General features: G+C 37.0%; 2 protein-coding genes and 1 pseudogene across 2 annotated transcripts; 1 reads left to right on the top strand and 2 right to left on the bottom strand.

The window, feature by feature from the left end:
* Positions 1 to 16,466: 16,466 nt before the first annotated feature.
* On the bottom strand, positions 16,467 to 22,925 carry LOC127103619 (uncharacterized). The gene is made up of 4 exons (XM_051040868.1): positions 22,857 to 22,925; positions 22,519 to 22,769; positions 22,252 to 22,428; positions 16,467 to 16,470 (listed from the first exon to the last, which is right to left on the bottom strand). The coding sequence occupies exons 2-4, from the start codon at positions 22,695 to 22,697 to the stop codon at positions 16,467 to 16,469; spliced, it is 360 nt and encodes a 119-aa protein (XP_050896825.1). The 5' UTR covers positions 22,698 to 22,769; positions 22,857 to 22,925.
* Positions 22,926 to 35,644: 12,719 nt separating this feature from the next.
* LOC127107465 (serine carboxypeptidase-like) lies at positions 35,645 to 38,403 on the bottom strand. The gene is given in 9 exon segments (XM_051044752.1): positions 35,645 to 35,894; positions 35,978 to 36,111; positions 36,252 to 36,510; positions 36,599 to 36,687; positions 36,847 to 36,997; positions 37,147 to 37,314; positions 37,435 to 37,554; positions 37,812 to 37,983; positions 38,078 to 38,403. Coding segments are annotated over 9 exon segments (1,521 nt in total). The 3' UTR covers positions 35,645 to 35,792.
* Positions 38,404 to 55,394: 16,991 nt separating this feature from the next.
* LOC127109147 (uncharacterized) lies at positions 55,395 to 55,494 on the top strand (annotated as a pseudogene).
* Positions 55,495 to 72,089: the final 16,595 nt, after the last annotated feature.

Raw genomic sequence — 72,089 nt, 5'->3', positions numbered from 1 at the left:
AGGGAGTTGACAGATATGTTTATCGGTACTCTTTAGGGTGTGTTTATGGACCGGATGGGAAGCTGCCCATTCGGTAGTTTTTCCGATGTGGTTATTTGTGGGGAGAGGACAGAGAGCTTGATCAAGGCTGGTAAGATTCAAGATGTTGGGTCCTTGTCTTCAAAGAAACCTTTTGCTGGGGCACCTCGCCGGAGAGAGGGTGAAACTAATGCTGTTCAACACCGCAAAAATCAGAATAGAAATCAGTACCGTCAGATTGCCGCAGTGACTATTCCTGCACCTCAACAACGTCAACCTCCGCAACAACAGAGGGTTCAACAACAAATGCCACAACAACAACAACAACGTCCGTATCAGCCGAGGCAGAGGATGCCTGATAGACGTTTCGACCCACTACCAATGACCTATGCTGAGTTACTACCTGAGTTGCTCAGATTAGGGTTCGTGGAACTGAGGACCATGGCGCCATTGACAAAAATACCACCTGGGTATGATGCCAATGTGCGTTGTGACTTTCATTCTGGTGCGCCGGGACACCATATAAAGAACTGCAGGGCTTTTCATCATAAAGTCTAGGACTTGATTGATGCCAAGACTATCAATTTCTCTCCTGTACCGAATGTTGTAAATAACCCTATGCCTGCGCATGGTGCTCACCGGGTTAACAGTATTGAAGGGGCAGAGGATGAAGATTTGGTTGTTAGTGTGGACGATGTTCAGACTTCTCTGTCAGTTGTCAAGGGCCGTTTGCTGAATGGGGGTGTCTACCCGGGTTGTGATAAAGACTGTGTTGCATGTGCAGAATCAGATAATGGGTGTGATCAGTTGTGGGCCGGTATTCAGAAGCTGATTGACGAGGGCTGTGTCCAGTTTGTTCGGGCTGATAATAGAGATCGTGGGGCAGTGTCAACTGTCACTATCTTCTTCAAACCGTCTGAAGGACGTGGACAAAGGACTATTGTTAGTGCGCCTGCAACAAGTGGTAATCCTGTTACCATCTTTGCACCCGTTACTGCCAGTAATCCGCCAAGAACAATCGTTGCGCCAGTCAGACGGGATGTGGACAGTAGGGTTGTGCCCTGGAAATATGATAATGCCTACCGTAGCAATAGAAGGGCTGAGAATCGGGTCAAGCCATCGAATCAAACGCCTGTAACAATCGGTGTGCCAGTTAGTAGAGCTCCTGTGGTTATGAGTCCCGTTGTGGACAATGTTGGAGGTCCAGGAGGGTTTACTCATAGTGGACGATTGTTTGCTCCTCAACCGTTGAGGGATGCCAATGCTGAGGCTTCTGCTAAGTCGAAGGGCAAACAGGCTGTGGTTGACGAAGAACCGGCTCAGAAGGATGTGCCTGAGGGTTCGTTTGAAAAGGACGTGGAGGAATTTATGAGGATAATTAAGAAGAGTGACTACAAGATCGTAGACCAGCTCAACCAAACTCCGTCCAAAATTTCAATTCTCTCTTTGCTGCTGTGCTCTGAGGCACATCGTAACGCCTTGTTGAAGATGTTGAATATGGCGTATGTACCCCAAGAGATTTCCGTCAACCAACTGGAGGGAGTGATTGCCAACGTGAGCACCAGGCATGGTTTGGGTTTCACTGACCTAGACTTAACGCCTGAGGGTCGTAATCATAACAAGACCTTGCATATCACTATGGAGTGCAAGGGTGCTGTGTTATCTCACGTGTTGGTCGACACCGGCTCGTCGCTGAATGTGCTGCCGAAGAAAATTCTGAAGAAGATATCTGTTGAAGGGGTTGTGCTCACTCCGAGTGACCTGATAGTTCGTGCATTCGACGGATCCAGACGTTCTGTGTTTGGAGAAGTTACCTTGCCGGTGAAGATAGGTCCAGAGGTCTTCGATATAATCTTCTATGTTATGGACATTCAGCCCGCCTACAGTTGCTTGTTAAGACGTCCATGGATTCATGCAGCAGGGGCAGTCTCGTCGACTCTCCATCAAAAGCTCAAGTATGTCTGGAACGGTCAAATTGTGACCGTGTGTGGTGAAGAGGATATCCTGGTGAGTCATCTGTCCTCGTTCAAGTATGTCGAGGTGGATGGCGAGATCCATGAAACTTTATGCCAGGCATTTGAGACTGTTGCTCTCGAGGGGGTGGCGTGTGCTGATCAGAGAAAACCAGGTGCTTCGATTGCTTCGTACAAGCAGGCTAAGGAGGTTGTTGACTCTGGCAAAGCTGAAGGCTGGGGCAAGATGGTGGACTTGTCTGTCAAAGAGGATAAATTTGGTATTGGCTATCAACCTTTGCAAGCAGAGCAGGGTGTGCAAGCAGGTCCGAGTACCTTTACCAGCGCTGGGCTGATGAATCACGGTGATGTCTTCGCAGCTGATGTTGAAGATGGTGACAGTGATTATGATCTCGACGACTGGGTCCGCCCGAGAGCGCCAGGGGAGATTATCAACAATTGGACAGCAGAGGATGTAGTCCAAGTTACTCTTCAAACAGAGTAATTTTCTTTTGTTTTTTTCATTCTGCACAAAACCCTACGTTCTGCCCAAGACGTAGTGGTTCATTGTAGGGCCACATCATGTTTTACAAATGGTTATCATGAATAAAGGACGTTTTGCAAACAATTTTGTGATCCCTGTCTTTCTATTTTTGTTTTCACTTTTTCAAAAAATAAAAATGGCAATGTTTTTGTTTTTGTGACTTTATTGAACTCTTTTTCTAAAACGAAGCATTAAAACATGCAGAAGTGATATCACGGCATCTACTATGAACAGTTCTGTTATGGCTCAGTATGATTTCAATAATCCCGTCTACCAAGCTAAAGAGGAGAGTGAGGAAGACAGTGAACTCCCTAAAGAATTGGTTAGATTGTTGAAGCAAGAGGAAAGGGTCATCCAACCTCATAGGAGGAGTTGGAGATTGTGAATCTTGGTACTGAGGACGCCAGAAGAGATATTAAGATCGGGGTTGCTTTGAAGACAGAGGTCAAGAGCAGATTGATTGAGATGCTGAGAGAGTATGTGGAGATATTCGCCTGGTCTTATCAAGATATGCCTGGGCTGGATACTAATATTGTGGTTCATAGACTACCTCTCAGAGAAGATTGTCCTTCGGTCAAGCAGAAGCTTCGTAGAACGAGTCCTGATATGGCAGTTAAAATCAAGGAAGAGGTTCAGAAGCAGTTCGATGCTGGTTTCTTGTCAGTGACAACTTATCCCCCGTGGGTGGCCAACATCGTTCCTGTGCCGAAGAAGGATGGCAAAGTCAGAATGTGTGTCGATTACCGGGATTTGAACAGAGCGAGTCCGAAAGATGATTTCCCATTACCTCACATTGATGTATTGGTTAATAATACGGCTCAATCCTCGGTATTCTCTTTCATGGATGGTTTCTCTGGGTATAATCAGATTAAGATGGCGCCAGAGGACATGGAGAAGACGACATTCATTACACCTTGGGGCACGTTCTGCTATAAGGTGATGCCATTTGGGCTGAAGAATGCCGGTGCTACCTATCAGAGGGCTATGACGACTCTCTTTCATGACATGATGCAAAAAGAGATTGAAGTGTACGTGGATGATATGATTGCGAAGTCGCAGACAGAAGAGGAGCCCCTGGTTAATTTGCAGAAGTTGTTTGACAGATTGAGAAAGTTCAAACTGAGGCTGAATCCGAACAAATGTACGTTTGGCGTGAGATCAGGGAAGCTGTTAGGCTTCATTGTCAGTGAGAAAGGGATTGAGGTTGATCCAGCGAAAGTCAAAGCTATTCAAGAAATGCCTGAACCGAAAACAGAGAAGCAGGTTCGTGGGTTTGTAGGGAGATTGAACTACATTGCAAGGTTTGTATCTCACCTAATTGCCACGTGTGAACCGATGTTCAAATTGCTTAGAAATAATCAAGCGATCAGGTGGAATGATGACTGTCAGAAAGCTTTTGACAAGATAAAACAGTATTTACAGAAACCTCCAATCCTGATACCTCCAGTTCCTGGGAGACCGTTGATAATGTACCTATCAGTGACCGAGAATTCGATGGGGTGTGTATTGGGACAGCATGACGAGTCTGGTCGAAAAGAGCATGCCATATACTACCTTAGCAAAAAGTTTACCGACTGTGAAATCAAATATTCACAGCTTGAGAAAACTTGTTGTGCTTTGGCCTGGGCTGCTCGCCGACTGAGGCAGTATATGTTGAACCATACTACCTTATTGATTTCTAAGATGGATCCAGTGAAGTACATCTTTGAGAAGCCGGCTCTCACCGGACGTGTTGCTCGATGGCAGATGATTTTAACAGAATATGATATCCAGTACACGTCGCAGAAGGCCATCAAAGGTAGTGTTTTGTCAGACTATCTCGCCGAGCAACCGATCGATGATTATCAGCCGATGATGTTTGAATTCCCGGATGAAGACATCATGTATCTTAAGATGAAAGATTGTGAAGAGCCTCTTGTTGAGGAAGGACCGAATCCTGATGACAAGTGGACACTGATGTTTGATGGGGCTGTGAATGTGAATGGTAACGGTGTTGGTGCAGTGCTTATCAATCCTAAAGGTGCCCATATACGTTTCTCTGCTAGATTGACTTTTGACGTCACCAACAATGAAGCTGAGTATGAAGCTTGTATTATGGGGATAGAAGAAGCTATTGATTTGAGGATTAAAACTCTTGACATCTTTGGAGATTCCGCTCTAGTGATCAATCAGGTCAATGGAGATTGGAATACTAACCAGCCGCATCTGATTCCCTATAGAGATTACACAAGAAGAATACTGACGTTCTTCAAGAAGGTGAAGTTGTATCATGTTCCCCGGGATGAGAATCAGATGGCTGATGCTTTGGCTACTTTATCCTCTATGATCAAAGTTCACTGGTGGAATCATGTGCCACATGTTGCGGTGAATCGACTCGAGAGGCCTGCGTATGTGTTTGCAGCCGAGTCTGTTGTGATTGATGAGAAGCCGTGGTACTATGATATCAAGAACTTCCTCAAGAGCCAGGAGTATCCTGAAGGTGCATCGAAGAATGACAAGAAAACCCTGAGAAGGTTAGCTGGAAGCTTTTATCTGAATCAGGATGATGTGCTGTACAAGAGAAACTTTGACATGGTCTTGCTCAGATGCGTGGATAGACATGAAGCAGACATGTTGATGCAGGAAGTGCACGAGGGTTCGTTCGGTACCCATGCTGGTAGTCATGCAATGTCGAAGAAACTATTGAGAGCCGGTTATTACTGGATGACTATGGAATCCGATTGTTTCAAGTACTCGGAAGTGCCATAAATGCCAGATTTATGCTGATAAGGTGCATGTACCACCAAGCCCTCTGAATGTCATGAATTCGCCTTGGTCGTTCGCCATGTGGGGCATTGACATGATTGGGAAGATTGAGCCTATTGCTTCAAATGGACATCGCTTCATCTTGGTTGCGATCGACTACTTCACCAAATGGGTGGAAGCAGCTTCCTATGCTAATGTTACCAAACAAGTGGTTGCCCGGTTCATTAAGAAAGAAATTATCTGTCGTTATGGAGTTCCTGAGAGAATCATCACTGATAATGGTTCGAATCTCAATAACAAGATGATGAAAGAACTTTGTAAAGATTTCAAGATTGAACATCACAATTCTTCTCCTTACAGACCGAAGATGAATGGTGCTGTAGAGGCGGCTAATAAGAATATCAAGAAGATTGTGCAGAAGATGGTCGTGACGTACAAGGATTGGCATGAGATGCTGCCTTTCGCTTTGCATGGGTACCGTACCTCAGTGCGTACGTCGACCGGGGCAACCCCTTACTCCCTTGTGTATGGTATGGAAGTTGTCCTACCTGTTGAAGTGGAGATTCCTTCTCTGAGAGTTTTGTTGGATGTAAAGCTTGACGAAGCCGAGTGGATTCGAGCAAGGTTTAACGAGTTGAGCCTTATCGAAGAGAGACGGTTAGCAGTTGTGTGCCATGGGCAGTTATATCAGAGAAGGATGAAGAGAGCCTTTGATCAGAAAGTGCGTCCTCGAAGCTATCAAACTGGTGATCTAGTTTTGAAGAGGATCCTTCCTCCCGGTACAGATAACAGGGGCAAGTGGACTCCTAATTATGAAGGTCCATATGTTGTGAAGAAGGTTTTCTCTGGTGGAGCCTTGATGCTTACAACTATGGACGGTGAAGATTTTCCGTCCCCTGTTAACTCAGATGTAGTCAAAAAATACTTCGCATAAATTGACCCGCTGGACAAAAAGAATAAAAGAGTCTAGGCAAAAAAGGGCATCCCGGCGAACCAAAAAACAGAAAGAGAAGGTTCGGGAAAAAATTAGGGATATAAATGAAAAGAATTTGTACACCCGGTAAGTCGAAAACCCTCAAGGGCGACTTAGGCAAAAATGGGTATCCCGGTGGATTGAAAACCAGAAAGGGCGATCCAGCCAAAAGAGGGATTAAAGCGAAGACTACAGTCTGAGTTATCTGTACTTCATCGCGCTTCGTCGTCTGCCATCTCGAAAGATGTGATCGGTCCAGTCATTCTTCTCAGAAAGCAAGGGAGTTGGGAGGAAAATTGATGATCTGTGAGTTATAGCAGAATTGGGAAATAGTGGATGCCGTGTTCACATTGCCATTAGGATAGATTTTTCCTTTTGTGCGCAGTTACCTCTTTCTAGGAATTGCTTCCCAATGTATTCGCCTCTTCAGGCACATTTTCCAATCAATAAAAGTCGTTATTCAGATAAATAGCTCTCCTGTTTTTATTTTACTGTGTTGTTTGCAAAAACGTCCGAATTTTTGATAAACATTGCATATAAAAACATGAAGGCTAAACAATAACTTGCAGAAAGATAAAACATTTGAAAATCATTTTGAATGTTGAGGATACTTGAGCGTATCTTGTCCATGTATCCCCTGGGGCATTTTGTTGTGTTGTTTTGCAGGTTGTCATCTATAGGGATGTTTCCGCAGCAAATATTTCCCAGGCAAGTGGAAGTTGTTAGAGCTATGTTCCCCTGCAGAGACGCCTTTGGATATTGTCTTCTATCCCCAGCAGATCTAAGGATTGCCTATCCCCAGCAGGCCTGAAAGTGGGTGTATTCCCCAGCAAATATTTCCCCATTTGAGATCCCCACTGAGTATGAAGGGTGTGGTATTCCCAGCGGAGGTGTCAGTGGAGTGTTGTTCCCTAGCAGTCGGGTTTGAAGTACTATTATCCCCAACGTGGTCGTGAGCGCTCATCCCAAGCAGGGTTGTGTATGCCTCCCCAGCACAGAGTCTGGTATATTACTTTCCCCGCCAGCGTCTTGCTCTTCCTCAGCAGAGTTGGTGTGTTATCCCCGACAGAGCTGCTCTCCATAGCAGATCTCCTGAGCAGAGGTTTGTGTTGATGGTTTTCCTCGGCAAGTCCCCGAATGGAGCGGGTTCAAAGAAATTTATCTCCAGCAGAGCTTATCCCACCTGTGGATTGGATGAGTTTTCCGTAGCGGAATGGTATCTGCATCACCAAGCTGAGTCTATCCTATCTGTGGATTGGGTGGGTCGTCCCCAGCGGAGTAGCATTTATTTCCCAAAGTAGAGTTTATCCTATTTGTGGATTGGTTGGCTTTCCCCAGTGAAGTCGCCTGGTTATCCCTAGCAAAGTCGCCTTATTACTCCCCCCAGCGAGTTGCCTTGTTTACTTTCCCCGGTGGAGTAGTATTGATGGTTCCTCAGCGCAGTCGCCGTTGGGTAGTCCTCAACAAAGTTGCTTTGATTAATCCCCAAGCGGAGTCCCCGAGTGGATTGGGTCCTATGAAGGATGTCCCCAGTGGAGTCAATCCTTTCCCCAGCATCAATGTTATCTCTCTGACACGAGTGAGAAGTCGGTGCTCTCCCCGCAGAGTATTCCTCGAGCAGAGTCTCCCCACAGAGTTAGAGTATCTGATCCTCTGGTTCCCCAGCCAGAGTTTATCATTTTGCATGTAGTAATCATTGCATCCTCAAAATGCGTATCATTTCCATTCAATATGGAGCATTACGCCATAGAAAAATTCAAACATATGCATTCATGTGTTAACCATCAGACCATATCCCCGGCAGAGGCGGATCTTTGTTCAACATTTGTACAGCATGTTTGCTACAGTTGCTCCTGACGGCATTCAGAATTGATACCCCAGAGAGGTTTATTTTCCTCATCCGTTGGTGAAAGGAAAGCTTGATTCTCCCCAGTGAGATCCCCAGCAAGTGTTTAGCCTTGCCCTGACATATGTAGATGTCATCTTGTGATACTGGTCAGTGTCATGTCGGCACCCGCGTGTGTTATTTCTTTGGTGTCGGTCAACACCCTCTTTCGGTGTACACATCGAGTCCTACCCCAACCATCCGAGAAGTGTCTGGTCTTCTTTGGATGTCGGTCAAACTCATCTTTCGATGTTCGTAGTACCCTTCCCAGAGGTCACCTCTCCGTTGGTGTCGATAAACGTTGAGTTTTTCCTATTCGTCCGTTGACGTCTAGTCGAATTATCCCCAACTCCTCTCCGTTGGTGTCGATAAACGTCGAGTTTTTTCTATGCGTCCGTTGACGTATAGTTGCTTGTCCCCCACAGATCATTTGTTAATGGCTGTTGATTCCCCTCAGAGTTACCTCTCCGTTGGTTTCGATAAACGATGAGTTTTTCCCAATCGTCCGTTGATGATTGGTTGTGTTCACTTTTCCCCATAAGATTTACCCCTATGCGTCCGTTGACGTGTAGTTGCTCTCTACAGAGTCACCTCTCCGTTGGTGTCGATAAACGTTGAGTTTTTCTCATTCGTCCGTTGACGATTGATTGTATATCCTATTCCCCCAGTCATTCGTTAATGTCTGGTCGATTCCCAGCCAGAATCTCCAGTAGAGTCGTCGGTGAACGTCCTATTCGGTTTCCGGTTGTTGTATCCCTTCCTTAGTGAAGTGTTCTCCTTCTCCGTTGGTGTCGATAAACGTCGAGCTTCTCCCGTTCGTCCGTTGACGTCTGGTCGAGTCTTCTCCTTCTCCGTTGGTGTCGATAAACGTCGAGTTTCTCCCTTTCGTCCGTTGACGTCTGGTCGAGTATTCCCATTCATCCGTTGATGTTTGGTCACCTCTCCGTTGGTTTTGGTAAACGTCGAGTTTTTCCTGGTCGTCCCCGGTAGAGTTACCTCTCCGTTGGTTTCGATAAACGTCGAGTTTTTCCTAGTTATCCGTTGACATCTAGATGTATTTCTCTCTTCCCCAGTAGGTTCTCCTTCTCCGTTGGTGTCGATAAACGTCGAGCTTCTCCCGTTCGTCCGTTGACGTCTGGTCGAGTCTTCTCCTTCTCTGTTGGTGTTGATAAACGTCGAGCTTCTCCCGTTCGTCCGTTGACGTCTGGTCGAGCCTTCCCAGTTCATCCGTCGTCCGTTGATGTCTGGTCACCTCTCCGTCGGTTTCGATAAACGTCGAGTTTTTCCTGGTCGTCCCCAGTAGAGTTACCTCTCCGTTGGTTTTGGTAAACGTTGAGTTTTTCCCATGTCGTCCGTTGACGTATGGTTGTATCTCTTTCCCAGTCATTCGTTAATGTCTGATTACCTCTCCGTTGGTTTCGATAAACGTCGAGTTTTTCCTAGTCGTCCATTGACGTCTAGTTGCGATTTCTATTCACATTCGTTGTCTTGTTAGGTCTGGATGTGACAGTACCTTTGGAGGAGAAAAAACCAAAATCCCCAGTAATAAATATCAGATCCCAGTTGGAGTTACTGGTGGATCCTCGCATTGTGCAAATTTCTACGGTTCTTGGTATTCAATCCCTGTTTACCCTGAAAGTCTGACAGCCGTTGCTCTCATCCGTTCGGGTTCCCAGTTGATTGAATAGGGGCAGCTGTAGCTCCTCAAATTTGCACCTCCCATTTTGTACATTCATTTTCATCTTAGGTCATTAACATTACATTGTCCACTGCATAGCATTGCGTTGTCCATTTGCCCAAGTGCAAGTCATCAGTCAAGACTAGTCAGGAGATTCAGTCAAGCAAGCAAGCAAGTGCATTTCCTATTGAAACAAAGCCCTAAGGTTGTTTCAACAAGTTCATATGATCTATGGATCATTTTGAAGTGGTCTGGCCAAAGGTTGGATGCTCAGAAGTCATCAGTCATTGATCAATGCATCTGAAACCCTAGAAAGTCAACTGTAGTCAACTGTGCATGAAATCATGGATTTGAAGGTGGGAGATGGTTAGAAAGGCCTCATTCATGTCCATACAAGTATCATTTGACATTTCAAAGATCAACATTGAAGAATTTGAGGTCAGGTGGAAAGTTTCCAAAAATAGCAGGTGACCTGTAATTTCAAACTGCCAAAAATGGAAAGGTCTTCTCCTCAAATTTACATGTCCAAGAAAGCTTCAAATGGAATTTTGTCCAACATGAAAGTTGAAGATATTGCTCTCACCTTTTCAAAAAGTCCAAGAACATGAGTTTCTCATGTGTGGTTGAGAAATTGTGATCAAATCATTGTCAATGGATTTTGAACTTCAAGCTTGGATAACTTTCACACCACATGGCCAAATCATGTGGTTCTTTTTGGAACATTTCACTCTTGATATCTTCTATCCAATTCATGCATTGCCATTCATCAAAAATCATCACAAAAATATTGCATTTTCCATGAGAATTGAATTTGAATTTTGGAGGGAAAAATTGATTTTGAGAATTAAGCATTTTTCACATTTCTAAGCTTCACATTTGGCTACTACATGATATTTGGAGTGTGTTTGGTTCATAAAACGTGCCTTGTAGCAACAGGTTTCATGCACACAAGGTGGCTTGACCAATTTAGCATAAATACTCATTTCACTAATTACCAAGGCATTTGGCTAATTGTGATTAGCATCTTCATTAATCCATCATATATATTGATAATGCTAACAGAATTTGGAGGAACATCTCATAATTTTCCAAATCTAGATCCAAACACAAAATTGCACAAACTTTTTTCTCTCAACTTTTCATCCAAATTCTCCAAAAACCTTGCCTAGTTCTTCATAGATCCATCATTCACAAGCACTTTGGAGTTGAATTGAAGCCAGAATTCGTCACTATAGAGCAGAATCGTGGACTGTTGCATCAAGCTTCACCAATGGCAGCTGTTGATTTGAGCTACTTCAAGCATAATTGAGCATTGGATCTTCATACATTCATCTACCTGAGCATTAAGGAGTTTCTGTTTCACCATTACAAGGCAAAAAAACCTCGAATCCAGATCTGCAATCCTTTGAAGGTTAGAATTCGATCCTTGCAATTGTTGAAATTAGGATATGCTTCTTGTAGATCTTTGATTGTATAGTAGCCTGAGCTTTGTGGAATGAATTTCATCAAGAATTAAGAAAGATATGTGGATTTGAAGTTTGGCATGTGAATCTTATTTTGATCGATCCTTCCATGTTAGTAAGAATTAGAGGAAATAGATGTTGGATTGATGATGTAGGTTAAGAGATGAACCGAATGGTGTATTGTTTGTGATTTTCTGTGCATGTTGGATCATCATGATGATGAACACGTATGAATGCGAAGAACCCTAGCTTTCTTTTCCCAGAAACGTGTTAGATCTTGCTGAGTTCATGTTTGCATGTTTTTCGTGTTTTTTTGCCCATGCACCAATCGCGCCGTGCCACCTGTATTAGTGAAACGCAGCGCTTCATGTAGCGTGCGCTGGATTTGAATTCGAGCACGGTTCGATTCCGGCTCCAAGCATTTCTCACTTTTGGCTTTTGCATTTTCTTCATCATGCTACGCATATTTCACCATACCTCATTCATGCATTTTTAATTTTTCTCCACACTTAAAAATTCATAACTCCTAAACTATTAATCCAATTCACATGAGATTTTTTGTGCCATGATCCTTGCCATGTCTACTATTTTATGGTAATTTTTCCAGAATTTGTGCACGTGTGGATTTTTATTTTGGCTAGTGAATGTTCATACATGTGTTTTGTTGCACAATGCTTGTTATTTTGGTTGTGAAATGATGATGCTTAAACCAATCAGGCTGAAATTTTGCATGTGTAAACTAGAGACCTTTAGGGATTTTTTGGTATAGAGTTTGTGATTTTATCATTTCTGGTTGTGGAGATATGCTATGATGAATGAAGGTATGACAATGTGTGTCACACCATTTCTTGTCCAACTTGTTGATTTTATTTTCCATGCCATTCATTTGCCAAATAATCTGAATTTTTGCATGTTGACTCCTCTGTATGTCATGTCAGAGTATGAATTTTTGTAGGATGTTTGAGTGCATTTCCAATTTGTTTGAGATTTTCTCTTCTGTTTGACCATTTGTGGACTTTTTGTGAGTCATGATCTTATATGATTTGTGAAATTTTTGAGGTTTATTGGATGGACTTAAAATTTTGCACATGTATTCTAGACACCTTGAAGTTTGTCTTGGCTTTGGTTTGATGTCCATATCATGTTTTAATTCTGTTTTATGCTTGCTTGAAGTTGATGTATGATTTGGGGCCTTGTATGAGCTTGTTTGAACATACTTTGACTTAGGGATTTTATTTTACTTACTTCCACTTGTCCAAATGACTTGAAATTTGGTATGATGATCATTTGAGGTGTTCTTCTTAGACATGATTTTTCTTGAGATTTATTGAAATGTTTTGGAGTTGATGTGGATTGAATCATTTTGTTTGGTTCTATGAGCTTCAAATTGCATGCTTTGCACTAAATGCTTTATGAAATGATCTTGGTGAATGACATGAATGTGAGACCACTTGGATTTGTTTCTTATTTGATTGAACTTGATTCTTGGTAATTTTCATGTTCTGTTTTGGTTTCTTGCTCCCATTTTGACCCTAGGCCTTGTCCTAGTGGTTAGTGCTTAATGTTTGAGCTTTGTTTCAGGTCAAAGAGCACAATTGCTTATACTTGATGATGTGCACTCAATTGGAGTTGGTCCATTGCTTGTTTATGACTAACCTTGAGTTTGTTTTGTAGGCTTTGAGACTTGTACTTAGGCCTTGTGGCTTGCATCTTTGTGCATTGCTTTGCTTGATTGTTGTTTGACTGTGTACAGTTAACTGTTGACCATTGTCTGTTTGACTTTTGTTTGTGTTGTGTACTGATTATGTTGGATTGTTTTCAGGTACCTTAGTTGCTATAGTTCCTTTGTGAACTTGCTTTTTGATTTTCTTAATAGCTTGAGCATTGAGGTATAAAGTCTCTAACTCCATGTAGTCTGGAAGACCTGGCCTGTTACTTGGTCAAGCACCTGTCTGAAGTCCTCCTTAAGAGGAAATGCTTGTGTTTGTTTATCTTTGTCCCCAAGCAGGAAAAGACCTTTGATAAGGCAATTAGAAGATACAAGAGATGTGCAATCCATCTCTTGCTATTCTGTTGAGTCATCCCTTTGCTCACACCACTGTGTTGATGCATTGTGGATAGTAACCCAAGATCCTTGTACAGTTGTACAGTTGTGTCAGTCATAAGTGTAGAAGGGTTCCAACTTTCTGAACCCACACTTTCATCTGTCTAAAGCTCTCCCAGGCCAGGGATAAGAGCTGTGAGGCACACCCCTCACTTCCTATTTCATCTGCTTCACCCTAACTCTCAATGTTAGAGTTAAGAGCTAACATCACCCTGATACAGTGGCTTGTTTGTCGAGGTTGACATGACCCCTTGACTAAAGCCTAGCCTTGATGTTTGAGCCCCTTGTTGGTGTGTTTACTTCATGCTGTATGTGTTTGTGTGATGTGATTGTATCCCCTAGGTGCTAGACTCCGCGTAGTCTCGTTTGCATGTCAATTAAGGTAGCACGGTTCCTTCGTATAGGACTTCCTTTCTTGCTTGAGCTTTCCTAAAACAAAAACAAACATTATCCCCTCTTAAGGACACGTTAACTCTTTCTACTACAGGTGAGTAAGTCTTCAAAGGTCGAGCATCCGGTAGATTGCGTAGTGACGTCGTCCACTTAAAAAACACAAACCAACAAGAATAGTTTAGCCGAACTACGGCAACTCTGGTTCTCATGTCCAGATGAGATACGTAGGCACGAGATGCGATGTCTTGTCGAGTTTGACTGACGACTAACACTAACTCTTTTCTCTCACCCTCGTTGCGATTGAGACCTTCCCTTTCTCTTGCCCTAGTTGCAATCGAGGCCCTTCTTCTTCCTGTGTTGGTGTGGAGTCTGACGTAAGTCCAGCGATTGGCAGTCGGTTTCCTGTTGGCGTGTTGGAGTCTGACATAAGTCCAGCGATTGGCAGTCGGTTTCCCGTGTGGTTTTGTTTGGCGTGCGTTAGCCGAGCTACGAGTGCTCTGATTCTTCTTTAGTCCGAGAAGATACGTATGCATAGGATGCGACATCCTAGCGAGCATGTTTTCCCCTAGTCCGAACTACGTCGACTCTGATGTCTATGCCTGATAGACTACGTAGGCCCAGGATGCGATATCCTGCCGAGTTAGTGTCGTTTGTTTTCTTGTGTCTCTTTCAGCCAGTGTGTTTGTTTGTGAGCAGTTTTTAGCAATCATTTTCCTTCCTTTTGTACGTGGATCCCGTCGAGTACGACGGATGCGTAGGGGTGCTAATACCTTCCCTTCGCATAACCGACTCCCGATCCCATTCTCTTTGGTCGCGAGACCATGTTCTTTCCAGGTTTACTTCGAGCGTTTCCTTTCCCTCTTTTGGGATAAATAACGCACGGTGGCGGCTCTGTTGTTTTCGTTTGCCGCCGGTTTTTCGCGTAATGCGACAGGGTGGACTGGAGTAGCTTTGTGTTATAAGCGAACCAGTATAAAATCCTGTGTGATTTTATTTTTGTCAAAAAGCGCTTATTTTCCAAAACAATTCAAACCCCCCTTTCTTGTTTTTCTCACCTTCAAAGGTCTCGCAACAAAATCTAGGGTTCGGGAGTCGATTATGCGAAGGGAAGGTGTTAGCACCCCTACGCATCCGTAGTACTCTACGGGATCCACTCTTGTTGTTCTAGTCTATAGGGTGTAGGTTTATCTAATGTACTATTTACTAAAAGAAGGTTAAAAGAAAATGAAAATGACTCGCAAGGATGTCGCATCCACTGTCTACGTATCTCATCTGAGTATGAGAATCAGAGTCTTCGTAGCTCGGCTACCTATGGGAGAAAGAGAAGTGTGCTCGATAAGACATCGCGTCTTATGCCTACATATCTCATCTGGAATGAGAATCAGAGCAAAACGTAGTTCAGCTAACTACGAGAACAAGGGTCTCGATTGCAACTAGGGTAAGAGAAAGGGAAGGTCTCGATCGCAACAAGGGCGAGAGAAAAGAATCGCAACAAGGGCAAAAGCAAAAAAGGATTAGTTGTTAGTCTTTAGTCAAACTCGGCAAGACATCGCATCTCGTGCCTACGTATCTCATCTGAACATGAGAATCAGAGTTATCGTAGTTCGGCTAACTAGGGGTTAAGGATTGCCATTTGAACATGGACTTACAAAAGAGGACACCAGCTGTGTCAAAGGAGAGTGGGCAATGTGTTCAACGTCCTAGCAGTAGGTGTCGCAACTCGCTGAATCGAGTCTTAGGCAGTTACCTCTTCGCAATAGAATGGACTGACATGACACAAGATCGGAGACGCACGGAAGGTCTAAAAGGCGGGGAAGCTCTGCCCTAGAGTTGTCATGCAATATGGACCTATGTGTTAGGATTTACAAATGGGAACATCTACCTAATGTTAGCATGCAAAGAATAAGGGAATTCTACCTATGTTATCATACAAAGGGTTCTACCTAATGGGTGCTACCTAAACGGAACACGAGTCGACGGATGGAGCAAGGAGAGGAACCAAGGATAAGGGTAGATGGCGATGCTTGAGGCAATCGACTTACAGGTAGATGGTAGTGCCTGAAGCAATCGACTTACAAGAGAAATGGCGATGCATGAAGCAATTGACTTACAAAAGGATGGATGAATACATGCTGGTTTTGTTAAGTTTTGAAAATGATTACTCGATGTTGGATCGAGCTTTTGATCTTGTTTTGAAATGATTATCGGATGTTTGTTTTAATTCTTGTATTAACATATGAATAAAGAATTAAAGAATAAATATTATACACTTCATGGAAGAGGGGTACATTTGTTATGAATGGGGATTGTTCATGGCAATCAAACAATAAGAATATATGCCTCATACATCATACAAGTAGGCAACAGTTAATCAAATCAGATAAGCAAACAGGTATGTAATCAAATCAAAGAATCAAAGAATGAAATAATGGAGCATTAAACAATGCATGGGAGCATGAACATGTTAAACAATCAAGCAATAGAAAGCATGAATGAGAGAAACAAGTGCAAAAGATAACAGATGAATCAGACAGATGAAAATATGCACAAAAGGATCCACTGAATAATTTAATCGGGAAATGAAGTAAGGATCAAATAAAATCAAGGTAAAAGGCCTTTAATACATGGCATATGAGATGAACAAGGGAGGATCAAAATATCTCTTCAATTGCCATAAGCAATCCCTAAGTCAAACGTCAATCACAAAGAAGTCAACTGAAAATTCAAGTCAACTTAAAAAATACCAAATAAATAGAAACTTAATCAAGAAAATTATGAAAAATTAAACTAAATTAGGTGGGGTCAGGACATCATCATCCCCCAAAAATATTTTAAAAATAATGAAAATTAGTATGTAAATTAATTAAAATAAAATAGAGGTCGAGACAAAAGTCAACCAACCAAGCTAGGTCAAAAATAAATCCCAAAATAAATTGAAAATGGGAAATAAAATTCCAAGAAAAGATCAGGTTGAACATGGGACATTGGTCAACCTTTATCCCAAAAATCAAAAGATAAAAAATATTTTAGGTCATAAAAATAAAATCAAGAGTAAAATGTATGCTAAAATGGACCACTTGGAATAAATAATTAAAATAAAATACTAATATTAAATAAATATGAAAATAAAAATTAAATAAAATTAAATGAGACATCAAGAAATATGGAAAATATTTTTGGGAATTTTTATGAATAAAGAAAATATTTTAAAATAATTAAAATCTAAATAGAAAAATAAATATGAAATAAAAAAGAAAATGAAAGTGGACATGAATTGGTATTGAGGGGCCTGGAAAAGGGGGGTGTTGAAAGTGAATGGTGCAGGGCCCAAGATCCAAACCATTATTCAGGCGTGACACCACTAAATAACATTTTTATTTTAAAAACATGTCAACATGGTATCAATAGGGCAAGGTCACTTAAGTGACTAAAAGACAAAAATAGGATGCACGGTCCAGATTAGAAGACAAGCAAAGGATCCAAGGGTTATCAAAGTGACACGCCATCGTCTTTCTCATGAGGACAAACCCTAACACCATGCATGTACGAAAATGCAGTTCATGCAATGATTTTTTCCAAACTTCCACTCAAGAATGCAAGCGCTATAGTGCACCAAATGCCACGAAATAAAAACCAAAATTCAAGTACAAAATGTGTAGATCATCATGGTGACTTTGTTTGAGTAAAATGATGGCTTGATCATGGAGAAATATTGACAATAAGATGTCAATATGGGCACGGCATAATGGAAAATTACAACACAAATCCGTAACATCAAGAACACAAGCATAAGATTGGCATTATAAACAAACATGAAACAACATGAGCATATGATTAGCAATGGCATGAAGCAAGCATGAGTATATGATTGGCATGGTAATGATCATGATGATGAGCATAGATATATCCAAAACATGGCCATGGAATATGAGTGATAGAGTTACCTAGTGGATGCTTGGTCCACTGCCCCTTGATGGAAGAAGAATAGGAGATGATGTTTCCTTCTTGATGCTTCAAAACTTGAGAACTTGATGAGAGAAAAAGTCTGCTATGTGATGAAGCTTTGCCTTGCTTGCCACGAAAATTCAATGCCTTCTCCTAGGTTTAGGGTTTGCAGCTTTTTAAATATGGTGGATCACATGTTCTAATGGGCTTTGAAATCCATGATATCCATAATGCAAAGTGAGGTGTATTAGGTTTGTGTTATTTAGGCCAAACTTAAGTGAATGGATATCCAATGCATGGCCAAAAGAGGTAGCAAACATGACTTGGTTCGTGCAGCATACAACATGGCTGGTTTGGCAAGCAAGAAAAAGTTCCAAGGTGGTGACTTTGAGGCCATGTAACTTGATGATCAAGTCACCAAATGATGAAATAATGCAAACAGTAGCAAGACATCATGGAGCTTAGCATATTTCATGTTGATCACAAGTTGAAATGATGAATGGAAGAATGTGAAAAATGGCCCTCAAGTTCAGGTCTCACCATGCAAAACTGATTGGGCCAGTTTGGCCTAAAATCTGCCTAGAAAATCAAGTCATGATGCCCACTTTAGGTGAATGTATCTCTCAAACCATAGATCCAAATGAGATGATTCCAAAAGGATGTGAAAGAGGACATGGCAAGGTACAATTTTTGTGAAGAAATTTTTTTCAAATGATGTCTTGAAGTGCAAGAAAACTGGCCAAGAAGTCTTGACAAACTTTGAGGATTTTGAGACTTAGAAATTTTTCTAAGTGTCCTAAAAATATGCCTTACTTTGACCAAGCATAACTTTCTCAATTTTAATCCAAATGGAGCAAACTTTACATTTCTAGAAAGCTTGGAACAAGAGGAACAACTTTAATGTTGGAGAAATTTTCAAATGGAGCTTTTACCTTGAAGTAAAATGGGCTTAAAGTGAGTGCAACAATCATGAAAACTTGCCCTAAATGGAAAGTCAACCATTTCCAAATTAAGTAACTTTTCCAATTCCTGATTAAATGATGAATCCATGATCCAACCTTGATCAAATTTCACATGTAGGCTCCCTTAGGCATGGATTTTGAGATTCCACTCTCAAAATGTCATGAGTTGACTTTTCTGGCCCCACAGTTGACTTTTCCCAAACTGTCTGATTCCCGATTCCAGTGACCAATTGAAGTACTTCTGGCTCAAATAAAGATCTGATTTTTTGTATGTAGACCCTTGTGGACATATGGAGGGCCATGGAAAAGAGTTCCACCCAAAGAATAAAAAAAACTGATTTTATACCAAACCCTAGTTTTAGGGCAAAATTGATCAGCAACTGATTGCACTGATTGCCAATGGATCTTTCTGAGAAAATTGTGAGTCTTCCTAGGCCAATATGCCTCTCCAATCATGACATGGATGAGCTCCTCTACTTCCGACCAAACATTTCCCGTTGCAGGTAGCCATGAAACCCTAATTTCCTGATTAAATCCAAATGAACACTCTGATAGCTCTGAATCCTTCACTGATGAACTGTAGACCATAATAAGATACTTGGACCCCCCTGAGACTTGTATATTTAGAAAATGAAGTCCAATTCTCAATCTTGCTTTGTGTGGGCTCCTTCTGTTAAGGAGTGATCAATCAAAACCTGATTTCCATGTCACTAATGCAATATGCAATGAGTATGACCTAGTATGATGTCAATGAAATGTAAAACATAATCCCATGCTTCCATGAAAAATGAAGGCTAAATTTTAGGCTATTACGGTGATGTTGACGGTGATGTCAGATGGGGAGGTGTATGTTACAGGTGATGTTGAAGGTGATGTCTGTGTTGAGGAGACTGAGGGGGAGGAGGAGCACAAGCGCATGTGTGTTCAATATGTGTTTACTAGTTGCTATCTTAGCTAGTAATGTGTGTTTTATAACTTCTGCTGCTAAACTGCTGATGTGATTATTCTCTTGTGAACAAATGGTTTGATGTATGTTTTAGCCAAAATTTGTCAAAGGGGGAGATTGTTGGTTCTATGCGTTGGCATCAATTTTGGTAAAACCTAAAGTGTTCACAAGTTGTCACAAGTGTTGTCTTGACATGAGATAACATGTTCTTGCAGGGTGTTTAAAATGTGGTTGTGCAGGATTTTACTGAGATGTCAAACCCGATGTCAAGACATCTGTATACAGAACATTCAGTTTGAATGTTATGTATTGTGTGATTGCGCTTTTTATGCTAATCTCTGTGTGATTGATGAGATGATTGAACGCGCCATTCAATCAGTAATTAAAACCAGATTGACTTATTTTCCAACAAGATATAATCAGCTGTCATAAGAAGATGCGAATGGAAAATAGTTTTAGGGTTTTATGATGTCCAAGCCCAGCCAAACACTTCTATATAAAGGGCATGGAATACCTAGTTTTAACACACAAGAAATAATGAACGAAATATTAAGAGAGAATAAGGGTTTTAGTCTTGTGTGGTCGTGTGTATTGTGAGTCATTCATTCATTCATTCATAGATGATTGAATTAGACTGACTTTTGAGTTGTAATTTGTCCACTCTAAGCTTTGAAGCATGAGTGTGTGTATACTTGGTTGAAGCTTTTAAGCAAGATCAAGTATGTGTTCTTGAAGAGTGTCTTCTTTCATTGTAATATTTGTTTTTACATCACTGATGTGATTGAGGGGGAGTGAGTAGGATCTCATATCTAAGAGTTCTTAGATAGAAGTCACACGGGTAGAAATTAGGTGAAAAGACTGTAACTTGAAGTTGTTTACTGAGAGTCTTTGAACTAATTATGTTTAGTGGATTTCCTTCCTGGCTTGATAGCCCCCAGACGTAGGTGAGTTTGCACCAAACTGGGTTAACAATTGCTTGTGTCACTTGTATTACTCACTACGCCAAATAAGGGAAAAGAGGGCGCTTATTTTGGCCTATAACAGCGCTTTTAAGCGCCCTCTAAAGTGGCGCTGGCATAGGTAAAGACAGCGCTTTGTTTTCCTGGAGAAAGCGCTGTCTAAAGTGGCCCTTTAAGGGCCACATTATAGTGCGCTTTCAGAAAAAGCGCCCTCTGGAGTGGTCCATAAAGGGACACCTTAGAGGGCGCTTGCTGGAAAAAGCGCCCTCTAAAGTTGTCAATGTAAAGTGTTTAGAGGGCGCTTTCTGGAAAAAGCGCCCTCTAAAGTTGTCAATGTAAAGTGTTTAAAGGGCGCTTTTTGGACAAAGCGCCCTCTAAAGTTGTCAATGTAAAATGTTTAGAGGGCGCTTCCTACGTAAAGCGCCCTCTAAAGTGTTAAGCGCCCTCTAAAGTTGTCAATGTAAAGTGTTTAGAGGGCGCTTTCTGGATAAAGCGCCCTCTAAAGTTGTCAATGTAAAATGTTTAGAGGGCGCTTCCTACAGAAAGCGCCCTCTAAAGTGTTAGTTGTTTTAAAAAAATTTGTTTGAAAAATAGTGGATATTTAATTGGTAACCTGTTCGCATGCTGCAGAAGTGTAAAATTCATATTGATTTCATCCTTATATACAACATAATATATGATTCTTTGATCAACAATATACAACATAATATATGATTCTTTGATCAACAATATACAACATAATATATGGTAACCTCCATATATACAACATAATATATGATTCTTTGATCAACAATATACAACAACATATTCATGAGTTAGTAAAAGTACAACAACAATATACAACATATATACAACAACAACATACAACAACAACATTCCATACATATATGTACAACAATATACAACCTAGCTATATGATTCTTTGATCAACAATGAATTGACACAATTCATCCTTCATTTCATCCAAATGAGCTCTTGAGTAAGATTTGTATTCCTCAAAGTACTACAATTAAGAGAATAAAACATATTCATGATTTAGTAACAAATTAGATGAAATATCCGATAATATTAAAATAAACCCTAAGTTATTATTCCATACCATTTTTGGGATGTCTATACGATTCAACGCAATGATATCTCTCATAAATCTCAATACAAAAAATCCGCAATCGACCGAATTATTTTGCTGAGGACACTACACAGAAAAACAAACAATATATATATAGTTAATTTCTTACAAACACTATTATAAGCAAAAAAACAAACACTATTATAAGCAAAAATAAGATACTTAATATATACCTGAACTCTGATCCAGGTAATGTCCTTCCTATTGCGATAATTCTTTTTCGATCTAAATTTTATTATTGCCCTAACAAAATAAAAATGTATATTGAGATCAATCTGACAGACATAATTAAATATACAAATACACACGAATATTTAGGGGAATTTCACTTACGCGTCAACCGTCTTCTTCATACTCGGATATTTACTTCAATCACCCGATAACGAATCGAGATAATACACTATTAGTCTCGAAAGATCCATAGCAACCAACACCCAGTGACCACTGTGAAATAAAACAAAAATTTAGATGAATGAAAATTTTCTACGTAAAAGATATACATATATTAGAATGAAATTATTAGAAAGAAAATCTAACCCGTTGCCAGAATTAAACGGTAAAAAATACAAACTGGGTGTAGTCTTATCGCCGGCCGCCATGAATCTATCGACTAGATCATTCTTTACGGATGTTGGATTTTTCGTTATTAACGTTGCGTTGATACGGGAAGCAGCAATAAAATTGAAACGGTTACACAATTCAGTTCCCCGCAGCAATGTTACATACATATACCTTAAATAGAAACATAATAAACATTAGACTACTCATTGAAATGTGTAAATAAATTGTTCAACTAAGTAAATTATAGACTGATCGGAGTACCATATGTATGTATGAATGACAGCGATGCCCAATTCGTCGTGTTCAAAAAGTTGTTGCATGTCCTCCTTTGCAATTATTTCGAAATGAGCAGCTCCGAAAACACCTTCATCAAAATCTATAGTACGAATGGCCCCTTGCATAATATCGGACTCATTCACCATTTTCTCAAGACGCATCATAATTTGAGATTTTGTCCCGGACGTCGTTGGAGGAATATCGTTACCAGCTTTTTTCAACTTTCGACCGGGAACCTAAAAATTCATATAAATTAAATCATGACTTTTTGTGATGCAACAGAATCGTTGCGTATATAATTCAATAGGTATATATATTTGTACCTCTTTTAGAGATGCAACCGACTCGATGCGTCTTGAAATCCCTTTACCAACTTTATGCGTGGGTCTTGTAGGAGTCTAACATTACCATGTAATAAGGATTGATTAAATATCATAATTGTAGCTGAATTGAAATGTGAATACTAAAGATTCATAATCATTTAGAACATATATACCTCGGCATCTGGGAAAATTAGATCTGACGGCCATCCAACAAAGGATCCGACTGCTTCTCGCATCAACGTTGTCTCTGAAACAACGTCAGGTAATGGTAGAAGCGCGTCAGTATCTAATACAAGGTCAATCGAAACTTTCATATATCCCACCGGGAGGGGATTATGGTGAAGTAATTCACCCGAAGTGTTGTGCACTTTTCCCTTGCCAACCATGCGATAAGTTGGTGACGATAGATACAGCTGACAAGGTGAAATGCCCTAAACCAATAATAAATGTTATTGTTAACGTGTATATGTGTCAAGTAAAAAAGTGCTATTTTAATTTCATAATAACATATATAATTACCTCGGGAAATTTCGGTTGACAATTGATACTAGCTCGGTCACTAGTATCTTTTGCCTCGGAGGCGCACCTTTCCTCTCTATACCTTGCATTCTCGTTTTGTAGTTGGAGTACTTGTGCCCTTAACTCCGCCAAGGTCTCCATCACCTCTTTGTTGGTAGGATTTTTTGTTTTTGGTTTTTTATAAAATGACGACGGAGTCACACCAAAACCCTTACCCCTCACACGACCGAAATACTCAAGAACATTTAGTACTCGACTAAGTACGCTCCTGCAATCCTGGACCTCGGTTGAAGGTACGGTTTGGGATAAAGTCTCATGAAATATTATTAGAGGAGATTAAAAATGAATTATATGTCTAACAAAATTTTCGATATAATTAAAGAAATAATGTTACATATACTTACACATTCGTCATAAACAGTTTGGACCGCTTCAACGACGGCCCCATCCTTCCCAACCCGAGCAGCCTTCCATAATACGTGCTCCGGAAGAGATGTTGCGTCACTTTTCTCCTCGGCTAGCTACACATTGAATTAGATTATAAGATCATCAATTATAACATATTGTGACAATGTATAAGCTCATAGCATTTGAATATACTCACAATTCTTTGTTGTAACCGTGCATATCCCGTACGCCCTTTTTTGTACGGATACGCGGGTTTTGATGCCCTTTTCCGATTTATGTCGCTTACTTCCTGGATAAAAAAGTTTAAGGCATATTAGAACCAAGTAACTTAACAATTGTATAATACCATAATTAATAGACATTACATGGAATTTTTCGTTTCTTCGTTTGGCGACAAAGGTATTCCATTCATCGGCTGAAATAATCTCGGCATACTTCATTGGCCGTTCTGCTTCAACAAATTTTCCTTCCTCATCCTTGAGAAATTTGTTGGACAAAAAGGATTGAAATCCTCGGAGTCTTTTTCCGGCCAATTGAATACAATATTTTTGCCGGCTTGCATCGATGTGAAAGGATCTCTAAAAAACATACACATGGAGTGTGTTATTATAAAGTAATATTATAACAATATATGGTCAACAAATAGTCAACAAAAAAAACATATAACAATATATGGTAAGTACCTGTATCTCCGACCATATTTTTTCTTTGCCAACCTTCAAGTCCGGGCTTCTCCAATTATCACATGTAATCGGAATATGTTGTAGAACAAGGAAACCAATGTAACTTGCCAACATTGAACCGTTAGGCTCAATTAGTTGGTCTTCAGCACTCCAATGTACTTCAAATTTTACACCCTTGTCTCTTGCACGAATGATTGACTTCATAACCGTCAATCCTCGTTTGATTTCTTTTTCAACATTGTTACGTGATCCATTCGCGTCATGGGTATCGTCTTGGTTAGCCATTTTATCTGTAATATAGAAATGATTCAATAAGACCCAAGTAAGAGAATGATTCAATACGTGAACACATTCATATACCTTCCATTTCTCATGCAAAAGACCTACTGCATACAAAAGACCAATGCAAACTCACACACATCTACTGCATGCAAAAGACCAATGTAAACTTATGGTGTTTGGAACATGAACAAACTTGCATCCAGAATCATCAAACTTCCAAGCACAAGCTCAAACACACTTCAAATGATATCAGTTTTCAATCAGAAATAAAAAACTCAGTTTGCCCTAAACAACATTAATCAACATAATGCACAAAATGTAAAACTAAGTTTAGAAAATGCCCTAATCAAACACATGAAGAAAGTGAACGGTAAAGATGGAGAAGAGAAATACCTTCAAGGTGACGGTAACAATGGAGAAGAAAGTGAACAGTGACGGTGGACGTGAACGTGAACGCAGCAGCAGAAAAAGGCGACGGAGACGACGACGGTGAGGGAGGGAGAACGAACGGAGGACGAGAGTAATCGCAGTAGACGGTGGACGCAGTAGAGAGAAAACCCAGTTACGTAAACGAAATAGCTTGTAGAGAGGGAAAATAAAGAGACATGCAGTATATGTTATAATTTTAATGTTTATTAAAGGGGACCTTAGAGGGCGCTTTTGTAAAAAAAGTGCCCTCTAAAGGGGGCCTAAGAGGGCGCTTCTGAAAGCGCTCTCTAAGGCTTTCCAAAAGCGCCTTCTAAACTGGAAATGTACATGGACTTAGAGAGCGCTTTTTCAAAAGCGCCCTCTAAGGGTAACCTTAGAGGGCGCTTTCACTAAAGCGCCCTCTATTGTTGTCCCTCCATTTCCTCATTATTTTTTTTGGCTTCACTTTAGAGGGCGCTTTGTTACAAAAGCGCCCTCTAAAGGGGGCCTAAGAGGGCGCTTCTAAAAGCGCTCTCTAAGGCTTTCCAAAAGCGCCTTATAAACTGGAAATGTACATGAACATAGAGAGCGCTTTTTAGAAAGCGCCCTCTAAGGTTACCCTTAGAGGGCGCTTTCAATAAAGCGTCCTCTATTGGTGTCCCTCCATTTCCTCATTATTTTTTCGCTTCACTTTAGAGTGCGCTTTGTTACAAAAGCGCCCTCTAAAGTGCGCTGTCTATTCCAATAGTATGCTCCTTATTTTTTCTCTTCACTTTAGAGTGCGCTTTTGTAATAAAGCGCCCTCTAAGGGGCGCTGTCTATTCCAGTTTTTGGCGTAGTGACTGTTCTTTATCTTTTATCCTGTTTATATTGTTCAGATATTTGTGTCGTGACATTACCTTCGAAATCTCATATCTGATACCAGAATTTTAAAATATAAGAAAAATTCAAGTGTTCATGAGCATTTGAATTCTCGTAATATGCACAATAATGCAGATAATGAAAATTCTACTAACAAATATTCACTATAGTTAATTTAGGAATGAAAGTATATATGTTTAATTTTTATTAATCATCTGTTGTTTTTATTTTTTTTAGGAGATGATTAGAAGCTACTAATTAATAAGAATTGAAGATGAAAACTTAAATACTAAGTGAACACAATTATTAGAAAAGAGGTGAATAATATAATTCAAACTATTAGCCAAATATATTATAATTTACTAATCTTGATATAAAATATAAGCTGCTTCATTGATAAAACACCAATTTTTATCAATAAATTATTGATGCTTCTACGTGACCATTTGAATTCTAATAGTATTCACAATAATGCAGATAATGAAAATTCTACTGACAAAATTCGCTATAGTTAATTAAGGAGTGAAAATATTAATGTTTAACTTTTATTATTCATCTGGTGTTTTTATAACTAACCTTTAGAGAAGAGAGAGTTCCATAACTATTCAAGGATCGGTTAGTGCATTTTTTGCTCAATCCGTGATTTTGTGAGAGTTTTTTGTGACTGAATTAAGCGTGTGAGTGGTATGAACTTCTTGTGATCGTTTTAATTTCTGGTCACCGAAGGTTTCTTTGCGATGCTATGAATGGATAATGACATGGATATTATTATGTGTGCTGCCTCTGAGTTGCTTTTGATTACCTTTTTATGTATGTTGGACGTGTACTGATGCATGATGCTGTTGAATTAATTTGGATGATCATGTATATGCTATGCTTATTTGGATGATTTCTAATTTTGCTGGGTGATGATGCTGAACGTAGAGCACATGGAAGGGGGCATGATGAGTGATGGTGTTGCACGATGGATGTAGGATCCTCCCTTCAATTGAAGAAGTATGTCCTATTAATAATATTAAATAATTAATACAGGGATAATTTTGAAATAAAAACATTAAATGCATATTTACTTATATTTAAGGCTATAAATAAAGTCGGAGGGGGTACTAAAAATAATCTAATTTGATTAGTGATATCATAGTCTTTTATTTTGAAAATTTCTTCCCCTTTTCTCCTGAGCATGACAAAATGGCTATATATGTATTAAGATCAACACAAGAGAGTAAAAGGGAAAAAAATAAGAACCAAATTGCAATGACCATCTAAATGACTCAAAGCCAATAGTGAAACTAAAATTTTGAGTTTGTCTTAAATGCAAAATGATAAGGACAATAGTCAAAATCAACATTTTAACACCTTGATAAAAGGGAAACAATTATTTTGGGTACTTCCTTAATGATTTGATTTCTACCTTTGAAGATGTTGAGTTGCTTCTGTTTTTCTAATATATAGATGGAACGAGTAGAGCAGAGCGTAGATTACAACATGTCTTGCCAATTCAAATCAACAACAACAGAGCTTATTTATATTCTGGAGCTGGTAAATTCTTGTAACTTCCAAGGTATACACTAATGTTATATGGAATTTTGTTATAGGTATACACTTCCAAAAGCAACTGAGTTAGTAAATAGTAATTTACATGTTTATAGTCAATGATGCTAGTCATGGGTCTAGTGTGGCATCATTTGTTTCTAATTCTACATGTCTGTTTTCAATAGTCAATACGGGTAGCTGAGAAAATTACACAGAAGGTTGAAGGTCAGTTGTTAAAATCTCCAAATGAGTTTCTTCAACTTTAACATTATTGTATTTTAAAGTCAATTGTTGTTGCAGAATCCTTTTCATACATGCTTAACTTGGTCAACTTAGATTAAGAGATTTAGATTGCCACTGTCGAAACAACACGTTGGAGAAAAGAGATTTCACAGATGAGAGCAATGCAACTACGGAATCTCGAAGAAATTCACATTCTTCTCTCTCTCAATGAAGATAAATGTTTGCACATTGAACATATACTTAAATCTTTTAATCTTTATCAGATTTTTTTTTTCGGTTAAAACTATTTGGATTTGTTTATAATTAGATTTGTAGTTACATTTAGTTACATTAGTTCTAAGTATTTTTCCTTGTTCTATTTCACTAATAAAGTTTATAGTTACATTAGATTTTTTTTATTAAACAAATTCATTAATTTAGCGGGGGTTATAAACCTCCTCAATCAACATTTAATTAAAAAGACCCTACAAAATTCATGACAGTTTGTAACCGTCAGCTACTTGCAATTTACGACAGTAATAAAAGGCATATATAAGCATTAACCAAGAATTTAGAAATTTGTTCCGAGTCGTTAGCTATATGTAGCAAGTCCTTAATATTTACTACTCGAAAGGCATCCAAAACGGCTAAAGAGCGGGTTCAATTTGTCATAATCAAAACTGGAAATCGGCAAGGGGCTATCCGACCAATAAATTTGGAAACGATACTTCCCGTCCAACGCATACGTAACTTGGGGGAAATCTTTAGTCACTCTTCACTCGAAGGAATTTATCCTTGAAATCTTTGTAATTGGTAGTATAAGCTTGAAAGAAGCTCTTCTCTGGAATTATGCTAAGGGAAACCCAACCTCCTTTTTCCGCTCCCTTCAGCTCAAAGAATGAGAAGAATAAATCTAAAGTATGAGTTATATCCACCGTCTTCCATACAGGTTCAAAAGCTTTGATAAAGTCTCAGTTGTTTGGGTGTAACTGAGAAGGGGCAACATTTAGGGTTTTAAGGAGGTCGGAATTAAAATAAATAAAGGAGATACAAATCATAAAGTCTTCGATTACCCAAGAGTAAAAATAAAAATACTCATCTGGAACTTCGTATGACCGAGTAATACAAACTCTATCACCTGCCACATAGGGTTCTAACACAACTTCCTCGTCGTTCTCGGTAAACAAAACCTGATTATTAGACTAAAGCTTCAAAATATAGCTATAATCGAGGACACTGTGGTCATAACTTTAAAATTCTTTGTCAATCAAAGATCTTATTGATTCCATCATAGTTTCCACAAAACCTGACGACGAGGACTCTGAGTTAGTTTTACTACTAGGAAACTTCCTTAATAATATGGTCAAACTCCTCTCGATTCAGATGACCCTCATAATCTCTCATACATTCGTTCCAGAGTTTTCTTCTTTCATGAGCAGTAAGGGAAATCGGGAGCTCTCCTGAATCCTCATAGTTTTGTATTATAACCATAACAAAAGAGTAAAAAAGAGGGAAAACGAGTAAAAAGGGCAGAAAAAACAATATATGAGGCTTGAGCAAACCGATTCAGGTCAGTTTGCTTAAGACTAGAAGTTCCAACACATCTTCATAAAAGGACATTGCAAGCGATCCCATCATCTACCACGAGTCCTATAAATGCTTTGTTTGTGATGAAGACACCGATGACTAGTTGTAGTTCAATGTTTGCAATTTCGTCGATCATTCTCTATCTAGGAATCCTAGCTCTGATCTATCAACTTACTGTATTCTTTAATCACATCTAGTAAAAACCAAACGGTGGATGATGAAGCATTGGATGAGGTTACATTTTGAAATGTGTCGATCAACGATGATATGTGAAAGGTCGGATCTGAAGCGGAATAAAGCTTTTTTATCATCTTCTCAAAAGTTATTGCTTATGCTTGATTAGTTTTGAGAATGACTTACTCTTGATAAAACGCGGGAATCAGAAGTCCTTTCCCACAGACGACGCTAATATTCCATTCTAGAACAAGAAATAGAGTGATATGCTGAAGCTGCGACATAGTAAATCTTCTGATGCAGCAGAGCAAGGGTGTCCCTACAAGGTTAGCACTCTGAAGATCAAGTCAGTTTGTGAAAGAGTAGAGAGTATCCAAATTGGGTTTGAAACTAATTACCTGGAATGACGTTGTTCCCTATATATAGGGGAGAGGAATAACGACCTCTCTATCTTTCAGACGTGAAGTGCAAAGAATCGTTGGATGTGTCTGAGGCATAAATCTCTTACAGCGAGGAAAAAATTATCAAAACGGGCTACCCGATCCTAAACGGGTCGGTCCAGATGGGCCTTAAGATTTTTAGGGTCGTGCCAAAAAGGCCTGGTTGTAATATGGGCTCAAATATTACTACACGAGTCCGATCCTATACGGGCTTCGGGTTACCCGACCTTAAACAAGTTTTTATTATATTATTTTTTATACAAAGGTAAAATTAAAAACTCATAATTTTTATTATAAATACATTAAAAAATATATTAATTTAAATATAGTACATACTATATTAATTTTTAGAAATACTTTAATATATTTTTGAATATAATACATATCAATGTTGTATAAAATACTACTCAAATATTTAACATAAGATAAATTAATAGAATACGGGAAAATTGTGAAATAAAAAATAAAATAATTAAATATTAATGTGATTATATTAACGTATAATATTTAAAAGAGATAAAATTTAGTGAGATAAGAAAAATTAGTGTGTTGTTTTGGATTTGAGAAAACATAAATATTAATATAAATTTTTAAAATTTATAGTTATGTCGGCTTAACGGGCTAACTCTAATAGATAACGATTTTTTTAAAACAAAATTATAAAAGATTTAAAAAATATTGACTCTAATTTAAGGCCCAATCACCATTATATTTCGGGCCTGGTGAACTAGTCCATATAAGTTAGTTTATTTTAACGACTCTAAGCGAGACACAAGATAATGTTATGGCAAAGAGAATATTTTAGAAATGAAATCAGGAGAAGATTCTAAAATAATATCAATTGCGGAAAGTAAGTATCATTAATAGACAAAATTATGCAAAGTTTAAAGATGTCTTTGCTTGGGTACAAAACGTCTCCCAAAATATATTGATTAAAACATTTGTTTCTATTTTTATTTTATACGGGTGAATTGTACTTAAAAAGAATAATTAACATTTTTTTTTTTTGGTTTTAGATGAAAATGGATAAATGAGTGATATTGGAAAAAATAGATCAATTATCAATGATAAGGCTGGAAAATTGATGGTAAGTCTTGATTATAATTTATTGTGTGTTACTTTATAATCTTCTAATTTATTTGTTTCTTATGAAAAGGAATTTTCGTTATTGCTTTGATTTTTCATAATTCCTTTGAACAAAAGATTGACACGAATTAATATTCATAAGCTCTCATTCAGAGATTATTTTCTATTAATGAGAGCTTTATTAATAGAAATTATGCAAAGTTTAAAGATATCATTAATAGACAAAGTAAGTATCATTAATAGACAAAATTATGCAAAGTTTAAAGATGTCTTTGCTCTAAATCATTCAGATGACCCTCATAAGCTCTCATTCAGATTATTATTTTTAAAGTATATCAATGAGAACTCATGCTTTGAAGCATGTGTTAGATTGTATGTAAGGAAAACTTTAATATTTTTTTAAGTTGTGTGTGACTATATCATTATTTGTTCATATTATTTTCCTTTATATAATTTTTTATTGTTTTAACTTTTAATTATAAAATTGATATGTGAAATAATAATAGTAACATGTATGGTGGTTATTTTACGAATATTATTTATTATAGGAAGAATTGAACAAATATATTAATGAGATTGGAACATCTTAATTATCTCAAAATATGCAAACTTATATTTCTCGATGACATAATTTTTAAAATACAAGGACATACAAAAAAGGACATTTGTGATGTATGTGGAAATTTCCTAAATTTAAAAAATTAAAGATGCATGTGTTTGAATGTGTTATAACATTGATTCAAACATCAATTTTTTTATAAAAGAGATTAATGATATAATTCAAGTTGTTAAACAAATATATCATAATTTATTAATTTTCGTATAAAATATAAGCTGCTTCATTGGTTTAACATTAATTATTATCAAAAAAAATTGCAATTGACTACTGATGCTTCTAATGTTTGAAAAAAATTGCAGATAATGAAAATTCTACTAACAAATATTCGCTATAGTCAATTTAGGAACGAAAGTATATATGTTTAATTTTTATAATTCATCTGTTGTTTTTATTTTTTTTATAGGAAAAGATTATAAGCTACTAGTTAATGAGAATTGAAGATGGAAACTTTACATATTAAGTGAACACAATTTGTTTATTTATTGTTGATAAATTACTTTTTTGTTTTCAGTATAATGTCCTAAATTATACTCACTTAATATATCTCATTATAACTAAATTTTGCTTCAGTTCTATCTTCTTTGCATTTCTTTTCCTTGGCTGGGGTTCGAACTTCCACGAAGAAGATGTTTTCATCTTCTCAACTTTTGCTTGATTGTTGTAGCTTTCATGATTATCTTGTGCTAATATTTTGTTGTTTGTGAAGCAGTTTCCCATTGAAGCAAGGAAGCATACAACTCAACAAGAGATTGCTATTTATAAATATAAATGTAAAGTGGAGGGAGGGAAAGCACATGGAGTAACCGGATGTTGCGCCGGGTGATTGAGTAAGGGGATTCTCTTGCTTCATAAAACCAACACCATTAATATATGCTTGTTTTTTCAATTTAATTTTATACATACTTTGTTTCATACTATGCATGAATATTGTACTAGTCTATCTAGCCACCTCTTACCGTTACATTAACATAACTAATGCATATTTCAAATTATTATTTTTAAATAAAATTTAATTAATATGCACATCGCTATAAAAATATTGGTATGTTTTATTAAGGGGAGAGACAACCGACTGCAGAGATACCGTCTCACTTATATAGAATAACTTTAATAATATTTTATTTAATTTATTTGTATCTCATTTAGATTATTATTTCTACCAACAACTTATTCTTACAAGGTAAATATATACTAATACTTATATCAACCAAACTGTCCGTATTTATACTAACAATACTTTTTAATTTTATTATAAATAAAAAATAATATTTATAAAAAATATTTTGATTTTTATAATTATTTTTATAAATAAATATACTAAATATACAATTTATGATTAAATGATTTTATTACTGCACTAACCACAAAAATATAAATTATTAATCATATATTTTTTTTATAATTCATTAATCAAATTTACTACTTCATTAACTAATAAATATTATAACATTAACTAAATTCTTACATTAAAATATAAAATAAAATAATCATTATTTACAATCTACTATATTTTATATGTTAATGTCAGATCTTGGTTAATGTTATAGAACTTATTGATTAATTAAATATTAAATTCGGTTAATGAATTATAAGTAAAATATGTGGTTAATAATCTATATTTTTATGGTTAATGCAATAATAAAATTGATTCATTATAAACTTTATATTAATGTTACTAATGGGATCTGTAGATGAAAATTTAAATATTAAGTGAGCACAATTTGTTTATTTGTGGTTGACATATTATTTTTTTTGTTTTTAGGATAATGCTTTTGTTTTTAGGATAATGCTCTAAATTACTCAAAGATTGATCTGATTTAATTATAATTAATTTTATATATTTTATAAGACATTATGTTAATATATTATATATATTATATATAATATATATTATAATATATATATATATATATATATTATATATATATAATATATATATATATATATATATATATATATATATATATATATATTATATATATATATATATGAGATCGATGATCAACTTATTTTAAGAATAAGTTTTTTTAAGGATTTTTTATTTAATTGACCATTAGATTGAAATCAACCCAAAGACTATGATTTCAAAATTTCACATTAAAAAGCACCTTATTGAATTACTTTTGTTAACCTTAATATATAAACATTCCATAAAAAGAGATTTTTATCTAAAGTAATTTTATTGAAATGATTATGTTGTTATTAAAACATTGTTAATGTATGAATTATAAAAAGAGTATTTTATTAAATATTTTTCTATCATGCTTAATATTTTAAAATTTTATAAAAAGAGATTTTTCGTAAAAATAGATTTCAATTTGTTATCATTATACTTAATATTAGAAATTTCAATCATTTTATTATTTTAAAACTCATGATAATTCGAAAAATGAACTATATAATTTGTGTTAATTTTTGAATTAATAATCACAATTGCAATTATTAAATTAAAATATTAGAAGTCTTGTTTAGTTTTAAAAATAAGTTTAGACAAAAATCCATATCAAAATAAATTATGAAAAAGATATATAATTATATAAAATTTGAGATACATCGTTAAAATAGTTATTTTAAAACCAAATCAATCTTATAAGAGTTAAGATTTTTTCAAAGAAAGTTTATGATATGATTTTACTAAAAAATTAAATATTAGGAAGATTAGTAAACAATATATATTTCTCATTATTTTAAAACTAATATTATTCTTATATATTTAATTTTGGAATTTTATTTAGTCTTCTTAAATATTTATGGTTTAGATTATTTTAATCTTAAATGAAAATTCTAACCTAAATGGTAAATGTTACGAATTAAACTTCGTTGAAATTGGACGACCAAATTTTAATTTAAAAGAAAGTGATTTATTTTTCAATTTATATTAATTATTTTTTGGTTTAGACAAAGGATATGATGACACATATGAAATCGTGTGGTCCATGACTTAAATCATTCGTACATTATACCACTCCTCAAATACTAAATATAATTAAATTATATTTTATATTTGTATGCTAATTAAGTATTAAAATGATTGTAACAAATATTTTAATAATAATATAATCATTGTAATAAAGTTACTTTGGACAAAAAGAATTATTTTTATGTAATTTTTCCAAATAAAGTTTAATAGAATTTTTTTTAATAAGATGATCTTGATATGAAATTTTTAAATCTTGCACGTCAATTAAATCTAACGATTGATATTAATAGTTTTCATTTCTCACATATTTATTAGTTCCCATAGATACCATATATATATATATATATATATATATATATTATATATATATTATATATATATATATATATAATATATATATATATAATATATATATATATATATATATATATATATATATATAAAAAGTGTTTTTTTATGCATAAAAATCAATAACCGTTGACAAACAAAAAGGATAAATATCATAGATATAAAAGTGTAAAAACCATGCACAATAACATTTAATACTTAGTATATTAACAACAGATGACACTAAATTATATAGCAATAGAAATGTGCCATAGTTAAATTAAGTTTTATCTCTATACCTGCGGTCAAAACCAATAGGCAGACCTTTTAAAGGCAAGTGGTTTACTTACGTTGCTAATCCGTTGGTAAAAACAAATAAGTGTATAGTGATGGCTAAATTCCGTAGGTATTAATTATGGATTTCTTAAATACAATACTTGATGTAGTCTTTTTAATTTTTTGAGTATTAATTGATTTCACTGGACACTTTCCTTCATCATACATCAATTTCACTCTTTACATTCTAATACGAATGACTTATGATACTAAGTGAGTTAAAGCTATTGCATCTCTTTCTAACAAAGCTTAAATTGTGTTACATTTCTTAAAACAGAATATGTTTGCTAAGTTTGGAGACCAGAGTCACTTGATCAAGCAAGAGATGTTGAACAATGACGATGCTTTTTACAACATGTAAAATAAAATAGCTTGCATACAAGTAAACATAGAACATAATTTGCAATAGAAAATATCTAAAATTTCACCCTTCAAATATTATACATAAAGTCATGCTTACAACAATGTTGTGATCACTATTTATGTCAAAGGATGTTCTTCAAACATGATATAATCATTTGAGAAAAAAAATTAAATTTTCGTCCCGTTCAGTTTCCCTTCTATCCAGTTAACCAACATCTGAAGTGAAGCTTTTGGTTGATCCATAGGAACCATATGTCCAGCACCATTCACCTGTTACACAACACATACATATAACTAACCAAAAATGACATCAACAATGTCAATACCAAGTAAAATACAAACTATAAACTAACCTTTAGAAAAGAGAGAGCTCCATAGCTATTCAAGGATCCCGCGTTTTTACCATCAACCAAAAAAGGAACTGTTTTGGAGGCCCCAAATTGCTTTTGACCCGACCACTTCATGGCATGAACCCATTGTGAATTCCCTGCCACATGAAAACTTAATCCTAAGAGTTTGACCTTGTAATTTCAATGGACATATATGACAATATCCAATAAGAACGAAATTGGCTATTCACAAATTCGGTTTCAAAATGATTAAGTATATCTAGGATATATCACTCACCAATCCAATTACAAATAAGATCGTATTCTCCAGCATATATAAGAACTTTGATTCCATTCTCAAGAAGTTCCGGAAGAAATTGATCATAGTTAAACATCCAATCTTGAACCAAAGCATCATATACTTCACTGCTGCATGAAACAAACTCTATTTTCCCAACACCTAATGCTTCCTTAACTTCATTGTTGTTTAGAAATTTCTCCAAATTTGAGAAATCATAACACAATTGCCCTTCACATTTCTTTCTGATGTCATAGTACTGCAGTTTTCAATATATCAATTTCGTTAAAATATAATTGGAAATTTATTTAAATTAAAATAAGTTTTGTTCAGTTATGATTACTCACATTAATGTTGCCAGCAATGTCCAAGATACCAGTAAATATTTTTTGACATACTTGTAAGGCTGTTTCGCATGCTTTTTCACCATCAACCCCTACAATTCAGTAGTAGTAATATTTGTAATAACACTTTGTATTTAATAGTATATTGCATAAAGATATAGATTGTCTTTTCAAATTCTATCACGTTATAGCCGCGACCCTTGACAATACGAGTAAAATGGATTGTGATTAGAGTGTAAGGGATCTTTTACCACAAGTATCGGTGGCGTCCAAACACGGTGGAATCAACTTGTTGATCTCTGCTTGATCTTCCTTTGTGATCAATTTGTTATCAAGTGCAAATTGAGGGTATGCTTGGTACTGAATTCTTGGGTTGGTCAACCCATTACCAATAGCAAGACCCTATAATTGTAACGGAATCAAATGAATCAAAACAAACTATAATGAAGGTTGCATGAAGATCTTTTCATTGTTAAATGCAACATTAATTAAGACTACAACAAAGTTATGGAATTGAAGAAACTCTGTGATGACAATTTCAACTACGTGACATTGTAATAAATTGTTAAATTCATAATATACTGATATTATTAGGATATTGTAAGACCTTGAAGTTTATACTTTTGCGATGCGAGAGGTGGAATATAGTGTCCAGCATATGATTCTCCAGTAATGTAAAATTCATTTTTAACCAATTCAGGGTGTTCCTTGAAAAATGCCTGCAATAATTTAAAAAAAAAAACTGAAGTTGATCTCATATAACTTATAAATATTATGTGATTCATATCTTTATCACTTTATGTAATGCTTATAAATCAGAAAAACGATGTTTTATATACCTGTATGAAAGAGTCCATATCCTCGGTAACCTCATATTCTTCGGAAGGAATAGAATCTTGATCAGAATTGTAGCTAAAACCTGTCCCCATGGGTTGATCAACAAAAATAATATTTGATCCCTACAAAATCAGAAAACATCTTAGTAATAATGTTAATAAATAAAACTTAGACCTAATACAAAAACTTTAGAAGTATCTAATTGTAAATAGAATTGTCATATACACACGGGCGCAATCAGCACAACTAGCAGCTAAGCTGACTTAAGGAGATCATTAAATATAATGTTTCTGGTGTAACCGTAACTGCAATTTAGAACCATCTTAAACTCATGAGATAATCAAAATAAAGACATTTAATATGAATTAAATGTTAATACCTTGTCCCAGCCATAGTCATTCCATGAAAGAGACAAATCATTGTTAATTTTGAAAGGTCCATTCTCATAAAACAAAGCTAGTTCACTGGCACAACCTGGACCTCCAGTCAACCATAACACAACTGGTGCATCCTTAGCACCGTTTCTAGATTCAAAGAAAAAATAGAACATCCTGCAATTTAATAAACAAAACAAAAATTACACTATGTTTGTAAATCACAATGAAAATATGTAAAGCAAAAAAAGAGAGATATGTTTAATAGTACCTCGCAGTTTCGGAACGAGGAAGCGTATAGTATCCAGCATGGTGACCAAGATCTTGGACGGAAGTTCCATTAGAACTAGCGAGAAACGAAAATTTCTTCTCTACGATCTTTCCTGGTACGAAATCATCAACAGATGAATCACCATGTATATTAGCTGAATGCTTTGGGAATAAGTTAAAGCTTCTTATAAGTTTTTCAGCAAGTCCATTTGATGAAAATTTTGTTTTTTGAAATCGTTGCTGATGTGTGATGCGAGAAGTTGCATAAGATGAAGAAACTAAAATGAAGAACAAGAAAAGAGACAGAGAGGTTTTGGAGAATCCCATGTTTGTTTGTAAGAAAAATGAGGCAAATGCAAGGTTTTTATAGCATATAGAATGTGAACTTTAATACTATTTTATTTAATTTAGTCGTATCTCATTTAATTTATTATTTCTAATAAGAGCAATGTTATTCTTATAACTAACTTAAATATACACCAATATTTATACCAAATATTGTTCATTATATTTATACGGTAAATGTTTTATTATTATTTTTATAAATAAAAAATAATATGTATAAAAAAATATTTTTATTTTTAAAATTATTTTTATAACATAAATATATAATTTGTGATTAACCAATTTTATTATTGAATTAACCAGAAAATATAGATTATTAACCATATTTTTTTAATAGTTTATTAATCAAGTTTACTACTTCATTAAACAATAAATATTATAACATTAACCAAATTCCGACATTAAAATATTAAATAAAATAATCAATCTTTACCCTCTATTATATTAGATATTTTTATATTAGAATTTGGTTAATATTATGGAATTTAATGTGTTAATGAAGTAATAAGTTTGGCTAATAACTTATAAGTAAAATACATGGTTAATAATCTATAGTTTTGTGGTTAATTAAATAATAAAATTGATTAATTATAAATTTTATATTTATGTTATTAAAATAATGTTATATTTTAATTATAAAAATAAAATAAAATGAATGCTATTTACCGTATATGTAAGTATTTAATATAGAAATTGATGTAAGAATAGTATTATTCTTTCAAATATAAAATATTAATGTAAGAGTTAAGAATATATATTTTTCTAAATTAAGGTGATGTTGAATATTTGTTGTTATCTTCAAAAATCCGTTGTTGACATGTATAAATGAATTTTTCTGAGACGTGGTGAGAAATTCAATTTGATTGCAATTGGAAATATACCTGTATTTAGTATTTAGAATTTGATAGATACCTGTATTTAGTAATAGTCTAGACTGGATATCAAAATACTGTTAATGCCAATATAGTATAATAAAGTAATCCGTGTTGAATATTCCTAAAATGAATTTAAGTCACTTAAAGTTAAAGTTATCTTATATCAAAAACAAATTTCTTTTACGGGATAAAAAACAAATCTTATTGAGTGCTAAGAAAGGATTAAAAAATTTAAATGCTCATAAAAATAGATGTTAAGAAATCAAATATTAAAAAGTAAAAAATATTAACTTGTATTCATTGGAGAATTTTTTACACAAATAATTTATTTTTTCAAATTTATTCTCAAAATAACCTATATTACTAAAAAATTCTCAATTTATCTCACTTTCAAACAAAAAAATATTGGAACGAAGTGGTGGTGTATCAGGCGAATTGGCGACCACACTTACTTTTCTAATGGTGGTGTCAATTAGGTTTGTGATTGTATATAGTGTTGTCAATCTAATTGGCGTAAGTGTGTACCTTTTCAGAGGTGAAGTCAATTTATCTAGCACCGGTGGGTATTATGTTTTTTTTTTGGTATAAATAGAGGTGTCACCTACCATTTACTTCACTTCACACCTCATTTTAAATTCTTCTTTTATTTTCTTCATTAACTCTTTCATGGTTGACAAAAGATATGGACACGTATGTTATTCAGCAACGAAACCTCCGATGAAAATATTCTTTTGGGAACATCCAAAGTTTCGAGCATCTTGAAAGGAAACAGTTTATGTTGTTGTTTAATGCGTATTTATGTTGGTATGCTATGTCGTGTGTTGTTCATGTGCAGAAACTGTTTTTTTAGACGTGTTTAGGGGTGTTTATGTTATTTTTATTGTAACCAAAAGTTGATATATATATATATATATATATATATATATATATATATATATATATATATATCAAGGTTAAAAAAAATTAAAGGAAAATGAATTATCATGTAGAACTTGCTCTAACATTTGGACAATTTATCCGATTGTATCTGGATTGACGACATATACCACGTAATCTTACCATTTTATCAGTCGTATACATTTATGTTCTAATACGCGTATTGTTGGGGCGACCATTTTTCTTCTGTCGCATATATTCGTTGTGCCAAAATTTGTCTCCTTGATATATAGGACAATAATCTTCCATTGCTGCCACCAGGAAGCTATTGTTGTACATATTGAAAACATTTATGACTTTGTAAACACCAGATAGATGCTTGGAAGCATCCTGGAGAATATATGAAAATGTCGTAATGACATGGGAGAAAGGCACACAAAAGGTTTGTAACTTGCCACAATCGCACCAACCTCTATTTAGTTGGACACGATAGTCTCCATTCGGTCTCCCCTCATTGTGGTCCATTGTTTCCTTTACACTAAAAATGTGTCTATGAAGGCCAAATATTGTAATGGCATGTGTGATAGCTTTGAGATATTCCTCCTTCATCATTTTCATGCAACTTTCACTGAATAGTTTCCCTGACCGTAACACTGAACTCCATTTTTCGCCTCTAGTTGCAAAAAGTGATCCCAACCTAAATTAGGTTGCTCTCACTAACGCGGTTGTTGGCAGGTTTCTAATGCCTTTTAAGACGTCACTCATGTATTCAATAAGGTTTATTGTCATGTGGCCCTATCAGTGTCCTTCGTCAAATGCCCTTATCCACTTCTCCAGTGGAATTTCATCCACCCACCTTAATACATATGAATTTGACAATCTAATTACCTCGCGGTAGTGTCGAAATGATGGTTGAGTTAAAGTATACCCTGCATTCACAACTTTTTTCTGAAGGTTCTTGTCTTGGATCTATTGCATGAAATTTTATGCAATATGTCTAATGCACTAGACATGGCTAGAAGGAGGATTTTTCTATCCATTCTTAGGATTATTGTACGCACTCTCAATAGATGCATGCCTATCAGAAATCAGATAAAGGTTGGGTTGTGGAGAAATGTGAGCTTTGAGATTCTTCAGAAAGAAACTCCAACCACCAAGAGTCTCACCTTCAACCAGCGTGAAGGCAACCAGAAACATGTTATTGTTTCCGTCTTGTACCACTTTCATAAGTAATGTGCCTTTGTATTTTCCGTAAATCCATGGAAAAACCAACTTTGCAAATTCAATTTGCGAGGACCTTTTGGGTGTTGGCTTGTTAGATGAAAACTCGAGAGGCCAAAGTATCTTACTTTCGCGCCTTAGGACATGTTATAATAGTTTAACATTAGATGAAAATTCTATCAAAGAAAGAAAAATAATAAAAATTAGGTGTTATATTATGCTTTTATTTGGTTCATTATTATTTCCTAAAGGTAGTGGTTCTAGTATGCATGTTATGTATTTACGCTTATTAAGATACCTACATAAAATACAAACATATAGTTGGGATTCCGATTGTTTGTCTTATTTGTATAACTCTTTGTGTAAAAACGAAAAGAAATACACATCAACATTTTTTGGATGCGCCATTTTGCTCCAAGCATGGGGTTAGTCTAGATTGTCGTCCATAATGTCCATCAACCTCAACAACTTCAGATTTCTGCACCCGCAAAAGTAAATTAATAACATTATTTTATTTACTTACTTTATCAATTATTATCTCTAAATAATTTATTTGAACTTTCTTAGTTTAGATGGTCGGCTCATGGTATGACTTACAACAAATGTCCTAGACATTGTATCACTCATTATTGCAATCTCTTGGATCACCTTACACCAGAATATGTATTGCCACTAAAAAATCAATTCATAAAAATTTATTTTTAACATTACCCATTATATAATCTAATATATTTTTCCTCTACATTTTATTTGGCGTTCATATCTAAACTTAGAACATCAACGTGAAGTCAGGGAAGAAGATGCAGTCGTTTGGACTGCATGCATGTCGATCATCAGGTTCACCACTATAGAGATGCACCATAGTGGTCGTGTGAAACTACAGTTCAGAATGCTTCAAAAAATATCAGAGCCTCCGACATGCCTCTAAAAATGGAACCAACAAAAAATTAATGAACAATGGAACTTTGATAATTGGAAGAACTTCGCTAAATCTGAGAGTCGTAAATGGAGACACCGCCGTGACCATGTCTTACGTGACGATGTGATGTCAACCCAATATAAACCAGCTAATAATTATATGGCTCGGTACAGATCGATTGCAACTGGATTTGTCTGCGAAGATATGTATATATACCACCCACACCAAACGGTTTACACATAAGAAACTTCAACGTCTAACCCCCCACAAAATTACCAGACATGTTACTCACAATCCCCTATCCAACAAAATTACCAACCCATAAACACACAAACCCACAACCAAAAGATCTCATACACCCAACCACAATACCAAGTGTCACTACTACAAATAACACATGTCATGTCCTATGCGGAATGCATTTAACCTCGACTACATAGGCAAGGTAACAAAAGGCATCATGAAAAGTTCATATTTTACCTCTCGGTTTTAAAATAACTGGCGATTATGTGAATATGTCATGAGTTCAATCCCCACGAAACTTTTTTGGAATTCTGAAATGGCGAAAACACATGTCCCCTCAGTTTCGTAATTTCACCGAAGGATATACCACATTTTCACCTAGGTTATCTAATAAAACCGAGGGGTAAAACAATTATGAGTTTATTAAATCTAACGTGGATTGCCTATTTCACTAAACCTTATACTGAACATATAACTTCTCAAAATTGGTTAGGAAAATAATTATATGAACAATTATGTTATATTTGAAGAACAACTTACATTGATTAGTGATTTTGAAGCATCCTGCAACTCATCATTCATGTCACATTGTTTTATGGTTAAGATCTATCCAATGTTTCAAGTTATTTATTCACACTTCCTTTTCTACTAATTTATTCTTGAAAGCATAAAATTCTATGCTTTAAAAAATGAACTAATATGGAAGAAAGTTGAATGAAAACTAGAAGTATTGTAGATATTTTAACTATAAAACAATATGAGATGAATGATGAGTTGTAGAATGCTAGAAATTAATTAATCAGTGTAAGATAAGTTTCAGATACAACATAATTTTACATATGATTATTTCCAAAATTAATTTATTAGGTTATATGTTCAAAGATGGGTTAGTGAAACAAACAATCGACATTAGATATAATAAACTCAACTTGACGGAATAAGATGAGAGTTGCACAAAGAATCGCGAAAAACATAATCTCAATATCAACAACAAAAAGAACAAGAAAACAACAACATCAACAATAATATCAAGAACAACAACGTCAATAAACAACACTAATATCAATAATAAAAACGTCAATAAATAACATCTAGGGTTTAAGGTATCAATAATAAGAACATCAACATCGACGCAAAACATCAATAACAACAGCCAAAACAACAAGAAAAACTCTAGAGTTTCAGATCTCAACAACACCAAAACAACAATACCACCACCACCACCAACAACAACAACAATAACAAATAATAATAATAATAATAATAATAATAATAATAATAATAATAATAATAATAATAATAATAATAATAATAATAATAATAATAATAATAACAATAAAAACAACAACAACAACAACAACAACAATATGACAACAATATTAGTAGTGATGTTTGACATACCAGTTCTCTGAAGAAGAAGTAAAAGAAAATGATTTGGATCTCTAAAGAAGAACGAGGGTACTAAAGACATAACATCTTTGTATTGAAGATGATATGTGTTTAGACAACTGAAACGGGATGCTACTAACTAAAGCTATATATATTAGAAAAACATATTCACTTCGCATGGAAATAAAACCGAGGTTAAAAGTAGAGTAATTTTAGATTAAAAATAAAATATTAGAGAAGGCGCCACTTTTAATGAGATACGAACATAAACCAAGGCGGATGGAATTCGAAGTATATACACTGAAAAAGTTTTGTATTGGATTTTGGTCCAATTTTAGGGACTAAAATCCAACACTAAAACTTAAAAAATGGACCAAAAATGTGGTTTTTAAAGTTGCGGGATCAAAAACAAGAAAAAAGTAAAATAGAGGGATCAAAGTTGCAATTAAACCAGTAAAATAAGTAAAAAAGAACAGAGTAATGTAATGTTTGAATCATTTATTCTTTAGTGTATTTTTTATTTTCTATGTTAATTTTTTTTGTATTTTTTTAATGTTATTTTTTTAAAGTTGTTGATTTATAAATATAAATATGTTGATTATATTAGTATGATAGGAGTTAAATTCTCAATCAATAACTCGCATTTATCTAATGCAACTAGCAAAATAACCGTTCAGATAACCATTTTATTACAAAATAAATTTATATATATATATATATATATATATATATATATATATATATATAATATATATATATATATAATATATATATATATATATTATATATATATAATATATCTGTGTGTGTGTGTGTGTTGTTGTGTGTGTGTGTTGATCGCTCGACTGTGTGAGTCGAGAATGGGATACAAACTGCAAGTGCACAGTTCTATCGCGTAGTTTTAAAAGATATCGATCCCACAGGGACTTATGAATCGATATACCGTTATCTAAGGTTACTACGTAAAGCTAAGGTGAAAAATGTTTGATTGTTTGGGGAAAAACTAAGAGCTAAACTAAGATCTAGATTAAATATTGATAAAACGGATATCAGTATGTAGTTCGTCAAGACTAGGGAATCAAGTCTTTGTCGGTTTCTTGGTTTTAAAATAAATCGTTTCGGTTAACTTTATTGGTTAAAGGTTTTATCTCAAACTCTCGCTCTGTTGAATAAACCATGATTTTATATTAATGTAGCTGTCACTTATAATTAAGTCAAAAACCATATTTTGAAAGCAATAAAGTTGCAAAAACTCTTTTTAAGAAAACACTGACCGTTTTAAACACCCTTATCTCAAACTCTCGCTCTGTTGACTTAGGTTATATAATTAAACCCAAATGCTTAACTCTCGTCCTCACATTCAATCTTTAAAAATACTTTTTGGAAAATGTCAGAATTTAATTAACTCTAAAACTTGCTCTCGCCCTGATCTAGAATTAATGCCTAACTTACACTGTCCAGTTAAAACCTCAAACTCTCGCTCTATTGATTTTAGCTTCTTTATGTCCTTTACTTTTGTAAAAAAATCTTGTTATTAAACCTGTAAGTGAGACCGTAAAAAGATTGATTTTAATTTTAAGTTTAAATAGACCGACTCAGTCTTGATCCCTTATTCTGCTTACTTTACATACCGATATCTAGGCGAATTAGCCAGACATGCTAAATAAACAAGAATACATATCATGCATAATCAGACTCATTCCAGGCAGATAATATAAATAAATAATAAAACAAAACATTAAATAGCGATTAAAGAACCTGAATGCGTAATACAATAGTCTTGAACACTCCACCACAAGCCGGTAGGATTTGTTCTTGGATTCTTCAATTAAACAATAAATTAAACCAAGGAAATAAAACTAGAATCTAACGTAAGGTTAGATCCGATAAAAAGTTGCACAATAGTTTCCGGTGTAGAAACTATTATGCGAAAAATATCTAAATGCTAAAAAGGGAAAGGTAAATTGCAAGGGAAAAAGAATGTAGAACTTGCAAAAGAAATAAATAATTAAACAATGTTAAGTTGCTGGAAGAGAAAAATAAGCAAAAGCGTGAAAAGAAAGAAAATTGGAAAAGCTTCGGCCGTATGAGCGTGGAAAAACCGAGGAACCCTTTTAGGTTTTTGAAGTAGCTATTTATATTGGTGCTGGTAACTGTTTTTCGTTTCCCAAGGTCTTCAACGTGGCTAAATGCACGGCGTGGATATAGGACACAAACTCCTCAACGTCTCTTCAAGTCTTCTGAGGGCGTTACTTGCGCCAAAAAGGTAGTGGAATGGTGTGACGCTCGTCACACCATGTGTGACGTCCGTCACAAGGCTGTTTTGCGTGACGCTCGTCACGCACCCTGTGACGTCCGTCACAGGCACATCATTGGTGACTTGTGCGCTTTGGGCTGGGCTTTGGCATTTGGTTCCTTTTCTCTCCTTTTTGCACCTCCTTTTCTTCCATTTTCACTTGTTCTTCAAAATAGACTACCTGCGACAAATAGGAAGAAAATACCACGTAATATCTCATAAAATGCAGTAAACCGAAATAAATAGTCATAGAATTTAATGGAATTAAGTCCTAAAATATGATATAATTTCGTGTTATCAAACTCCCCCATACTTAGATCTTTGCTTGTCCTCAAGCAAAATTCAGTATAGAAATCGTTTTCAAAAATTTAGCCAGGCGAAGTTTCAAAACACACATCAATTCGTAATAGGTTGCAAGTGGATTTTGTTTAGAAGCAACTTGAGTTTAACCTTGACATCAACAACTACCGTCACAACCTCAGATAACCCGACCTTATGCAAATCAGTTCGAGCAATGCCATTATAGCTATCCTAGTTCCTTTACTCTTATTTCACCCGTTTTCATTCTAGCGAAATCACATTAAGCCCTTTATCTTTTCGCGCACATAGTGGAGTAACCGGTTAGTGATTATGATCCGCTTTTAGCTAGAAGTTCTGGTACATAAGTCGGATAACTTCGTTATTCAGTCCATTGCAAATTGTGGGGGATCGAACCGTAGTCCGCCCTACCGAGTTCAGTACCAGATACCTACTGAACCAACTCATAATGGATCTTTCATATTGTGTTTTTGCATGATCTGCAACCTTTAGATTAAATGATCTGGTAAGGATCACCTAATTTAATCAGTGCATTTCCTGATATATTCATATATTTTATGTTACTTTGGGGGATCATTCACTTATATTCATCGGCTCTCCACGTAGTTTGCTATTAAGATGGTGCTGACTTCTCGTATAAACTACTCGGGGTTACTATAAAACTAAAAGTTCGAGGAATCGGTATAATAGGTACTTATCCTGATCTAACATGTTGAGGTTCTCATAGCGTTGTTATGGTAATGATTTTTGTCTTGATTTCACTCAAGTTGTATAAAATAAGCGACCTTTATACTTATTGGGTGTGTTAAATTTTTGTTATGGCTCATGAAATTTTTTGAGGGAATAGATAATAGAAATTCTCACACTCGGGACTTAACTTAAAATTTTTTTTTTTTTGATGGGAAATAACATTAAAAGGAAAAGTACATACTTGAACAATGGAAATAGGAAGAACAAGTTTTCCCCCCCATACTTAAATTAAACATTGTCCCCAATGTTTTAAGGAAATGAAATACAATATGGAAAGGAAAAAGAAACTACAACTAAGGTTGTCTTCCGCCTCTGGTTCTTGGACCTGGTGATCTCTGACGTAAGTCTAAGTTGTCGAACCTGCTGAACAACTCAGTAAACCGCTGGTCGGTTATGGCATTCCTAGCATCCTGTTGCTGTTGCATTTGACGCATCATCTGCAGCATTTCGACATTCTGTGCCTGCATACCGTCAATAGCATCCATAATGTCGTCGTTGGTTGCAGGCCTTCTTCGTCGACGACGTTGGGAGGATGGGCCAGTTGCATTACTGGAAGGGTTGAGCGGGACTGACTGTTGTGTAGGCGGATGATCACCTTGTTCCATTTCTTCAAACTCATCTGTTTGCGGGTTTGTTTGTGAAGGCTCGGTGGTTTCGGGAGCGTTTAGATCGTAGAGGTGGCAGTCGGGGTTTGTGACATCAGTGCGGGCAGTATTTGGTAGAACAACGCTTGGGACTGCCTGGTTGTTCACCATAAGATAATATCCTCCGCCTACTCTGTTCTTAATCAGGCGGCTGGATCGACAGTAGCTGATATCCATAGATAGGGGAGGTAGGGATTCTAAAGTTTGGAGTTTATCCCCTAGGTTTAGGCCAAGTGCGATGGTGGTGATTAATCCACCAATTATAAAAGGTTGCCTGCCTCTAGCACACAAGGTGCGGATATGATGAAATAGAAAGGAGGCGGCGTTTACCTGAGTATCTGGTTCGAAGACGCACTGGAGGAAAAATAGTTCCTTTGAGTTGACCTTGCTGTTGTTTGGCCTTCCAAAAACTGTGTTTTGCAAGATGCGGATAAAGTACCGGATAGTGGGGTTATGTATATGGGAGAGAAGGAGCTCTTCCCAGTTGTAGGTGTCTATACCGGAAATTTTCTTAAAAAGGCCGAAAACGCCAACTGTGTTCCAGTTTGAGGTTGGAGGGATTCTGGCGTGTAGCAGACCTTCTGTGGGAAATTGTAGCATGGTACTCAATTGGTTTTGGGTTAGGGTGTACTCGGTGTTAAACATACGGAAGGTTGCGGTACCGGTTAAAAATTCGTCTTCACCGGCGGGAGTGGTGTAGTCGTATGAACTCAAGAATTCTAAGGTTAGGGATGGGTAGGTGGGTTGATTGTGAGTGCAAAGGAAGGTTAAGTTGGCTTGACGGAGCATCCATTCGATACCTTGGAGTAATCCTAATTGTTGTAAACAGGTTAAATCGGGGTACCTGGTGGAAGCGACGCCTCGCTGTTGGAAACGCTCGAATTGCTCCCTTTGATAATTGTCATCTTCGGATCGGAAGATGATATTTCCGAAATTCTGATTTCCCGCCATTGTGATGAATGAATTTTGAGGGGGTGATTTGGAAAGAAGAAAAAAGATGTATTTGATAGGAGAGAATGGTTTGTGGTGAATGAAGGGAGGTTTGGTGGGTATTTATAGGAGAAGAATTTGGAAGGTGGAAAGAAAAAGTGGTTGAAAAGTAATTAAGTGTGGTTAAATGAAAAATGAATGGGGAAGGTAAAAAGTTAAAGATGTAACGTTCGTCTCCAACGGCTCCTTAACGTTCACTAGTCTGAGTAGTGTTACGCTCGTCACAGGGGTGTGACGCTCGTAACAGGCACTTGGTGTGCCGCTCGTTATGGAGTGTGTGACGCTCGTCACACATTCCTTTTTGGAAAGGCTTCAGTAGCGTTTCACAAAATCACTTTGGTAAAGGATTTAATTTTTGTTATTTATTTTGTTTTGTTTTGCTTATGATCAGTTTAGTCTGCAGTTTAATTTATTGTGCACGTTTAATCTGCTTTGTATAATAATAATTCATAGGTAGCAACAGTAGAGCATAACAGCTATTGCATAATAAAATTAAATAAACAGCTTCAATAAAAATGATCATAATGTAATACAGGAAAGGAAAACAATGAAATGAAAGAAAAAAAAAATAAATACGAACACGAATTCAAATAACATTAATGAAAAATCTAATTTAAAACTAAATAACTTAGAAAAATAACTAAACTCTATCCCTCTGTACGATCTCTGGCTGGAGGGACGAAAGAGTTAACATGATGTAGCAACTCGTGGAACTGATTCGTCATACTGCTCATGTATCCTAGAACTTCGTGTCTCATGTTAGTAAATTCTCCTCTGAGGGCGTCTTGTTCTGACATCAAAGCTTCAATGGCGGTGTTATAATCAGTTCCGGGCATATGATGTCGGAGGTCAGGTATGGCTGATTCTTCGGTCTGAACAGGCTGCGGGGGAGGGTCAATATCATAATAGCCGGATGGTGTCTGAGGGTCAGATTCAGCATGAGGGATCTGGTCAACATAATTCTCATAGTCATTACAAATCTCATAATCCTGGATGGATTCAGTGGATCTAGCAGGAGTTGGGGTTTCATTCAGGTTATAGAGCCAGTTCCTTTGGTTATGAACACTAGTCCTAGGATCGGGCATGGTGAATAGGCAGAGAACCTGATTATCAATAATAAGCTCAAACTCATCAGTCCCTAGGTTTGCTATAAACATAGTGTTGAAGAGGAAGGGTATACTCATAGTAGTAATGCCACAAAAAGGGTTTAGGTCAAGCATAGGCTGACGTAATCTAATAGCATTACCTATCATAGTTATCAAACCGCCTATTCTAATGGGTGCTCTCTCATCCTGGATAAGGTGGTCCAAATTAGCTAACATAAAAGTGGCACCGTTCACTGGACGGTTCTGGGAAGCACAAAATATGATGAAGAGTTCATCACGTGAAACTGAAGTACTATTTGGCTTCTTCCCAAATAAAGTGTGGGTCAGGATCTTATGGAAATAGCGAAAGGTCGGGTTGTGTATGTTTCCAGAGAGAAACTCATGTTCTTCGGGCTCATCATTTCCAGTCAGCCTACCCCAAAAGTGTTCAAGCTCTCTATATTCAAAAAGTTCTTCCTGGCTTACAGTGAATGTATCAAAGGAGGTAGGGAAACCCAAAAGGTTGGTGAAGTCTCTAATATTAAATTGGTACTCCATATTGAACATTCTGAACTGGATAAAACCTCTGCTAATTCCTTTTCCATGGCTGGGTAGATAGATTAATGAGCTAAGGAATTCTAGTGTGAGTCTCCGGTAGGTGGTGAAATGTCTCAGGATAGGGGATGTCTCCCATCCTATCTGATTCAGCAGATACAGGACACTCTGTCTCAGTCCAAGGGCAGTCATAGCCCAATCATCAGCATATAAACTAGGTAGCATCTCTCTAGCGGCTAGTTCTTCAAACTTTTGTTTCTGAGCCATTCCTCTGAACTTGATACCCATACGATCAATATGTCCCATCTGGTTAGTGTTAGCTAGAGAAAAGAAAACAAGAGTTTAAGTCAGGATTTGGCCGAATGCCGAAAGAAGAAAAAATTATTATTATTATTTATTTTTTTTTCTTTTTGAATAAATCAAGAATGAATACTAAACAGAAATTAAAAGAATAATTAAGAAAGAAATAGGGAAATGATAATAATAGAATAATAAAATAACAAACTAATTTGTGGGTTGTCTCCCACTAAGCGCTTTGTTTAAATGTCGCAAGCTCGACAAAGAAACTGTTAAATATAATCTATAGGTCCTGGGGGCGTTTCGTCTAAGTGTAGGATTTGCGAATCCTCGTTGGTTTCCGCATAGTGATAGTGTTTCAGACGTTGCCCGTTTACGATGAACGGTTCTGTAGATTTTCCTTTTATTTCTACCGCTCCACTGGTTTGAGGGTGGTAAGGTGTCGCTATCCTATGTCTTACTCCATATTTAAATAATAATTTTTCGAGTACCTTGGATATAAAGTGCGATCCACCATCACTGACTACTATTCTTGGGATGCCAAATCTCGGAAATATTATATTCTTAAAGAGTCTAGTTACTACTCGGGTGTCATTTGTTGGGGATGCTACAGCTTCGATCCATTTTGATACGTAGTCAACTGCCACGAGTATGTATTTGTTACCGAAAGAGGATGGAAAGGGTCCCATGAAGTCTATTCCCCACACGTCGAAAATCTCTACTTCCAAAATACCTTTTTGTGGCATCTCGTCACGTCTAGATATGTTTCCCGTGCGTTGACATCTGTCACACTCCTTAATAGCCGCATGTACGTCCTTCCATATAGTTGGCCAATAAAAGCCGGCTTGTAGGATTTTAGAGCAGGTCTTGGATGTACTTGTGTGTCCACCATAAGGAGCGGAGTGACAGTGTTGGATTATATTTTCTACTTCTTCTTCGGGTATACATCGACGGAAAATACCATCGGGGCCTCTTTTGAAAAGTAAGGGATCATCCCAGTAATAGTGTTTTATGTCGTAGAAGAATCGTTTCTTCTGTTGGTAAGATAAAGTAGGTGGAACTATTCCGGCAGCTAAATAATTGACGAGATCAGCGTACCATGGTGTGACGGATATAGCTAAGGTGGTTTCTACTTGCATGTCGGAGTTGTTCTCTTCCAAAGTAGCTATAAGTTTGTCATACGAGAAATCATCATTAATTGATGTTCTTTCCGGTTCAAGGTTCTCAAGTCTAGAGAGATGGTCTGCTACTACGTTTTCAGTTCCTTTCTTGTCCTTGATTTCTAAGTCGAATTCTTGTAGCAACAAGATCCATCTTAGGAGTCTAGGCTTAGCGTCTTTTTTTGTTAAAAGGTACCTGATAGCAGCGTGATCAGTGTAGCGCAAATACAGCATAATCACTGCTAGGAGTTCTTTCTCGGTAGTGGCGTAATTCATTTGCGCTTCATCCAGGGTTCTGCTTGCGTAATATATAACGTGAAGCTTTTTATCCTTTCGTTGTCCTAACACAGCACCTACAGCATAATCACTGGCATCGCACATTATTTCGAATGGTTCATTCCAGTCTGGTGTCTGCATTATGGGTGCGGAGATCAATGCTTGCTTAAGTGTTTGAAATGCTTTTAGACAGTTATCGTCGAATATGAATTCAACATCTTTCATCAATAGTCCGGTTAAAGGTTTAGTTATCTTAGAGAAGTCTTTGATGAATCGTCGGTAAAAACCGGCGTGTCCTAAAAAACTTCGTACTTCTCTCACGGTTCTTGGGGGTTGAAGATTTTCGATTACCTCTATTTTGGCTTTGTCTACTTCAATTCCTCTGTTCGAGATGATGTGTCCTAAAACGATTCCTTCTTGCACCATAAAGTGGCACTTCTCCCAGTTAAGTACTAAGTTTACTTTTACACATCGCTCAAGGACTCTTTCTAGGTTTTCAAGGCATTCCTCGAAACTTTGTCCGTATACAGAAAAGTCATCCATAAATACTTCCATGATGTTTTCGAGAAAGTCGGCGAATATTGCCATCATGCATCTTTGAAAGGTTGCAGGGGCATTACACAGACCAAACGGCATTCGTCTATAAGCGAAGGTACCAAAAGGGCACGTGAACGTTGTCTTTTCTTGGTCATCAGGGTGAATTGGTATTTGAAAGAAGCCTGAATAACCGTCTAGATAACAGAAATGTGAATGTTTTGCTAATCGTTCTAACATTTGGTCAATGAATGGTAAAGGGAAATGATCTTTTCGGGTTGCTTTGTTTAGTTTCCTATAATCAATGCACATTCTCCATCCCGATTCGATTCGTTTAGTTATAGTTTCTCCTTTTTCGTTTTCAATAACGGTTATGCCTCCTTTCTTTGGTACAACGTGTACAGGACTAACCCATTTGCTATCAGATATAGGATATATAATACCTGCTTCCAATAACTTGGTTATTTCTTTCTTTACTACCTCACTCAGGATCGGATTTAGTCTTCTCTGGTGTTCCCTAGAGGTTTTACAGTCTTCTTCTAACATGATGCGGTGCATACAAATAGAAGGGCTTATTCCTTTAAGATCGGTGATGTGGTATCCTAGTGCGGTGGGGTACTTCCTTAAGATATGTAGGAGTTTTTCTGTTTCGAGTCTTCCTAGATCTGCATTAACTATCACAGGTCGTTCAAGTTCTAAGTCTAGGAATTCATATCTCAGATTTTTGGGAAGTGTTTTCAGGTCAGGGGTTGGTTTGTTAAGACATTGCGTAGGGTCCGGTGTTATTGCTAAACATTGGTTAGATTTGTCTTCTAAAAGATAGTCTGATGATTTGTCTTCTCCTAACTCTGCTTCTTTTATGCATTCATCGATGATATCCATGAAGTAACATGTATCTTCTATTGCAGGTGCTTTCAAGAATTGGGAAAGAATGAATTCAATTTTCTCTTCACCTACTTCGAAGGTGAGTCGTCCTCGTTTTACGTCTATGATTGCACCGGCAGTTGCTAAGAATGGTCTTCCCAGTATAATGGGTGTAATATCATCTTCTCTAATGTCCATAATTGTAAAATCAGTGGGAATGTAAAACTGACCTATGCGTACGGGAACGTTTTCAAGGATTCCTACAGGATATTTGATGGAACGATCTGCTAGTTGCACGGACATTTTGGTTGGTCTTAATTCTCCCATTTCCAATTTCTTACATATGGATAAAGGCATAACGCTAATTCCGGCTCCTAAATCGCATAAAGCTTTGTCGATGACAAATTTTCCTATGTGACAGGGTATAGAGAAACTACCTGGATCCTTGAGTTTAGGAGGCATGTTTTGGATTATAGCGCTACATTCGGCAGGGAGTGTAACGGTTTCGCTATCCTCAAGTTTCCTCTTATTAGAAAGGATTTCTTTTAAGAATTTAGCATATGAGGGCATCTGCGTAATAGCTTCGGTGAACGGAATTGTAACGTTTAATTGTTTAAGGAGATCAACAAATTTTCTAAATTGGCCCGCATCTTTGGTTTTAACAAGCCTTTGAGGGTAAGGTATAGGTGGTTTGTAAGGTGGTGGAGGTACATAAGGTTCCTTCTTTTCTAGGGTTTCCTTATTACTCTCTTCCTTTTCCTTAGGTTCACTTTCCTCAGTTGATTTCTTAGGGTTTTGGTTTTCTATCCTTGGATCAGACGGTCCTTCCACTTCCGTTCCACTTCTTAATATAATTGCATGAGCTTGGCTTCTCGGATTAGGTTGGGGCTGTCCAGGGAATGTACCAGTTGGGGCAGCAGTAGGTGCTTGTTGTTGGGCTACTTGTGATATTTGTGTTTCCAGCATTTTGTTATGGGTAGCCAAGGCATCTACTTTGCTTGCTAGTTGTTTAAGTTGTTCGCCAGTGTGTATGTTCTGGTTTAAGAAATCTTTATTGGTTTGTTGTTGGGAAGCTATAAAGTTTTCCATCATGATTTCCAAGTTGGATTTCCTAGGGGTATTATTGTTAGGCATGGATGGGTTCGGTTTCTGATATCCCGGAGGTATAGATGGGGCTTGATTTGGAGACTGTCCAGGTGCGTACAAAGCATTATTACTCTTATATGAAAAGTTTGGATGGTTCTTCCAATTTGAGTTATAGGTGTTCGAATAGGGGCTTCCTTGAGCATAGTTCACTTGCTCTGCTTGGATTCCAGTCAAGAGTTGACATTCCGCAGGAGTGTGACCTTGGATTCCACAGACCTCGCAATTCTGAGTTATAGCAACCACGGCGGCTGGAGGTGATACGTTTAAACTTTCAATTTTCTGGACCAAAGCATCCACTTTTGCGTTAACGTGATCAAGGTTACTTATCTCGTACATGCCAGTTTTCGTTTGAGGTTTTTCCACCGTTGTTCGTTCGGTTCCCCACTGATAGTGGTTTTGGGCCATGCTCTCGATAAGCTGGTAAGCATCAGCATAAGGTTTGTTCATTAATGCACCACCTGCAGCGGCGTCTATTGTTAACCTTGTGTTGTATAAGAGACCATTATAAAATGTGTGAATTACTAACCAGTCTTCCAAACCATGGTGTGGGCAAAGTCTCATCATGTCTTTGTATCTTTCCCATGCTTCGAAAAGAGACTCGTTGTCTTTCTGTTTAAATCCGTTTATCTGGGCTCTTAACATAGCTGTTTTGCTTGGCGGAAAGTATCGGGCAAGAAAAACTTTCTTCAACTCGTTCCATGTGGTGACTGAGTTGGATGGGAGAGATTGAAGCCATCTTCTAGCGCTATCTCTTAATGAGAAAGGAAAAAGACGAAGTCGAATTGCCTCTGAAGTGACACCATTAGCTTTAACAGTATCAGCGTATTGGACAAATACGGATAAATGAAGGTTCGGATCCTCGGTAGGATTTCCAGAGAATTGGTTCTGTTGCACAGCCTGCAACAGCGAAGGTTTAAGTTCGAAGTTGTTTGCTTCGATTGCGGGCGGAGCAATACTTGAATGCGGCTCATCTTGCGATGGAGCGGCGTAATCTCTAAGAGCACGAGCTGGTTCTGCCATCTCGGGTGAAAGAAGAAGATCTTTGAGATCAGGAAATTCGATAGGAGGGAGATTGTTTTCAGCACGGTATTCCCGAATTCGTCGTAAGACTCGGAGATACAGTTCGATATCGTTGATTCGTAAGTAGAGCGGTTCGCCTTGTGAGCGAGTGCGTGGCATACAAATCAACGAAAGAAAGAATAGAAGAAAAAGAAACCTTAGTCTCTACAGCGTAACGGAAGAGTTACGATATCGATTAAATAAAAGTCCCCGGCAACGGCGCCAAAAACTTGATCGCTCGACTGTGTGAGTCGAGAATGGGATACAAACTGCAAGTGCACAGTTCTATCGCGTAGTTTTAAAAGATATCGATCCCACAGGGACTTATGAATCGATATACCGTTATCTAAGGTTACTACGTAAAGCTAAGGTGAAAAATGTTTGATTGTTTGGGGAAAAACTAAGAGCTAAACTAAGATCTAGATTAAATATTGATAAAACGGATATCGGTATGTAGTTCGTCAAGACTAGGGAATCAAGTCTTTGTCGGTTTCTTGGTTTTAAAATAAATCGTTTCGGTTAACTTTATTGGTTAAAGGTTTTATCTCAAACTCTCGCTCTGTTGAATAAACCATGATTTTATATTAATGTAGTTGTCACTTATAATTAAGTCAAAAACCATATTTTGAAAGCAATAAAGTTGCAGAAACTCTTTTTAAGAAAACACTGACCGTTTTAAACACCCTTATCTCAAACTCTCGCTCTGTTGACTTAGGTTATATAATTAAACCCAAATGCTTAACTCTCGTCCTCACATTCAATCTTTAAAAATACTTTTTGGAAAATGTCAGAATTTAATTAACTCTAAAACTTGCTCTCGCCCTGATCTAGAATTAATGCCTAACTTACACTGTCCAGTTAAAACCTCAAACTCTCGCTCTATTGATTTTAGCTTCTTTATGTCCTTTACTTTTGTAAAAAAATCTTGTTATTAAACCTGTAAGTGAGACCGTAAAAAGATTGATTTTAATTTTAAGTTTAAATAGACCGACTCAGTCTTGATCCCTTATTCTGCTTACTTTACATACCGATATCTAGGCGAATTAGCCAGACATGCTAAATAAACAAGAATACATATCATGCATAATCAGACTCATTCCAGGCAGATAATATAAATAAATAATAAAACAAAACATTAAATAGCGATTAAAGAACCTGAATGCGTAATACAATAGTCTTGAACACTCCACCACAAGCCGGTAGGATTTGTTCTTGGATTCTTCAATTAAACAATAAATTAAACCAAGGAAATAAAACTAGAATTTAACGTAAGGTTAGATCCGATAAAAAGTTGCACAATAGTTTCCGGTGTAGAAACTATTATGCGAAAAATATCTAAATGCTAAAAAGGGAAAGGTAAATTGCAAGGGAAAAAGAATGTAGAACTTGCAAAAGAAATAAATAATTAAACAATGTTAAGTTGCTGGAAGAGAAAAATAAGCAAAAGCGTGAAAAGAAAGAAAATTGGAAAAGCTTCGGCCGTATGAGCGTGGAAAAACCGAGGAACCCTTTTAGGTTTTTGAAGTAGCTATTTATATTGGTGCTGGTAACTGCTTTTCGTTTCCCAAGGTCTTCAACGTGGCTAAATGCACGGCGTGGATATAGGACACAAACTCCTCAACGTCTCTTCAAGTCTTCTGAGGGCGTTACTTGCGCCAAAAAGGTAGTGGAATGGTGTGACGCTCGTCACACCATGTGTGACGTCCGTCACAAGGCTGTTTTGCGTGACGCTCGTCACGCACCCTGTGACGTCCGTCACAGGCACAACATTGGTGACTTGTGCGCTTTGGGCTGGGCTTTGGCATTTGGTTCCTTTTCTCTCCTTTTTGCACCTCCTTTTCTTCCATTTTCACTTGTTCTTCAAAATAGACTACCTGCGACAAATAGGAAGAAAATACCACGTAATATCTCATAAAATGCAGTAAACCGAAATAAATAGTCATAGAATTTAATGGAATTAAGTCCTAAAATATGATATAATTTCGTGTTATCATGTGTGTGTGTGTGTGCGCGTGTGTGTGTGTTTGTGTGTGTGTGTGTATATGTGTGCGCGCGCTAAGAAGTACAGATGTGTGTCACCTCTATGCGGGATAGTGATCATGATCATAGGCTTTAAGAATTTTTAGGGGTTTTAGGGATAATTCACGATGATTAGAAACCATGTTTTGATGGTGTTTACGAAAATGTTTTAAAACCCATATCGATAACCAGTCCGATCAAGGTACTGGATCATTGAATCAGTGGTCAGACCATTGAATCACTAGTCGAACCATATATTTGTTGATCCAATATATTAAAAAAGACTTAACATAAATTTGTGATTATAAAATCTTTAAAAAAATTCTATAAAATCTAACCAAATTTTTAATACAAATGTAGTAATCAAACTCAAGAACTCAAAAAAATCAAATAGTTAAATTCATAAAAAGTAAAGGTAAATTCTTTTCTAATAGGTGGTAATACAAAATTATTACTATATAGTCACCATTTCATATTCAAAATCAAAGTCTTAATATTAAACAAAAAGAATCTAATGAGTCATAAACCTTTAACAAAATTACCCAAATAAAATGACAAAGGTTAGTTGCAAAGCAAAAATGTAACATTAAATTTGTATAATGATAACAATAATGCAAATGAAAGTAGTAAATTTAACAATAATAAAAAAAAATTAAATAAAAAGAACTAGTCCTACAATAAGGAAGGAGAATGATTAAGAAAGTGAAGAGTTTGAGGTTGATTAATGGATTAGAGTAGATTATTAAAATTATGAAAGTTTCATATTTTGAGTTGAGACCTGAGGGAGGATATGTTCAATTTAATACTTTTTTCAATAAAAATAGTGCAACTCGTTAGTTTAAACAAACCCACTCATTCTTTAGTTTAACCGTTGAACTGACTGGATCACACCGGTTTCCATCGGATCAATTGCATATTCTTTGACTTTTACATCTCATCATACCCTCCGGTTCACGGTCTAACCGATCCGATCAGTCGTGTCGGTCTGGGATTTAAAACACTAGTTTATGATGAGGAGAAAGCAAGCTCACATGATGTGAGAAGCTATATATATTTTTAGGGTTTTTGTGTGTATCGAATTATTTTTCCTCATGCTTGGGATGAGGTATTTATAAGGTTAATGGACTTGTAGTTAGGGTTCGTTGGGAATGCCAACTGCCAACTTAGTCATGGTAGTGGATCGTTGAATCCCTTCTTCCTAGGAAGATATGATTCATTATGTCGACACTTAATACTCTTTGACCAAGTTATGTAATTTCCTATGTTTCCAAAACTAGGCAAGTGGAGAGTGTTTAGGCGAGGTTCCCCCATTGAGAGAGGTAGAAGGATGCCACCCCTTATTGGTGGTACAATCTTCCTGCCCTTGGTGGATCCTTCGCAAAAATATCACTACATTGTCCCTCAAGCACAATGGTTTGATAAAGGGAGGAGCTCCTTGGTTGAATATACGTCGGGGTGTTTGTTTGATGAGAGTTTAAGTCCTTCATAAGAGATTATACGTTAAACTTGCCTGATGATGCTTTAAGTCCTTTAGGGGAGATTATATATTGACCTTGGCTGATGAGACTCTAAGTTCCTCGGGTGAGGAATTTAGATGATCATTTTTTATGGGTTTCTCTAAGTCCTTCAGGCGAGATTATACATTGAGCTTGTCTGATGAGACTCTAAGTCCCTTAGATGAGGCGTTAAGCTCTTCTTCCTTTTGGATTGGTTGCATTTTGTAAAACAACAACATGGAGAAGTATTAAAAGTGTTCAAGATTATTTAGATTTCTTAAGTTGTATGGAGGTGAAGAAGGGAAACATGCTGGAAACAATGTCACATCATGAAGTACAACATTTGGGCCTTGCGCAACAGGTCATTGCTGCTACTTTTTGGAAGAGTTTTTAGTCAAAGATTGGATCATATTTTATTTCTATTTTGTTTATAAATATGATTAGGTGATTTTTTTATAGTTGGACGAAGATTTATTCAAATTTAAATGAATGTTTAAATTTGAATTTAAATTGAAACAAATCATATCTTGTTAGAGATATATATGGAACATATAATATCCAATAGATTCTGCATTAATTCTACACGAAATCAAATCTCAAATCCATGAAGAAAATCCCATAATTATTATGCTATATAAGAAGCTCAAAACCTACAATTGAAGCAAGCATTCACGTTGAAGATTTTAGAGTGATAGGGTTTACAATAGTCATTGTTATTTTATGTACACCACACTATGTTTCAGTAACTTGGCGTAGTTGTATGTTTCTCTAGTTGATTTGTATATTCAATATCTTTATGTACACCTCTATGTTTTAGTAACTTGGCATATAAGGTTTGTCTGGAGTTGAGTTGTAGTATTAACCATTGAATATTGAGTTGTAATCTCTAATCGCGGGTTATGTGATTGAGAAGAAAGTGATTAGGTTCTCATGTTTATGGGGGTCCCTAAATAGAAAGTCATTGGGTAGTGTTAGGAAGAGACGTTGAATAACATAGGATTTGTTGTTGCTTTTAAGACCAATTGTACTAAACTACTAATAGTGAATTTTTTTTATTGGGTTGTGGACTCAACCCTCCAGATGTAGGCGTGGTTCCACCAAATTGGGTAAACACCTATTGTGTTATTTATTACTTTTCTACTACATCAACTAGTACTTGCTATTATGGTGTTTCTGGTTTAACTTGTCAAACTAGTTGTCTAAGAAATTGTGTTCGACATCTGTCCCCTGAGGAATATAATTTCAGTTTGGCATCAGAGCAGGAACTCTAGCCTGTTGGGCGAGTTCCATGGAAGATAAATTCTACTCAAATGGATACAATTAAAGATGGATGATTAGTCAAAAAACCACTAATTTAGATGAAACCTACTATGATTACTGGAAATCCATGATGGTTACCTTTCTCAAATCCATGAGTAACAAAACATGGAAATCTATGATAAAAGGGAGGAAACATCCAGTGTTACTTCTAAAGATAGAACTACTAGCTTGAAACCAAAGGACAGATGGATTGATGCTAAAGATGAGGAAGCTCTTTGTTGGTTCTATGTGTTGTCAGCAATTTTGGTAAAACCTAGAGTGTTCACAAGGTGTCACAAGTGTTGTCTTGACATAAGATAACATGTACCTGCAGGATGTTTACAATGTGAATATGCAGGATTTTTACTGAGATGTCAGACCCGATGTCATGACATCTGTATACAGAATATTCAGTCTGAATGTTATGTATTATGTGATTGTGTTTTTAATGCTAATCTATGTATGATTGATGAGATGATTGAACGCGCTATCAATCAGTAATTACAACTAGATTGACTTATTTTCCAAAGAGATATAATCAACTGTCATGAGAAGATATGAATGGAAAATAGTTTTAGGGTTTTATGATGTCCAAGCCCAACCAATTGCTTCTATATAAAGGACATGGAAAACATGGTTTTATACACAAGAAATAATGAACGAAATATTGAGAGAGAATAAGGGTTTGAGTCTTGTGTGGTCGTGTGGATTGTAAGCCATTCATTCATCCATAGATGATTGAATTGGACTGATTTTTGAGTTGTAATTTGTCTACTCTAATATTTGAAGCATGAGTGTGTGTTTACTTGATTAAAGCTTTTAAGCAAGATCAAGTATGTGTCTTTGAAGAGTGTCTTCTTTTCATTGTAATATTTGTTTTACATCACAACTGTGATTGAGGGGGAGTGAGTAGGATCTCATATCTAAGAGTTCTTAGGTAGAAGTCACACAGGTAGAGATTAGGTGAAAAGACTGTAACTTGAAGTTGTTTATTGAGAGTCTTTGAACTGATTTTGTTTAATGGATTTCCTTCCTGGCTTGGTAGCCCCCAGATGTAGGTGAGTTTGCACCGAACTGGGTTAACAATTGCTTGTGTCTCTTGCATTACTGTTCTTTATCTTTTATCCTGTTTGTATTGTTCAGATATTAGTGTCGTGACATTACCTTCGACATCTCATATCTGATACCAGAATTTCAATTGGTATCAGAGCAGGCATCCTGCTCTGGTTCTGGGTGAGATCTAGGGACGTTTCTTTCTGGTACTATGGATAGAGACGGAGGATCTGTTCACAGACCACCTATTCTGGATGGATCCAACTATGACTACCGGAACCCTCGAATGGTAGCCTTCTTAAAATATTTGGATAACAAGGCTTGGAAGGCTGTTTTAACAGGCTGGGAACACCGAGTTATTACTAAGGATGGAGAAGCTACAACTGATAAGAAGGCTGAGGAACAATGGACCAAGGAGGAGGATGATCTAGCCCTTGGGAACTCTAAAGCATTGAATGCTATATTCAATGGAGTAGATAAGAATATCTTCATATTGGTAAACAACTGTGAGGTGGCTAAAGATGCTTAGAACATTCTCAAAACCACTCATGAAGGCACCTCTAGAGTGAAGATGTCTAGACTGCAACTGCTCACTACCAAGTTTGAAAATTTAAGGATGAAAGAAGATGAAAATATTCATGAATTTCATATGAATATCCTTGAAATTGCTAATGCCTCAGGAGCCCTGGGTGAGAAGATGTCAGATGAAAAACTAGTGAGGAAAATACTCAGGCCACTTCCTAAGAGATTTGCCATGAAAGTGACAGATATACAAGAGTCTCAAGACATTTCCAATATGAGAGTTTATGAGCTAATTGGATCCCCCCAAACATTTGAGATGGGAATGTGTGATGGATCTGAAAACAAAGTCAAAAGCATAGCCTTCATGTCAAACACTGAAGAGAAAGAGGAAGAAAGTGATCAAGATACCGATGAAGATCTGGCAAATGATGTAGCATTACTAGGAAGACAATTCAACGGACTTCTGAAAAAGATTGATGTAAGGTCTAAGTCTAATGTCAAGAACATCTCATTTGACATCAATAAGTCCAATAATGCTGGAAGAAGAACAAGATCTGATGAAAAGACCAAGGAAGGAAAAGGAGTTCAGTGCCATGAATGTGATGGGTATGGACACATTAGAGCTGAATGTGGAACCTACCTCAAGAAACAGAAGAAGAGTCTTGCTGCTACTTGGTCGGATGAAAGTGAAACAGAAGAGTCTGCAAATCTTATGACTGCATTGACTGGAAGATGAGGTTCTGATGAAGACTCAAGTGATGATGAAGTAACCTTTGATGAGTTAGCCACTACCTACAGAAAGTTGTGTCACAGAAGTGAAGAAGTGTGTCAACAAGTTGAAAGTCAGAAGAAAGTGATAATACAACTGGAGAATGAGAAGGTAGAACACTTGGAAACCATCTCTAAGTTAAAGACTGAAGCAGTTTTCTTGAATTCCAAACTGGATGAGATGACAAAGTATGTAAGAATGCTAAACAATGGATCTGACACCTTAGACAAAATTCTCCAGACTGGACAAATGACAGGAGACAAGTCTGGCATCGGGTTCAATGAATCCAAACCTAAGTGCAGTCACACTGGTAGCAAACCAAAATCCAAACCTGAGTGCAGTCACACTGGTAGCAAACCAAAGATGTCACATCATATGTCACAACATCATAAAGGAAGACAGCAGAAAGGGAAACATCAAAGATGGATATGTCATTACTGTGGAAAATTTGGCCACATAAAACCATTCTGCTATAAGTTATATGGCTATCCTAGTCCTTCTCATTATCAACCTAGACCCAAACATCACACACCTGTCAACAGAAAACGATGGGTTCCTAAGACTGGTGTTACAAACCTGATAGCTGACACTTCCTTCAGAGTTTCAGCCAAAGAAGACTGGTATTTTGACAGTGGGTGCTCTAGACACATGACTGGAAACAAAAACCTACTAACTGGCCTTCATCCTCATGCCACCAGCTATGTAACCTTTGGTGATGGAGCAAAGGGTGAAATCAAGGGGATTGGTAAGCTTAACTGCCCTGGAGTCCCTAACCTTGACAATGTCCTACTTGTTAAGGGACTGGCTGCAAACCTAATAAGCATCAGTCAACTGTGTGACCAAGGTCTAACTGTAAACTTCACAAAAATTGAATGTCTGATTACTAATAAAGAAAATGAAGTGATCATGAAAGGGGTCAGGTCTAAGGATAACTGCTACATGTGGAGTTCTCAAGAAACTGGTTATTCATCAATGTGTACTCTAGCCAAAGAAGAAGAAGTGAAGATATGGCATCAAAGATTGGGCCATCTGCATCTTAAAGGAATGAAGAGGATTATATCTGTTGAAGTTGTTAGAGGAATTCCCAACTTGAAGATTGATGAAGGAAGAGTTTGTGGGGAATGTTAGATTGGAAAATAGACAAAGATGTCACATCAGAAGCTCAGGCATGACACCACTTCCAGAGTGCTGGAACTTCTCCATATGGATTTGATGGGACGCATGCAGGTGGAAAGTCTTGGTGGGAAGAAGTATGCTTATGTAGTGGTGGATGACTTCTCCAGATACACTTGGGTCAATTTTATAAGAGAAAAATCTGATGTATTTGAAGTCTTCAAAGATCTTTGTCTAAGACTTCAAAGAGAAAAAGAAAGTCAAGTTATCAAAATCAGAAGTGATTATGGGAAGGAATTTGAGAACAACAAATTTGCTGGATTCTGTGCATCAGAAGGAATTAGTCATGAGTTCTCATCTCCCATTACTCCCCAACAAAATGGTGTGATAGAAAGGAAAAATAGAACTCTCCAAGAATCAGCTAAAGCTATGATTCATGCCAAGAAATTTCCCTACCACTTCTGGGCTGAAGCTATGAACGCAGCCTGCTATGTTCACAACAGAGTAACCTTGAAAAAAGGGACTCCTACTACTTTATATGAAGTCTGGAAAGGGAGAAGACCTACAATCAAATACTTCCATGTGTTTGGTAGTAAATGTTATATCTTGACTGATCGTGAACAAAGAAGGAAGATGGATCCCAAGAGTGATGAAGGAATATTTCTGGGCTATTCAACAAACAGAAGAGCATATAGAGTCTTTAATTCCAGAACAAAAGTAATGATGGAATCTATCAATCTTGTGGTTGATGATCAACAGACGGATGTCACAGACGATGTTGAGACATCTCTAAATGATGCCCCAGCTGATTTCCCAGACAAAAATAATGAGAGTGAACCTCCTCAAGCTGAACCTGAAGCTGACAAAATCAACAAGGGACCCTCCATCAGAATTCGGAAGGATAATCCCAAAGATCTCATTATAGGAGACCCAAATAAAGGGGTCACAACTAGATCAAGGGAAGTAATCTCACATGGTTGTTTTGTGTCCAAGATTGAGCCTAGGAATGTCAAGGAAGCCTTGACTGATGTGTTCTGGATCAATGCCATGCAGGAAGAGTTAGGCCAATTCAAGAGAAATGAAGTACGGGAACTGGTTCCAAGACCTGAAGGAATAAATATCACTGGAACAAAATGGGTGTACAAGAATAAATCTGATGAACAATGGGTGGTTACTAAAAATAAAGCATGATTAGTAGCACAGGGATACACTCAAGTTAAAGGAGTTGACTTTGATGAAACATTTTCCCATGTAGCTCGCCTTGAGTCCATTAGACTATTTCTTGGAGTGGCATGTATTCTGATGTTTAAACTGTTCCAAATGGATGTAAAAAGTGCCTTCTTGGATGGCTACTTAAATGAGGAAGTATATGTTGAACAACCTAAAGGATTCACAGATCCAAATCTTCCAAAGCATGTGTACAAGTTGAGGAAAGCCCTCTATGGTTTGAAACAGGCTCCTAGGGCTTGGTATGATAGACTCATAGTGTTCCTCACTAACAATGGATACAGGAAGGAAGGTATTGACAAGACCCTATTTGTTAAGAATGAAGGAGGAAAACTCATGATGGCTCAAATATATGTGGATGATATTGTGTTTGGTGGGATGTTAGATCAGATGGTCGAACTTTTTGTTAAACAAATGCAGTCTGAATTTGAGATGAGCCTTGTTGGAGAGCTGACCTATTTTCTTGGGCTACAAGTCAAGCAGATGGAAGATTCTATATTTCTATCTCAAAGCAAATATGCCAAAAACATTGTTAAGAAGTTTGGCATGGAGAATGCAAGTCATAAAAGGACACCTGCTCCTACACATCTGAGAGTCTCCAAAGATGAAAATGGTGTTAGTGTAGATCAAAGTCTCTACAGAAGCATGATAGGAAGTCTGCTATACCTCACAGCAAGCAGACCTGACATTGCTTTTGTTGTAGGTGTTTGTGCTAGATATCAAGCTAAACCAAAAGTTAGTCACATAAACCAAGTGAAGAGGATACTAAAATATGTCAATGGCACCAGTGACTATGGGATGTTGTATACTCATGGATCTGGATCTATGCTGACTGGATATTATGATGCTGACTGGGCTGGAAGTGTTGATGGTAGGAAAAGCACACCAGGAGGATGTTTCTTCTTGGGGAACAACTTAATATCATGGTTTAGTAAGAAATAAAATTGTGTGTCCCTGTCCACTGCTGAAGCTGAATACATAGCAGCTGGAAGTAGTTGTTCTCAACTAGTTTGGATGAAACATATGCTAACTGAATACAATGTCACGCAAGATGTCATGACATTGTACTGTGACAACCTGAGTGCTATAAATATTTCTAAGAATCCTATTCATCATAGCAGGACAAAACACATTGATATTCGTCATCATTTTATTAGAGAATTAGTGGAAGAGAAAATCATAGTCCTGGAACATGTTACTACTGAAATGCAATTAGCTGACGTATTTACAAAGGCTTTGGATGCTAATAAATTTGAATGTCTAAGAGGGAAATTAGGGATTTGTATCTATGAGAGTTTATAGCAATTAATTTGTAGTGGAAAAGGTAATAAAAATATTGTCTGCCCACTTAAAAGAAAGTGCCCCATTTATGGTAAATCATTACCTAGTATTGGAACTACCATCTATAGCATTTTCACACGCAACCTCAGCTCAACCATTTCCATCTTCCTCAAACTTCATCGACCTTCTCTGCTAGGGCAACAAAAATCCTTTCACAAGCTCAACAAGATATGACAACATCCTTCACCTTCTAGTTCTAAAAACACCAAACCTGCACACAAAGCAAGAGCACACTCCATGGATTTTCTTAATGAGGACATTTTGGAAGTGATTCCTCTATCAGTCATCCCAGGCGACGCTCCTGGTCCATCCTCCACTACAAGACATACTCAAGGTAACAGTTCTGATAACCCTACCTCTAAAGATGACATGCATCATACTGATTGTGTCATTAGAGATCTTGTCACGAGGATCCTAAATGAAGGACACTCTATAAAGGGAGTTTCTACTCCCCTATCTAGAAGAGACCCTTCTCCTGAGGTTGGACCTCACAATGAGAAATATGATGCTTCATCTAGGTTTGAGAAAGATATTGTTGTAGAATGACTCTTTTCTTTAGGGCAAACCTTGCCTTGTAAGAAATCTGTAGATGCTTCTCAATCTAAGAAGCATAAGAAGGTGATTGACTTGGAAGAAGAGAGCTCAGATGATGAAGATGATAGCTTGCTTCATCACTTGAGGCCAAGTGTTGCTAAGAGAATGAAGACCAGGAAGGGTAGGTCTGTGGCTGAGATGATGACAGCCAAAACTGGTAAGAAGGCTATTGTTGTAGGCCCTTCAAAGTCTTGGAGTAAAGTGGAGGTAAAGAAGATAAAGGTAAGAGAAAGTTCTGATTCAGAGGAAGATGTTGAAGACGATGTCCCTGACATCTCTCCTGTCAAAAGGTCAAATGTTAGAAAATCTTCTGCAAAGGTTGTTGCTGTACACCTGGATAACATTTCCTTCCATCTTGAAGATGGTGAGACCAAGTGGAAATTTGTGATCCAAAGAAGAGTGGTTGTGGAAAGAGAACTGGGAAAGGATGTTGTGGAAGTTAAGGAGGTCATGGACCTGATTAAGTCTGCTGGTTTAATGAAAACAATTAGTGGGTTATCTCAATGTTTCGAAGGTCTTGTTAAAGAGTTTGTGGTGAACATCCCTGAGGACATTGTTGACAAGAACATCAAAGAGTTTTGTAAGGTGTTTGTTAGAGGAAAGTGTGTGAAGTTTTCTCCAACTGTGATCAATAAGTTCCTAGGAAGAGGAACATAAGGTGCTGGTGAACTAGAGGCCACAAACAATGAGGTGTGTAGGAAAATAACTGTTGGACAGGTCAAGGAGTGGCCAAGTAAAAAGCATCTCTCTGCTGGAAAATTAACTGTGAAATATGCTATCTTACACAAGATATGGTCAGCAAACTAGGTACCAACAAATCACATCTCTACAATCTCAAATGCTCTAGGAAGGCTCATATTTGCTATTGGAACCAAGCTTAATTTCGATTATTAAAGATTCATGTTTGAACAAATTGTCAAACATGCTTCCATAAATGCAGTGAAGCTGCCCATAGCTTTTCCCTCAATAATTTGTGGGATAATCCTAAGTCAGCAACCTGGAATACTGAGCACAAGTGATATCCTTAGTAGAAGAAAACCTCCATTGTCAGTTCATTACAAATTATTTGAAGGCAGTCATGTCAATGACATTGTCATGACATCTGCTGTAAAGAAGCCAGCCTCTCAAGGTGGTATGATTACTGAACTGAAAGAGACCTGTAAGGAATTGGAGACTGGGATAAGGGTGGCTAAAGCTAGGAAAGAAGCTCTGGAGGTTCTGATTAATAGCTTGGAGCAAGGAGATATGGATAATGTTGGTCAAGCCAAGGAAACAGATGCCCACACCTCAAGTGAGAGGTCTGAATCTCAAGATAAATCAAGTGGCAGTTCTGGGTCTGAAGCTGATGAAGATGCTAGCTCCTCTGACTGAGTATTGGTGAAGATGGTTCCCCTGTCATAATGATGTGCTGTTCTGGATGCTTTGATGCTTGATGTTTGATGTTTTTTTGGCAGTCTTGTTTTGATGCCTTGATGTAATTTTTGGGTTCTCTTTGTGATTTCTCTGGATTTCTTTTATCTCAGCTTTTATAGCTGTGTATATTTGGGGTTCTGTAACACCTGACAATATGTTTTAACATTCTATATGTTTTAACATTCTATGTGACATTCTCTGTTGGACTAATAGACATTTATTTTGTCTCATTGGTCTCTTTGGTCTATTTTGACTAAAAAGGGGGAGAAGTAGCTAAAGGAGAGCTGCAGTTAATATGTGCTATGAGGTAGCTAGGCTATAAACAGATGAAAGCTAATGTTGAACAGGATGATGTTTTGTGGAGTACAAGTGATGTTGAAGGAGATGTCAGATGGGGGGATGGATGTTACAGGTGTTGTTGAAGGAGATGTCTGTGTTGAACAGACTTAGGGGGAGAAGAAGCACATATGTGTTTAAAATGTGTTTACTAGTTGCTATTATAGCTAGTAAATGTGTGGTTTATTACTTATGCTGCTGCTTAACTGCTGATATATTTTGTACTCTTGTGAACAAATGGACTGATATATGTTTTAGCCAAAATTTGCCAAAGGGGGAGTTTGTTGGTTCTATGTGTTGGCAACAGTTTTGGTAAAATCTAGAGTGTTCACAAGGTGTCACAAGTGTTGTCTTGACATAAGATAACATGTACTTGCAGGATGTTCAAAATGTGAATATGCAGGACTTTTACTGAGGTGTCAGACCCGATGTCATGACATCTGTATTGTCGCATCGCGCGAAAAACCGGCGGGAAAAGAAAGAAACAACAGAGCCGCCACCGTGCGTTATTTATCCCAAAAGAGGGAAAGGAAACGCTCGAAGTAAACCTAGGAAAGAACATGGTCTCGCGACCAAAGAGGATGGGTTCGGGAGTCGGTTATGCGAAGGGAAGGTGTTAGGCACCCTACGCATCCGTAGTACTCTACGGGATCCACGCACAATAGAAAGGAAATTGGTTGCTAAAACACTGCTCAAACTCACACACACTGGCTGAAAGAAACGAAAGAGACTGACTGAAACTGACTCGGCAGGATGTCGCATCCTGGGCCTACTTAGTCTATCAGGCATAGACATCAGAGTCGAAGTAGTTCGGACTGGGGAGACAAAAACATGCTCGCTAGGATATCGCATCCTATGCATACGTATCTTCTCGGACGAGAGAAGAATCAGAGCATTCGTAGCTCGGCTGACACGCACACAAACACAAACAAGGCAAAGGCAAACATGGAGCCTGAATGCCAATCGCTGGACTTACATCAGCATCCGAACCAAAACAAACACACGCAGGAAACCAACTACCAATCGATGGACTTACGTCGGACTCCAACCAGAACACACACAAGGGTGGTTAAGACACAAAGGGTTGGAAAAGAAAAAGGGCGAACAAACAGACTAAAAGGGAGACTAGAGCTCGAGCCTAATAGTTGCCAAACACACACAAAAAAGAAAAAGGGCGCCCGGAGAGATCAGCTCAATCTCCTGCCTACATACTTCATCTGGTGTGAAGATCAGGGCGATGTAGTTCCCCTACGCAGGGATAAAGGATCTAGCCTAACCAGATATCAGAGGGAGACACAACTCTAGGGAGACTACGACTCGAGCCTAGATGTTGTCATGCAAAGTCAACCCTAAGTTAAGGTTTCTAGCTAAATGGCACAAGGGCCAACCTATCTTAAACAAGACTTGCACAGGAAGCAAGGGGGGTCTCGATTGCAACTAGGGCAAGAGAAAGGGGAGGTCTCAATCGCAACGAGGGCGAGAGAAAAGAATTAGTTGTTAGTGGTTAGTCAAAACTCGGCAAGACATCGCGTCTCGTGCCTACGTATCTCATCTGGACGTGAGAATCAAAGTTGCCGTAGTTCGGCCGGCAGGGAAAAAGGTCTCGATCGCAACGAGGGCGAGAGAAAGGGAAAGTCTCGATCGCAACGAGGGCGAGAGAAAGGAAAAGGCTCGATCGCAACGAGGGCGAGAGAAAGGATCGCAACGAGGGCGAAAACAAGCACGGATTAGTTGTTAGTCAAACTCGACAAGACATCGCATCTCGTGCCTACGTATCTCATCTGAACATGAGAATCAGAGTTGCCGTAGTTCGGCTGAACAGCTCTAAGTATGGCTCACACAAGGGTTAAGCCACACAGACTTGACTTGCACAGGAAGCAAGTCAAGCACAACCTACCTTGCACAAGGGCAAGTCTAAGCTAAACCTAAAGAGGCAAAGCAAACAAGCAATCACAAAAAGCACACTCTATATGCATACAAGAGGCTCAAGCAAAAGGTTAGGCACTAGGGCCAACTGGAATAGGGTAAGTGTTGCTCTTAACCTTGCCATTGAGAGGCTAAGGTGAAGCAGATGAATAGGAGATGAGGGGTGTGCCTCATTGCTTCTATCCCTAATCAGGGAGAGCATCAAATAATAGAAAGTGGGGGAGTTCAGAAAGATGGAACTCTTTCCCCATTATTGACTCGATTAGATCTTGGGTATTTATCTCAATGCTTCAACCATGTAATGGGAGCAAAGAGAGGACACACTGAATAGTGGGGGATAGGCTACTTATCCCTACCTTCCACCAATTGCCTCAAATGAGGACTTTTCCTGTTTAGGACAAAATTAAACACACACAGGCATTGCCTCTTAAGGAGGACTTCAGACAGTTTGCCCGGTCAAATAACAGACCGGGTCTCCAGACTACATGAAGAAGAAAGGTTTATACCTCAAAGCAAATGCTAAAAAAGCAAAGCAAGCAAGTTCAAAGAACTTAAGCAACTAAAGTACCTGAAAAAGTCAAACTCATTAGTAAACAAGTCAACAATCAAAATCAAAAGAAAATGAACCAATAGTCAACCACAGAGGGACCAATTGTGCAAGGCACAAAGACTCAAGTACATGAGTCAACCTACAAAACAAGGGTTAGCACATTAAACAATCAAACTAAAACACATTTGAATGATCCTCAAGGCATTGGTGCTTAACCTGAAACAGATGAACTCAACATAAGCTTAGAAGACCACTAGGACTAGCCTAGGGTCAAAGATGAAAGAAAAAGTCAAGGCAGCAAGGAAAAGTCAACCCAAAGTCAAAGTCAACCAATTAGAAAGCAATCACAATTGGGCCCACATTCAAATCATGCATTATGATCATTTCATGAACATTTGAAGTCAAAGTAAGGCAAAGGAAAGCATACAAAAGTCAACAGAATGACTTGCATCAAAAGTCAACCTAAACAATTTCAAAAATCACCAAATAAATCACACCCAATCCTAACATCTA

Source organism: Lathyrus oleraceus, chromosome 7 (genome assembly GCF_024323335.1).
Source record: "Lathyrus oleraceus cultivar Zhongwan6 chromosome 7, CAAS_Psat_ZW6_1.0, whole genome shotgun sequence".
NCBI lineage: Eukaryota > Viridiplantae > Streptophyta > Magnoliopsida > Fabales > Fabaceae > Lathyrus > Lathyrus oleraceus.
The sequence above is the reverse complement of the archived record's forward strand: the minus strand, read 5'-3'. Positions and strand labels throughout refer to the sequence as shown.

Bases quoted from the DNA above. Each gene is read 5' to 3' on its own strand.
- LOC127103619 (XM_051040868.1), bottom strand. From the start codon at position 22,697: ATGATGCGTCTTGAGAAAATGGTGAATGAGTCCGATATTATGCAAGGG. The intron at 22,429-22,518 runs GTACTCCGATCA...TTTCTATTTAAG, and splicing joins GTCATTCATACATACATATG to GTATATGTATGTAACATTGC.